The sequence below is a fragment of the Sinohyriopsis cumingii genome, chromosome 2 (genome assembly GCF_028554795.1).
Source record: "Sinohyriopsis cumingii isolate HCF-2022 chromosome 2, ASM2855479v2, whole genome shotgun sequence".
Taxonomy (NCBI): Eukaryota; Metazoa; Mollusca; class Bivalvia; order Unionida; family Unionidae; genus Sinohyriopsis; species Sinohyriopsis cumingii.
Genome location: NC_142962.1, coordinates 96,309,234 through 96,368,065, shown reverse-complemented (window position 1 = coordinate 96,368,065; position 58,832 = coordinate 96,309,234). Strand labels below are relative to the sequence as shown.

The 58,832-nt window shown below is 36.1% G+C and overlaps 2 protein-coding genes across 2 annotated transcripts; both read right to left on the bottom strand.

Moving 5' to 3' along the window:
* Positions 1-3,974: 3,974 nt before the first annotated feature.
* On the bottom strand, positions 3,975-16,493 carry LOC149805425 (heat shock protein HSP 90-alpha-like). Its single transcript, XM_089950000.1, has 9 exons — positions 16,336-16,493; positions 12,773-13,292; positions 11,274-11,491; positions 10,521-10,745; positions 8,501-8,857; positions 7,120-7,267; positions 6,285-6,553; positions 5,397-5,730; positions 3,975-4,450 (listed from the first exon to the last, which is right to left on the bottom strand). Exons 2-9 carry the CDS (start codon positions 13,290-13,292, stop codon positions 4,335-4,337), a joined length of 2,187 nt encoding a protein of 728 aa, XP_089806126.1. The 5' UTR covers positions 16,336-16,493; the 3' UTR covers positions 3,975-4,334.
* Positions 16,494-28,646: 12,153 nt separating this feature from the next.
* Positions 28,647-47,933, bottom strand: LOC149805424 (heat shock protein HSP 90-beta-like). Its single transcript, XM_089950001.1, has 9 exons — positions 47,811-47,933; positions 40,944-41,457; positions 39,950-40,167; positions 39,104-39,328; positions 36,528-36,884; positions 33,104-33,251; positions 30,725-30,993; positions 29,882-30,215; positions 28,647-29,152 (listed from the first exon to the last, which is right to left on the bottom strand). Exons 1-9 carry the CDS (start codon positions 47,811-47,813, stop codon positions 29,037-29,039), a joined length of 2,184 nt encoding a protein of 727 aa, XP_089806127.1. The 5' UTR covers positions 47,814-47,933; the 3' UTR covers positions 28,647-29,036.
* Between the last annotated feature and the right edge of the window lie 10,899 nt (positions 47,934-58,832).

The window sequence follows — 58,832 nt, the reverse complement described above, 5'->3', positions numbered from 1 at the left end:
GGTCATTCCCCATTTCACCCGCCCCCACCAAGTTCCATTTGACCTCCAACTGCCACATATCATCAAGAGCTTGCATTGAAAGCTGATGCAAAACCTTTTTTAATGACCCCTGAACAGAAGGGAAACCAAAAAGGGGTCGCAGCATATGGTGTGGTTTGAGAGATGAGGCTCCGAGTGCTTCTAATCAGATCCAGGTTTCAAGACAGCAAGGGCAGTAACCAATGCATGATGAGCAGCCATATCAAGTACCTAAGTGATAAGGATCACTGAATCCTAGGTATGGTCACTACCAACTAAAAATCGTCAAAGAAATGAAACGGGTAAGAAATCTATGTTCCCAACCTAAGCTCACAGCATGAAACAAGCATGTCCTTTTCACGGCATAGTGGATCTATCGGTGTGTGCGATTTGTACCAGTGGGGTACGAATTCGTGGGCAACTGACCAAAAAGGGCTTGTGCATATCCTAAAGACCCCCTCGCAATTTCCACATTATTTTAAGACCGTGACGAGATGATGGACTGTAGTCGTGATTGTCTATGTTCATACAGACTTTTACAGTAGAAGGTATAATTGCTTGCTGGTCAAATTCTTCTAAAGCTACCGTGACACCAAATTTCGTCCAGTCCTTGGTTGGACTGAAATGTTCAGGCTAAATCTCCTCCCAATCATCTACAAGGGGGAGGGCCACATTTCTACTCCTACACACTCAAGAGTACAACATTCTAAAGAGTAGTAATGACTATGTATCAGCATGTGATCCATTTCACAGTTGGTTGCATCATGTCCAGCAGTGAATGTTGTAGGCTGTAGTATACCAGTCTGGCACGGCCGGTTTTGTCTCAATCCAGTGGCTACAAATGTAATATCAATTTGCTATGTAAAGGGGGGTGAAGTCAGTCCTGGTGGGCGGTCAGCTAAACAGTTTGCTGTGCAGAAGACGCAGTCAGTACTGTCAAAAGATGTGTTGAGCAGTTGGCTGGCCTGTTGAAACAGAAACAGTACTAAAATCATGCACATACTGTCTGGACAGTTGGCAGCTGAGATAATGTACAGGGAAAAGACTTGTGGCAAAGCAAAGTGCTATTAATATCATGCACACCCAACTTCCAAAACCATGCATGGATGGGTTAACAGATTTACACTCAGTGGGATATAAATTTTCATCAAATTCATTCACTGCCATCTTCAAGACAACACCCATTGCAAAATCTTAAGAAACCAAGATACACAATTGGAATAACTGGTCCAAAACAGAGCAATCTGCAGCTGTTCTGTTTTGCTTTTTTCTCTCTCAGAGGTGAAGGCATCTTGACATCCCCATACAACTCAATCAAGACGTGGGATGGTGGTTTTAAGTGACATATGGCTCATTTAATTACCCAGGTTAGTAGTAACAGCAAGTACAGGCATGCCTTGGCACCTTTACTCATTTGCAGTCTTCAAATTGTAAATCAAGTGTAAATGTTTCAAGTTTGTGGGGACTTCATAAGATGTACAAAGCATGCACAGGGGCCCCGAGTGGCCGAGTGGTCTAAAGCGCTCTTCGTTACGGATCACTGCCATCTCACCTCTGTCTGCGGCGGTTCGAGTCTAAGATTCAGCCAATGTGGGCATGTGAGAAAGCTTGCCAGTAGCTTCTCGTGGGTCGGTGGTTCTTTCCGGGTTCTTCCTCCACCATTAATACTGGCCGCCATGTATAGCCTATCGTGCTGAAAAATGGCGTTAAACCCCACAACAACAACAAAGCATGCACAAACACAATCATGCACACATTTTTTTATGTATCATGCAAGACAAGCGGTCCATTTTAAAAATGTGACTAAAGGGAAAAATGAGTGATAATGAATTTAAAAATACATGCAGTCTAGTTAAGATCTGTAATTATTAGTTTAAAACCAGTTAATAAACTGCCACCATTCAAGGTCTTCCTTGGATATACTGACATAAATACAAAACCTTTTATATTTTATGATGCACAAACCACTGCAGATATACTTACCACCCCATTCAAGATCAATTGCCTTCAATTCAAAGTTGAGCAGCAACACGTTTATTGTAATTGATGCAACTAAATATGAATTTAAGTGAAAAATAATTTAAACATGTAAAAGGCATTTTCAAAAGAGGAACGAAGTAAAGAAATGTAAGCATGTGACCAAGTTTAGCTAAACCTATATTCAACAGAACTTTAAAGTATGGTTAATGAACTGCCAGAATTTAAGAATTAGGGCCCAGGATGGCAGAGTGGTCTAAGGCACAGCAAAGATGACTAGCTTCCATTCATCTGGATTGAAGCCTCTGGCTCAGCCAATGTATGGCGAGAACCAAGCTAGTAGCTTCCTGTGGTCCTCCGGAGTTTTTGCACAACAGAAATGCTGGATGCCATGTGCCAGATGATGGCAATAAATCCACAATTTTAGGGTTTCCTCAGATATATCCAGATAAAGGGTTTGATTAAAATTCTTTCATAGTGTCAGAGATGTATCCAGGATGTTATTTAAAGAGGGAAGGTCCCTCCTCGTCACCAAAACAAGAGGGAGGGCCAGTGGCCATAACATACTTACCCAACACTAGACAATTCAGCCCTTTATTTCCTACTCCACAATGGCTGAGCTCCATTGAAATCAAAATCCTGAACAGGTCTCCTACTTGTTTTAGATCAATGAATCTCGTTTGGTGCCAGGGCACACGCCCACCACCCAGTCACTCTGCCTGGGCATATGCATAGCTAGCTTATTGAGCTTCAAGCTGGGAGAATGGGTTTTTATAATTGTAGCATTTTGAGCAAGCTTTTTCAACCTCAGCTCTGACACGACTTCACTTTATGCCAGATTTGTTAGGTTCTACATTCTTATTTATTCACAACACTGCAGTGCTATCTAGTTTGCAGCACAAGATCCTTCACTCAGTGCTCAATTGTTTCAGACAGGAAATGAAAATTACACAACATTTTAATCAGGAGTGGTATTCTTCTTTATTTTAAAAACATGAATGGGGCGTTATTGTGCGTAACGTGCAAATAGCACGCCAGATTTTTTGTGCATGTCCTGCATGTACATTCAACTAATGTTCAACGTTTTCTGAAATTTACTCAAGACATTACCAGTAAAACTTTGATCTAAAAAAGATGTTACCTGATATCAGTAGCCAACGATATTCTGCCCATTTTACGTGGATGATGGGCAATCTGGCAGTTTCTCCTATAGGCAATCACCAAAATTTTACAATTTTTAACAAGGCGCACACAAAGTCAACTTTAAAATTACAAATATAGATACTAACAAAGCTTGATTTGCATTCTGTTTATGTAATTGCCATCAAAGTATCTAGAGATTTCGTTAATTTCAATTTCCAAACACCATATAAAGTCTGGTAAATCTGCCAGCTAACCATAAATATGGTGGCTGATGTCATTCAGGAACTATCTTATAAAGTGCAAATGTCTAATCCATGCCATTTTCATCCATCTTTCAGAAGTAGCTGTGACAAAATTTTTAAGATGGTGGCGATGCCAGCATGTTGTTCAGATAAGCACCAATTTAATTCAGAACCAGGAAAACAAGCAGTTTGCTGAAAATCCCAGATTACCTCGTCAATATGTATGTGTACGTCATTGTAAATATTTTAGCGACTCAAATCCATTTACCAAGACTGATCACAAAAAATTAATACAACCTTGAGAGTGGTAACCATCTTATCCAATCAGATACAAGCTGACCCAAACAACAAGTGTGGATCTCAAACTCCGAATCTGAAATGAAGACTCAAAAGGTTTAGAGTGCAACCTTTCTGATGCAAGATCACACAAAAACTGGCTTGCTATATTGAACTGGAGATCTTGACAATTGAAGCACATATTCCAAGTCAGATAAAAATTGTGGTCTCCAGAAATTACAGGGCTTGCAGACAGAAGGAACACAATGCAAAGTCAATTTGTGCCATGGGCAAACGAGACAAGAATGAGACACTGAGCATTCTTAAACATTTTTATTTTTATGGTTTTAACTAGTGAACAAACAAGAGATATTACAGTTTGCAGTGAAAAAAATAATTCAAATACATTTCCCCACATGACCACAAGAGATAAATGGTGACATACTACTGACAAAGCAGCTTAATCTCAAAGATGCAACAGATTATCACAATGTTGTGAAATTGTCAAGTTCGTTAATACAGTAATGATCTACACAAGGAATCTGTTCAAGCCACTTCCTCCATGTGTGAAGCATCCTCCATAGCTGCTTCAAGTGGCGGCATATCCTATGTGCATACAGTGCCAGTCTCTCCAGTTCCAGACATCTCATCAATAACTGTATTACACGAAGAATTTGTTCAATCCACTTCCTCCATGCGTGAAGCATCATCCTCATCTCCTTCAAGTGGTGGCATATCCTCTGTACTTGCAGTGCCTGTCTCTGTAATTCCTACAGGCTCCTCCTCATCAATACCTACAAGAAACAAGTTGCCATTAATCATGAAGATATTAAGCAGCATCTGTTTAAAGCAATGTAATCGATCTTCAACAGTTAAACTTTCTAATGTTCAGGGAAGAAATGCTATATAGTTTCCACAACATAACCCAATTAATGTTATTCACTGGGTTTTAGCAGCACCATCATTGGTAATATTGCAAAGGAAATTGTTGCCAAGAGTCATATTCATGGTAGGTGGCTTTTACATGGCCAGACTTGGCATCAAACTGGCATTCTGTGTATTTCAGATATAAAGTTGTACAGATTAACCATGGTTCCTAAACTACACGAATTTGATTTTTTTTGAACTGCATCAACACTACATGCTTCTGAGCAGAAAGTCTGCCTTTAGATGTCTGTGCATTACATTTGGCAAATTGTGGAAACGTTTTCACTTTTATCTATCATATAATGTTCAAGTAACTAAACCCAGTTTTCTAAAAAAAAATGTATTATTGAAATCGTGTGTGTGTGATTTGTATTTTTAATGTAGCTTTAACAATTTCTCAGTCATATTGCTACGATGTCTGCAGTGTGGCAGTTTATAGTGATGTTTAGCATTGGGGCATCATGCGGCAGACATGAAAGCATGATGTCACACCTAGTCACATTATCCTGATAACAGGCTGACCAGTCCCAACACTAACCTCTTGATGCGGAGTGCCAAGCGAGGCAGCTGTTAGTACCATCCGAGGCGGACACTCTAACCACTAGGCCACCGGAGCGGTCTATTAAAATTGAAGTGAATTACATACCCAGTCCTAGTTTGATCATTCTGTGGATTCTGTTGGCATGGGTGCCTGTATCTTCCAATGAGAAGCCTGATGTCAACAGGGAGGTTTCAAAAAGGAGGAGGACAAGATCTTTGGCAGCCTGGTTTTCTACAAAAAATGTATTACTGAAATTGAAGTGAATTACATACCCAGTCCTAGTTTGATCATTCTGTGGATTCTGTTGGCATGGGTGCCTGGATCTTCCAATGAGAAGCCTGAAGTCAACAGTGAGGTTTCAAAGAGGAGGAGGACAAGATCTTTGGCAGCCTTATCATTTTTGTCTGCATCAATCTTTTCTTTCAGGGTCTTGATTATAGAATGGTCAGGGTTGATCTCCAGGTGTTTCTTGGCTGCCATGTAGCCCATGGTGCTTGTATCTCTAAGTGCTTGGGCTTTCATGATTCTCTCCATGTTGGCAGACCAGCCATACTGGCTCGTCACAATGCAGCAAGGGGATGTAACTAGCCTGTTGGAAACTACTACCTACAAAGAAAACACAATGGGCCAAGAGTTTAAAAAATGATGTCCAATTTTCATTTACATTGTATATAAAAACGAAAAGATTATTCAACACAGATGCTCCCTCCCCACCATCTAAATGAAATGATCTAACAACTTTGCCAAGGAGATAATATATACAAAAGTATCAAAGTGGCTTAACAAGTATTTAGCTCCCACAGCCTCTAGACTCCACAGCTGATGTGCTGAATCCTTTCAACCACACAGCACAGCGGACAAATCAATATGCCACCACCAATTGTTGGTACCAAAATACAATTTTATCTTAAGTGTCCAGCTTCATATACATTTCAACTTGTACAAGCTGTTCTATCACTGCGCATTATATATATATATATATATATATATATATATATATATATATATATATACACACACACACACACACATACATATACACTCTTTACAAAGAGTCTTTTCTTTGAAATAGTTATTTTTGTTGTGAATTGCAATACAACCAAATTTATAAATGTTGTCAAGGCTTATGATACAATTAAAAATAATACCACAAGTTGTACCTTTTCAACTTTCTTGTCCAAGACTTCCTTCATAGTTTTGCATAGGCCCTCAAACTGAGCTTTCTTTTCCTCAAAGATCTTCTTGTCTTCCTCATCTTCTGGCAGCACAAGTCCCTCTTTGGTCACACAGACCAAATTTTTGCCATCAAATTCCTTCAGCTGTTGAACTGCATACTCATCTATTGGGTCCACCATATAAACAACCTCTAATCCCCTCTTTTTCACCCGCTCCACAAATGAAGAATTTTGCACAGCATCCCTGCTTTCACCTGCGAAGACATGTTTACCATTGGTGAAAATGTATTAAAAATGCCTTCTAACAAACAGCACCTACTTTAAGTGATTAAAGTTGTACAACTTAATGCTTAAAAAGGGACAATGTATGAAACAACATTCTAAACACTGTTAGACTCCCAAGATTTGGAACAGGGATTCCTGAAAAGAAACTTTGGTACACTGGGTTTAAGTTCTGGCATCGCAATGTAACAAATGTACAGGAAAAAGCATACATGATCTGACCATTCCAGCTTGCAGTTACATTTATGTTTAGAAAATTTGAAAAGTCTACAACTTGTCCATTCAATACTTTTGAAAGAACACCGATACCAAACGTACGTTAAAGATGCTTCAAGTTTCTAAATAGGATTGTTCTTGCAAAAGTCAAATTCACCATTTCTTGTTAATTTCAATCTGAATACCTCTATCCCTCTACTGGTCAGACACTTATAGATCTGACAATACATTATATGATGGCAGATCTGGGTCTATGCTGTTTAAAGTTTGACATTTTATACCATCGTGTTCAGTAAAACAGCATTCATGTTGCAGGACCCACCTGTGATGTAATAGATGTCTTTCTGGTTCTCCTTCATTCTGGATACATATTCCTTCAATGAAGCCATTTCATCTCCCGACTGAGAAGTGTAGAATCGAAGATACTCTGCAAGTTTCTTCCTGTTTGTGGAATCTTCATGAATACCCAGCTGCAACAGAAAACTTTTGATGTGAATTTAGTCAGATGCACCACTATTTTCATCAATTAATGATTAGTGGTGTATGTGCATGCATAGAAAAATATGAGCTCTAGCAAAATATGATACATGCCAATCATTCAATATCTGAAAAATACCCGCACTTTGAAAATGCTGTCATTATTTGATGTTTTATTAAAAACTAGTTGCTACAAGTATGCACGTGCCATCTTGTTAAAAAAAATCAGCTAGGCACTGGATTTCTTCAGAGTATTTTTTTTAAAAACTTCTGTTCTAAATATAGATTACGTACTTTACAATGCTTGCTGCAGGGCAAACTATCAATTTAATTAGTTTTACTAACATCAAGGCTAGCAATACAGGACTGTTATGGTTACAAGTGACCAATGCTATTTTGACTTGCACTTAATGGAATAAAAATTATTAATGATTTTAAGCAGATTGCAAATTCAGGAATGGGTAATTTTTTGCGTGCAGTGTGAATCCGTAAATCTAGAGTCTTGAAATACACAGCAAATTTGAGGGTTGGCAGGTCTGTGTTTAGTTTGCAAAGTCATCTGTGTGCAAATTTACAGATTCAGCTCATAGTAATTTTAGCAGTAGTATCATTATAAAGTGTTTCAAGACGGTTGCCATGGTGGATATTCAACAGACACCATGGTCATTTAGTACCAACTTGACATGCACAAGAATTTTGGTGAAAAACCTAGGCCGATGCAACACTCAGTGGCAAAAAAAGATTGTCGCCTTTTTTGGTGAAATCCCATCCTTTCCATTTTGAAGGAGTACAACAGGATTTTCATCTAGCAGTCATATTGTACATCAGATCAGCACTATTTTCTTTTTGCACAAACTATACAATATAAGAAGCCTTTGTGAACAACACATGACAATACAACTTTCAATTTAGGAGTAGCAACAAGGTTTTCAAAATGGCTGCCCTGGTGACATGGATGGTGAAACAGCACTACTTTCTCAGATTTCCAACTAGATCTCTGGATGTACATATACATAAGGTTCCATGATAATAATCAAGGAGCTTAGTACAAGTGAAAACAAACTTGAACAGATGGGATGGGTGTCAATAAAATAAAAAATTAACGAGCCAATTTTCTAAATTTACCACCCTTCATCCACACACAAGTTGATGCCAAATATAAGACAGCCAGATCAAGACGTAATAATTGATAAGTTTAATAATACTATCAGTACAGAGATACCAACCTTAAGATTTTTGTTGAACTGTTCATAGAATTTCTTGTAATCATCTTTGTCTTCTGCAATATCGTCAAACAGTTCTAAACACTTTTTGACCAAATTCTTTCTAATCACTTTCAGGATTTTGCTCTGTTGCAACATTTCTCTGGAGATGTTTAAAGGAAGGTCCTCAGAGTCAACAACACCTTTGATAAAGGTTAGATATTCAGGAATTAGTTCCTCGCAATTGTCCATGATAAACACACGTCTGACATACAGTTTTATGTTGTTCTTTTTCTTTTTGTTCTCAAACAAGTCAAATGGAGCCCTTTTCGGCACAAAAAGCAGAGCGCGGAATTCCAGCTGTCCTTCAACTGAGAAGTGCTGTGAAGAGAAAATGATAAAATCATTAATATTTTCATCTTGTATATGCATTTGATGTACAATGTGCATTTCTGAATATAAAAAATTGGTTAGTACATAAAGCCAAGTTAAATTCTTCACCTGCAGTCTTAATGTACTTGTCCATGTTTGAACTGCAAGGAGAACAAAGCATATTTTTTTTTCAAGTTTCTAAAAAAAGCTCACAAACATTGAGGATATTTTGAAACGACCCTTTTACAGCACATGCTCTAATGCCTTAAGACCAAAGTGGCCATGTATTTAGACATTAGAGATTTTAGTTGTCTAAAAGGGTCATATTCAACTGCAACATTATTGACAAGCATCTGAAGAAGAAAAAAGACTTTAACATGGCACTCACTCTAGTTCAGCACAGCATCAAACTTGCCTTTAAATAAATATGAACTGTATATGTAGCACATTTTTCTAGAAATACTTCTGCGCAAAAAAACCCAAATGATTAGAAAAGGGGGGGGGGATGCAAATTTAGTAAAGGAATTCAGATCTTTGAAAAAATACAACCCGGCACATGTTAATGTAATACATTTTTTTAAATTTAATTTATACATCTCTAGACTGAGTCCTTCTCAGTAGTGGAGATCAAGGATTACCTCCTTTCCTTTGCCTTAAAATGCTACCAGAGATGATCAATTCATACTTAATGAGAAAAACAGCCTGGTTTCTCAGTTCAAGGGAGAAATTGAATGGCTCATTATGTGATAAAAATTTGACATTATCTGGTTTTAACAAGACCAACATCCATAAAGATTCACTGTTCAGATGATTTGGAATAAACAACTTTTTGCACACAACTGTGGCATTTGGGGCTTTAAAAACCACACTATCAAAACTGCAAACAATCCTATTTCCAACTGCACACAAATACATAAATATGCACAGCTCTTGTGCACTCTATACAACTTATTAGATATCTTGATTTAGGTGCATTTTCATAGTTACTAAAGATTGAGGAAATGAGTCTCAATTGCAATGCCAACAAACTCTGCCCATAAAAATGCAAGGTCACCTTATTAAAATGCACAAATGTTGGTCATGATTGAATCAGCACGAGATCTTGATTATACAGGCCTTATTGCCAAGTGTCGTCAAAATCTGACGAAGGAAATTATCATCCGAGTGGCAAGCAGCTCTGGCAATCATACGCATGATCACTTCATTTATAAGCACTGATACTGATCATCGTGGTTTGCACAGACACCCCACACCCTTGATTTTCATTAACTAGCAGATTTTCTGAGGGCATTTCATACTGTTGGAAATAAACTTATTTTGTGGATTTTGCTGGTCAAACTTGTCAAGTATCTTCCTATTCAGAGTTTAATACATCGTTGCCAGATGCACTGCCACCTCATTAAAAAGCCCATGGTTAAAATGATGTTAACCTGTATTCCAAACTTGTCAGAACTCAAAAAATGTGAAAAGTGGAAACATTCAAATTCTAACGATGAAATAAACAATATGGCCAGTTGAGGGAAAACACATCTATACTGTATTTGTTTACAAAAGGAAGATGATCTATAGGCAATGAGAACTGCAATCCTGGAAAAAATTAAGATTTAAAAAAACCAAACAATCCTTGTCTTGAATGAGCCATTTCACACCATGGCATAAACTGTACAATTACCTTAACAGCAAGATGGTCCTCCCAGTCATTTGTGAGTGACTTGTAGAATTCTCCATATGCTTCTTTTGTGATTTCATCAGGGTTTCTAGTCCACAGAGGTTTGGTCTTGTTCAGCTCCTCATCCTCAAGGTACTTTTCCTTGATTTTCTTCTTCTTTTTCTTGTCCTTGTTCTTGTCCTCATCATCACTCCCCTCATCCAGGTCTTCAACCTTTGGTTTTTCTTCCTGCAACGGAAGAAGTTCATAAAGAGCCATATCCATTGCAAATTACAGTTTAGATTTAGCATATACTTCCTGAGTATGCACTATCCACATCATTACAACATGGAGTAGTTTTATTCAACTGCCACGCAGCAAAGGCTATACAGGTAACCATGAAAAAGGAAGTTCAAATCAAAGAAATTGAAAATATAAATCTTGCGTAAACAGTTCATCTCAATCTGCTCAACCATGCTAAGGATGTTACAGAAAAGATCTTTAATGCATTGACAAGTGCAGAAAAATACTAGCCATTATTCCTAATTGAGGATTTACATACAAAATACCAATTTGTGTCAAAAGTTTGAAGAAACTGCATCATTAAAAATTAGGCCTACTGCTCCACATTCTTGTACAAATTTTACCACTTGATATACAGACTTGTGGATTTTAAAACCAAAAACCAGTGTTGCATCCTCTTGAGAGTTATGGGGACATGTGGGTAGTTTTACATCTCGTCATATGTACTTGTGCCAATATTCAAACCAACCATACCTTGTCCTCTTCCTTATCCTCCTTTTTTTCCTCCTTCTCTTCTTCCTCATCATCAGAAACTTCCTTGTCCCTCTCCTTCTCTACCAGCAGTTTGATGGGATATCCTATAAACTGGCTATGTTTCTTGACCACTTCTTTGATGCGCCTCTCCTCCAAATACTCGTTCTGATCTTCCTTCATGAATATAACGATCCTTGTGCCACGAGTGATGGGTTCGCCTAAATCGAACAAAGATAAGAGTTCTCATTCTAACAAAAATTAAAGCAACAATGACATTATCAGACATTAAAAGTTGCATTATGTTGTAGTGGGGTTTAAGGCCATTTTTCAGCACATGATAGGCTATACATGGCGGCCAGTATTAATGGTGGAGGAAGAACCCAGGAAAACCCTGGAAAGAGCCACCAACCCATGAGAAGCTACTGGCAAGCTTTCTCACATACCCACATTGGCTGAATCCTCCTCTTCACATGTCATGGCAACTAGATGTGCATGTCAAGAAGCCATTCTTTACATAAGGAACCAAGACACTGCCAAATGTCAAAAATATATCTGTGATGCATGTATCAAATAAACGGACACCAATGCTTGATGTAGATCGTTATAGTATTTGACAAATATGGACTGACCTGTACTAATGCTGAAAATATGTCATCATGGTAATTGTGCTACTCTTATTAGTGTTATGAAATTTTGTAATGTTAATTCAACCTACTAATTCTGAATTCTGATGCAGTAACTAATCGAAAGAAATGTGCACCACACGCATCAAAGAAACGAACAATTTCAAACAACTCGAACTGGCTCAGACCAAATGGCAAAAACGTGAAAAGATGTGTAATGCCACGTAAATTCAAAACTTCTCAAATACTGGATTTGATATGGAAATTAAAAGTTCAAATTACAAAGATCTCTTCAACCGACTACAACTGCGAGAAACAAAACACACTGGCAAACATCCATATACAAATTCAACACTGATGCCACGTCACATAAATTGGCATGATCATGGCCCATACCACCAACACCGTTTATGCCAACTGATCAGCTTGCATCACAAAAATGGACAGTGTTGAAATCATCACAAGTGTTTAATCAAGGGCTTGAAATATCAAAGCTCCAACCTTAATCGTTTCAAGGCATTTGCTTGCAATGACCAATGAGTAGGTTTCGACTGCAACTTCAGTTCACAACCATGCCAAATTGGGTGAATCATTCAACAACAAAAATGGAACTAAATATGCAATGTGTAACCACATTTTAGAACATGGTTTATTCATATTCACTAGATATTCATATTGGGAACATGTAAATGTTCAAGTCATAGAATCAAAAAAGATCATTTTACATGGCATAAAACGAGAAGCTTGTGTGTCACCATTTCATACTGTTGATAAAAAAAAATTAAACCAGATACACATGGCATTTTACACTGGATACCATTGTGAAAAAAATAAAGTCTACAGACAAAAACATGTTCTATTATACTAAATCCTTACCTCTTCCTGGTTTAATAGTGAAGGAACCACCTGCTGAAGATTCCCAGAGGTATTGCTCATCATCATTGTGCTTTGACTCAACTGTGACTCTGTCTGCAACTAAGTAGGCTGAATAGAAACCTACACCAAACTGTCCAATCATGGAGATGTCTGCGCCTGCCTGCAGGGCTTCCATGAAAGCTTTTGTGCCGGACTTTGCAATGGTACCCAAGTTGTTAACAAGGTCTGCTTTGGTCATACCAATGCCAGTGTCAATTATAGTTAGTGTTTTGTTCTGTTTGTCTGGGATGATCTTGATGTAAAGTTCCTTCCCAGTGTCAAGCTTGGAAGGATCCGTTAAACTCTCGTAGCGGATTTTGTCCAAGGCATCAGAGGCATTTGAAATCAACTCTCTTAGGAAAACCTCCTTGTTGGAGTAAAACGTGTTGATGATCAAGCTCATCAACTGTGCGATCTCTGCCTGGAAGGCAAAGGTTTCTACTTCCCCTTCATCCATTGGAGTTGTAGTTGGCTCCGGCATCTGTATAAATAAAAATGGACTCCCAATCATCACAATAAAATAAAAACTGCATCTCGTTTTAAACGAAACTGAATTAGGTAACCACAATTAAAAGGTGCAAAAATTTGCATTCATTTCATAACCTGACAAAGAGTCAACCTGTATCTTCCAGTTACTGAATCTTTTAGCTGTGAAACTAGATGAAAAAAATCAACCCTGACTGCATGAAGTACATTGTCAGGTAGAAGGCCACATGATACTTAAGGAGTTCTAATTTATCAACAGCCTTTCCTGCAGCATGGTGCATCATACGAGAGAGACAACCTGATATGAACAATGACAGACATTTTTCAAAATACAGAATGCAACTCCTATATGAATTCCAGTCATCGCTGATGCAGTTATCAGCTGAAAACACCATACAGTTCTGCCAACTTATGTTTATTCAAAGCATTATCAAGAAAATAAAAGGTGTTTTCTCCAGTGGAATATACTGTTAACTCTGGTAATGAAAAGAAGAAAAAAAAAATGACTTTGCCCTTTTCGTTATCCAAGTCTCTTACACAGACTGGGTACAACTTTTTGTCAAATTTTAAGTGAATCATCTTTTGCTACGCACCTAAAAATATTAGACTATCGTTCTTGCACATGCATATTTTCTCCAATTTTGGAATTGGGAAACGTCTGTTTGAACAAAGGACCAATGAAGCCTTCTACCGCTAGGGGTAGTCCTACAGGTAGACCTTGACGCTAATATTCATGTTTTGGGCGTCAGGGTCTTACTGCCTAACAAACAGCGATGTGTAGTGTTTTGATGTAGACTAACATCACTACGAAAGTAAAATTTTCAGGAATATTTCACAATTGACAACTAAATTAACGACGCCTTTCTACAAAGTAAAGTCACGTTTTAGTCAGACTTTACTTATTCTGATGTCTTTTCTCTAACAAATGCAATATCTCGCAAAAGAAATGGATCAGTTTTCAAGTTTTGTTGGCCTACATTCCTGTTGGCTGGAAAGCGAAGAAAGCCAGGAATGTCGAAATCAGGTCAAGTTGAAATATTATTCTTTAACGAATGCAAAATATATATCTACTGGAACTGTAAGCAATGGATCATTTCGTTCCAGAAACATATCCCCAACATTTATCTAACTAAACTTCAGCATACCTTGACTACAGTTGCATTATAACAAATTCTAATGTATGTCAACGGAATGTGAAAATGGGTCCATTTGCTAGTATCATTTTCATTCCGCCAAGATAAAGACAGCACAGTAAGTATATTAATTACACATAAATTAGTGGACGAGTGTTGATATATGCTGCCAAATGTGCGAGATGTTCCTGAAACTATGATTACTCATTCCAATGTCAACGACATCGAAACACACTATACAAGACCATTATTTGGATAGTAAGACACAGCACTTAAAACCAACACGTGCCATTTCATATACTGTAGGAGTACCACTAGGGGTGGTCCATGTTCTGTTAGACCCTCAGTACGTAACATCTCTGCATTTATAAAATTCGTGGTCCCAATTAATGCTGTTGTAAATAATATTTCAACTTGACCCAAATTCATCATTCCCGGCTTTCATCACTTTCCAGCCAACTGAAAGACCAACAACTTGAAAATGGATCCGTTTCTTTTTGTGACAATTTGAATTCATTAGAGAAAAGACCTCAAAGTCTGACTAAAATACAGACTTTACTTTGTAGAAAAGTGTCGTTTTAGTTGGCATTTGTGTGAAATATTCCTGAAAATGCATCTTTCGTAACGATGTTAGTCGACATCGAAACACGCTACACAGCGCCACAATTAGGCTGTAAAACCTTGATGCCCACAACAAATATCAGCGCCGAGGTCTTGCGTGTAGGACTAGGTACTAGTCCTGCACGCAAGACCTGATGCTGATATTTGTTTTGGGCGCAAAGGTCTTACTGCCTAACTAACTGCGCTGTGTATAGTGTTTTGACGTTGACTAACAAAAGTAAAATTTTCAGGAATCTCACAACTGGCAACTAAAATAATGGCGCTTTTCTGCAAAATAAGGTAATAATGTTTTAATCAGACTTTACTTTTATGTCTTTTCTCTAATAAATTCAAATTCTCGCAAAAGAAATTGATGTGTTTTAAGTTTCGTTGGCCTACACTTCAGTTGACTGGAAAACGAAAGCCGGGAATGCCGAAATCTGTTTAAGTGGAAATATTGTTCTTTAACGAAACGAATAAAAATATAATATGTCTATTGGAACTGTAAAGCAACGTTTCGTTTCGTTCGAGAAACATATCCGTCACATGAACCTACTTAAACATCCTTCGGCATACCTCGACTACCGTCGCACTGCAACATATTCAAATGCATGTCAACGAACATGAAAAAGTGCCCATTTGCTAGTGTCATTTTCATTTCGCCAGGATAAAGACACTATACAAAGCCGTTATTTGGATAGTAAGTCATAGCACCTAAATAAACTCAACATGTGCCATGTCTTACATGTTGGACTAGACTAGGTGCTTGTATGACTAGCTACGATGTCGTAGCCTCAACTTGATTTGTTGTCCACGAGGTACGAGTAAGGGTACTAATATTTGTACTAATGTATGACGAGTCAATGCAACGATACGAGCCCCTGTGAACACATTTTCGACGGCGAATATTTCTCGTTTAATTATAATTTCATCAACAATTTTAGTTTGCATTCATTAAATTATTATTAATCTTAAGTAAATATTGTCATCATTCGGAAAATGCTTTATTTACTGCATAGATGATTACGTCAGATGCGAGAAAAACTCGTATGCTAAACACGTGCACAGGTGTTCGTTACGAAGAAAATTTGGAGTATCCGTCCATGAATCAAGGGATAGGGTTTCTTTGTTACAGGTTAGAACTACCCATCCCTTGATTCATGGACGGATTTAACAACCCTGTGAACACGTGCGAACTATAGCATGAACATTTAAGCTTAAAACATAGATTAAAATAAGCAAACGCTCTTGATAAGAATTGCACATCTTCCTTCTTGATTTTCTTTAAACAAAATAAATCCTTACCGTATATCAATTGTGGTCAGCGTGTTCTTTTGCAGATTTTTTTTTTCCTCAAGCAAACCTTCACCCGAACCCGGCTAAGATGTTTCAAAGATAGTTTTCAAACCACGCCGAGTCGCCGTTTATATAGTTGCGCATTAATATGAATGAAGTGCATTGCTTTAAAAACATATTTGTTTATCACGTATCACAAGTTTCCATAACAAAAATCTAAATGTTATTTAACAAAGTATTTATTAATTTAAATATCCAGAAAAATATAAATATATGTAGTTTTCAAATGTAGTAAATATCGGAAGTTGTAGGGATACAGTTTTCAATATGAGTTAGTGGGTTTCTTCCAGAAGATTCTCCGGATGTTTAGCCAGAGATAGTAAATTCTAGAACTTTCAGTCGGGTCCACTAGCTGTGTTCCGAGAAAAAGGGACGGTGAGAAAAGTAGTCTAGATCCCAGCTTTGTGTGACTCCAGCGCACTCCGCTATGCAAAGATTTCATAAAGCGGAATGAAACACAGGGAGCATACGAAACAGAGAACCAGAATATTTAGAAAAGTACCGAAAAAGGACGGAAGAGTAAATGGCATTTAATAAAGCTGTGTCTGAGGTTAATATGCATAAAAAGTGTGAAAAGGGAGGAGTTTAATTTGTTTGTTGGATAGAATTTTCATTTGCGTTGTATTTTTTTAACACATTATTTTCTCCATGACGCGATGACATTATTTGACATAAGACGGACTAAAACGGGGAAAAAAATGTTTCTCCAACATATGTTACTAATTTATTAATCTATTTATTTTATTTAGTCATTTTTTTTTATCTCGTCCAAAAATGTCCACGTCCTTTTACATGAATCTTGCCGTATGTAATATTCTGGGCGTGTAAATAATGACCTTTCAAAGGAATATGGATATATGGCGATCCAAATAAAGTGAATAATTGCTGTTTAAAGGATAGCACGAGTTTCCTCTGACCCTTGTCAGCCCATTTTTAGTTGGAATTCGCTGACGCCTTTGGTGTCGGCAAGGGGTAGTCGCTTACTAGCCGGCCTAGCCAACTTAAACGACCTTTCATGGAGATATACCTGCATGGAATCGATAGGAATATGATTTATTTTTTCAAAAATCGTGAACATAGCATTCTTCATGTCTTTAATCCGCTGACAGACGAGAGGAAAGCATGTCGTTGCTGAAATTTGACCTGGATCTGGTCATTTTCATCCAGAGTCACATGACTATACAAATCTCGCAACCTACAACATGTCAATGATATCAGTCATATAGTCACGTGATATCAACAACAAATTTCCAAAGTTGTTGTACATAGAATTTTGACATATTATATAGAAGCCACTTAATGTTTGTAAATAAATACAATGCACACTTAAGTCTCAACATATCTATTCTGAGAACAACGGTCAGAGACCTGTAGGTATCGTAGCAGGGTGGAGAAAACCATTTTCGAGAATTACTGAGCACGTGTCAGCTATGTTTTTTGTTGGAGTCACGTGACTAACACACTGACACGCGCTCTCTGCGTAGTTAATCTGGTTTTGTGCAAATTCCTGCAACATTTACAGATTTTTGGTTGTTGATTTCAAAATAAATATTTTGAACAGTTTGTTTTTTTTTCATTTTTTCTGTAAATATTACGTGCATTTCATTGATATGTTCGATTTGTTTTCCTATAGCAACACTAGAAATGGTTCAGTGTTGATATCACGTGACTGTATGACCTCTGATGTCATTGACATGTAGGTTAAGAGAGTTGTGTAGTCGCGTTAATAGGAATGCAAATAGCTAGATCCAGGTCAAAGTTCAACAACGATGTATTTTCGTCTCGTCTGTCAGCGGATTAACGATATAACGAATGCTATGATCACAATTTCTGAGAAAATAAATCATATTCCTATCGATTTCATGCAAGTATATCACAATGAAAGATCGTTAAAGTTTGCTGGGCCGGCTAGTAAGCGGCTATCCCATGCCGACACCAAATTGTGTCGGCGAATTCCAACTTTTCGATAGAGAATAGACTCTGACCCTACGCCCAAACATAAATGTCCAAATATAAAAAATGGGGTGGCAAGGGTCAGAAGAAACTCGGACTATTCAAAGAAATGTGGAATCAATTTTTTAAAAATCACACATATTAGGGGGCAGGGTCCAGTTTTTATGTACAAATTTAATGCCGCAATCAGCGACCTAGTATAAAAAATCATAAAAAATCAAATACACAAGTGAGGTCAAAAAGGTCCATATTTTTAGATACCTATATTAAAACAAAGCATAAGAATAGTATTCACTTGACCAGAGAAGTCAATGGCTGTTCATAGCAGAAGAGGTTTATGCACCCCAACCCCTATTTTATACCTGCATTTTTCACATCCAAATGCCATTTTTGACAGCATGTAGTGCTCACAGTGCAAACGCAAGCCCTTTCCCTGGATGAAAATTTTGAAAAACATTGTCTACTAAATAGTTTGATGCAATTCAGAATAGTTGTCATTCAAGCCGTTTTTGAGATACTCGGCTTGCCTTTAACCCACATGTCTACTGCTATGGGAGGCTAGCTCTTCTTCCTAGCCAACTATTGGTATTTCACTATCAACATACTGCAGAGCAACTATGGAAGGTGTACATGACTGACATCAATTTCAAGAACAACACAAGCCCAAAACACCTAGTTCACAAATATATCCATATCTATAAATAGTAAACAATAATAGCTGAAAAAGTCACACCATAGCCTTAAGTTAAGAAATTTGCCAGGGACCAATTTACGAAACTGGACCCTGCCACCTTACTGAATTAGTCGGTACTGAACGCATACGTGCTGGCCAAATACGCGTAGGGACGGGGAGGGGTCATTTGACGGGGGTCTGAACTCCTACGTGTCATCAACAAAATAGTTATTTATAAACGGTTATCAAAATAATAAATATACCTCGTTGTGTTATTAGGTGTATTTGAAATATGTATACGGTAAATTATGTGGGATTGTTTTGGCATTCCAAATTTCAATATAACGTGGGCCAAGGGACCCCCAACTCTCGGAATGGCCCGGGCCGCTCTCAACCTTAGACCAACAAGTAGGTCTCTGCTTTTTTGTGACATTACTGGTATTAATTCAGAGCAGAAGATATCATAAGGATCACAGACATTTACAAATCCCACATAAAATTTAAAAAATCCCAAAAATTTGACAAAAGGAAGAAAATTAAACGCAAATTCATATGTAAATTTATGATATGTAATGTAGTAAGAGGTGTATGTATGTATGTATGCATGTATGTATGTATGTATGTATGTATGTATGCATGTATGTATGTATGTATGTATGTAGTGCCGGATTTAGGCGTAAACTAAACAAGCTACAGCTTAGGGCCTAACAGTCTGAACTCACAGTCCGAAGGGATCTCTCAAATATATTTTATACCGAATAGGACATATATAGCTTCCTATAGCTTAGGGCCTCGCTGTGTCTAAATCTGGCACTGTATGTTTGACCTGCCTGCAAGTATTTACCTTCATGTATTTATGTCAATATGTATGTATTGATGTATATCATTGCAAACAATATTTGTTTATGTTCAGACTAAAATGATCTCGTTAGAAGCTGTGTTAAGTACTAATATGTATGGATTATGCATGTATGCATGTATGTATGTATGTTTTCTATGTCTTCTATTCAATAATACCATTGTAGTTATTAAAAATCGCTGAAAATACTTCAATTATTATTAATAATAATAATAATAATATTACAGTTCTACTTTTTAGCTTAAACCTATACAATGCAGCTGTGTTTTCTTTTTTCCTGAGGAAATTGTTTTGTCATATTTACGTGAAAAAAAAAGGTAGTGTTGTGTATATGTAATTTAATTATTTGTTTGTTAGTTTAAAAAATTTTTCCCCATTATATGCTATCATAAAGTAACTTTGTCTACTGGATTTGACATTTTTTTCAGAAATTCAGTTAGGTTCTGTTTGACCTGACTGCTGTAATATAGAAACACAGTATCTAGTTGCTGACATTGATTCAGAACCAGTAAGTGTTCTGGTAAACAACTTGTTATAATTTCTTTTTGTAAGAACCATTAATTTCGGTTAAGGCCATACTGGGAGTGCGTGACGTTAGGCATGTAAAAAGATTATATTTTGTTCTGGAAGGGTGGCTATGTGACCCTCATACGGGAATCTGTTTTGCGTCTTAAATTAGTGCATAACTGTTTTCTGAATAGAATCTGGTTTTCCGGCTCTAAACCATTGACACTTGAAGGTGTTTTGTTGTGACCAGTTGGAGCTGAAATTTTAGTTAATGGAATACAAGTGATTCTTTTCTCTGGAAATATATAAAAGCTCATAGAGAATTCTTGGACAAAGATATTCATTGAAATTTATTCGGAATTCAAAACTGGATTCATTTTTATTTTTGTGATTCAACAAGGAGCTATTAACACAACAATGCTTTGAATGTTGCACAAGACGTCATCGCCTTCTATGTTGGATTTCATCGGGACTCGAATTCTTGGATTAATGTTGAGTTTGATTCGTAAAACCGTAAGTTGTTTTTCTCATTTTTACTTTGTTTTTCAAGGGAAATACATTATTTGTTAAATATTACAAAGCTTGTTGTCTTCCCTCTTTTCTGTTACGTTTTGTAACAGCCTAAACACGTAACAAGAAAACTGGGTGCTGGTCCTTCGGATATATGAATTTTGACAAAAATATTTCAAAACACTTTGGTTTTTGAAATTTAAATTCACTTGTTTTAGAATTTTTTAAATCCCAAGCATTATTTTTCATTTTTGAAATCTTTAGTGAAATCAGCAGTCTTTTTTTTATTACAATATCATAAAAAAAAATAGAGAATGATTTAAAATTCTACCCAGAAGTAGTTATAAATTTTGAAATGGAAGTACAGTTAAAAAAGTTGGAATTGGAGATAAGACAAGTTCAGTTTCTGGTAAAAAAAAGTTAAAAATGGAAAGAGAGAGAGCGAATATCATTTAGAATAAAAGAAATAGAGCTGGCAAGTGAAAAGCACAGTCCCACTTCACATACAAATTCAAGTTTTGATATTAATAAGAATTTTAGGTTAGTGCCCCTTTTAGGGAAAAAGACGTAGACAAATATTTTCCTTATTTCGAAAAAAGTTGCTGAAAATTTGAAATGGCCAAGGGAGCATTTGACTCGATTATTACTGTGTGGCAAAGCCCGAGATATCTATGCACCCCTGTCGTACAGCAAAGTGCTGACTATAATCTGGTTAAGGAATACATCTTAATGGTTTATGATTTAGTCCCTGAGGCTTTTTTGCCAAAAATTCAGGAACTATAAAAAACAGAAGCTGGGTGAACTCAAGTCGAATCTGCAGGAGAAAAGAGCAGTTATTTGATACATGTTGTTTTGCCAAGAAGGTTGATCAAGATTATGAAAGTCTTAGACAAATTGTATTACTTGAAGAGTTCAAGAACTGTGTCCATAGTGACATTAAGACTTATCTTGATGACATAAGATCAAAACCTTGGAAAATGCTGCTCGTGCCGCTGACGAGTAATCAATAGCTCATAAAGTTCTTTTGTAGGCAAGTCTTCCACTCAGCAGTCTTCTGGTTAAAAGGTATTTCAGCCAAATACAACCCTTCTAAATCTCAATCTGGCACAACCTTTAGAAATCAAGTTTCTGATAAGCTTGATCAAAAATCATTATCTTTTCCTACTTGTACCTTTTGCAAGAAGAAAGGACACGTTATTTCTGATTGCTACACATTGAACAATAAGCATCAGAATCAGACAGACCTATTCCAAATGCTCTTGTTTCTAAGAGGTCATGGTCACGGTCACGTATTGAGAGCAATACATTTCTCGGGTCTAACAAGCCACAGTCTGATTGTATTATGGGAATTATGAATCAATCATGTCGAAGGGTTCTATATCACTCGGGCGATTCGACCAATCCCATCCCTTAGAAAAATTTAAGAGACACAGGAGCTTCTTATATTCTTTTATTATCAAGTACTTTGCCTTTTTCTGAGAAGTCTTCTTCTAAATGGAGTAGAGTACGGCATTATTAATATTCCTCTCCATTGTGTATATTTCTCATCAGACTTAGTTCCAGGACCTGTGACAGTACGAATAGTGTTCTTTACCCGTTGAGGGCATTCATTTAGCACTAGGCAATGACCAGGATGGAGATAAGGTTTGGTTAATCCATTTGTAACTGACAAGCCTTGTTTGGAGCAGAAAGTCGATCCTATTGAAAAATAATTTCCTGATTTATACCCAGCTTGTGCAGTTACTAGAGTTAAAGAAAATTTTGAGAATGATGTCGTTCAGGAAAGTTTTCCTTCAGCTGACACATGTATTGGTCAGGCTTCTGATGATACCACTTTCACTCCTTGTTTGGATCAGTCAAAAGGTACTGATCACAGTGATCCACTTTTGACTCTCATTCTCTTGATTCTAATCAGGATGATCTGCCAAGCAGAAGGTTAATTCGGAAATATGGAGGCAGAGAGAATTCGATCTTAACCATAACCATGTACCTAGATTTAGCATGTGATCCTTATGATTAGTGTCTTGTGACCGTTGAACGTTATATAGCACCTAATGAGCATTATTGCACCCTGCCACGTAAAGTCAGTGGGTGTTGTTGTTGTAGGGTTTAACGCCATTTTTCAGCACACGATAGGCTATACATGGCGGCCAGTATTAATGGTGGAGGAAGAACCCGGGAAAACCCCGGAAAGAACCACCGACCCACGAGAAGCTACTGGCAAGCTTTCTCACATACCCATATTAGCCGAATCCGAGACTGGAACCCACGCAGACAGAGGTGAGATGGAGTGATCCGTAACGGAGAGCGCGTTAGATCACTATAACCCTCACAAATGACGTGCCAGGTTCTATCCATACCAGGGGTTGTTGTTGTTGTTGTTGTTGTTGTAGGGTTTAATGCCATTTTTCATCACAAGATAGGCTATACATGGCGGCCAGTATAACTGGTGGAGGAAGAACCCTGGAAAACCCAGGGAAGAACCACCAACCCACGAGAAGCTACTGGCAAGCTTTCTCACATACCCACATTAGCCGAATCCGAGACTGGAACCCACGCAGACAGAGGTGAGATGGCAGTGATCCGTAACGGAGAGCGCGTTAGATCACTCTAACCCCCACAAATGACGTGCCAGGTTCTATCCATACCAGAGGTAAGACTGCACTTATGCTATAGATGACAGGATCACAATATATACATGTTGTTGTCGGGTTTAACGCCATTTTTCAGCACACAATATGCTATACGTGCCGGTCTGTATAACTGGTGGAGGAATAACCCTGGGAAGAACCACCGGCCCACGAGAAGCATCTGGCAGGCATTCTCATGTACCCACGTTAGCCGAGTCTGAGACTCGAACCCATGCAGCAGTGAGATGGCAGTGATCCGGAACAGTGAGCGCTTTAGACCACTTGGCCATTTGGGGCCCCCGTCAATACATGTACTTTTACTATAGTACAGTTAACCACTGAATTAAAGGATTAAAAATACAACTTCAAAATCTCATATGATTCAAAATAAAAAATGATATTACATATTCCAAAAATACAAAATTCCGTAACAACAAATTTCACTAGGCCATTAACTTCTTTAAATAGCATTATAGAGACTAACTGACAAACACCCATACAAAATGTAAACATTCAAAGTCAAAACTTTCCTTGACAATGTTGAACCTGTTAGCATTGTTACATATTCATTCACGTAATTTTCTAACCCATGAGTAAGAAGGGTAGATGGTTTGTCTTGCATAAAACATTTTAAAAAATATTACTGGACAATCAAAACGAAATTTTGATAATTAAATACGGAGGGATAGATATGTTTTTCCTAATTAAGAAATGTGAATAGCAGGTTAAGCAACAGCATAACCACCATTGTGGGTACTTTTGCTTTAAGCAACCATTGTTTCACACCTGCATTGCGATATTCTATGAAATTTAATCAAGATTCGCTACTTCACATGGACCAATGATGCATGTATTCTAAGAATTTCTAAAACAATAGGAGGCTGAATCTAGCACGGACGGTGTTTTTTTCCATTTTGAAAAGGATAAGCTTAACAATAGTGACCGGTGCTGTATTACTGATATTAAAATTATTATCTTTTCCTGATTCACTGTGGCATTGTTTTTTTTAGCAAGCGTGATCTCCATGTCTCAACTTAAAGAATAAGGATGCTCAGTTGCACATGGGTCCATTATGTATACTCATACTGGGTCGATGCACATGCTATACACATTCTAGAACAGGATGATACCTCTGGCACGTTTTTGTCTTCTTCCAAAAAGGTAATGCAAACAAAATGTGACAAGTTACATATTACTTATAGTAAACTTGCTTCCTCTCTCCTTTGCCTGCCTCTAAGTCACGGACATAAGACTGCCTACAATTTGCTTGACTAAGAATGCTCTGCCATTGTTGTGAGAAGTCCATGCAGTTTCTCTGGAAAGGATCGTCTCTTATCTGATACATTCTCTGAAGGGGTTGTGCAGAGATGGGAGATTGCATTGAAAGATGATGCAGCAATTCTTGCCCCGTATGGTTTCTCACCTGCTTAATTTTACCCGCAAACAGAAGGCGAACCGAAAAGGAAGGGCACAGGGGTGCTGAAGTGTGGTTAAGAAACAATAGCCAAGATGACATCTCTTTCAAATCGTATCCACATTACAAGAGAATGTAAGGGCATTCACCAGCATGTGATGTGCAATTAATTACCTCAGCTATACAGCTCACTGAATCCCAGGCATGGTCACTACCAGCAAGATGAAAACTCATCAGAAGTGAGATCAAGTAGGGAAGTCAACACAATGTTCCCAATCAACCTTGACAGCATTAACAACTCGACTGTCCCCGTTACATGATAGATTAGACACACTGAAGGCAGAAATATTTGCACTAACGTGGTATATTTAGATCAAATACATCATTATGTGATTTTTACCAGTTGGGTGAGAGAGTTGCAATCAACACCTATATAAAAAAAAGCTCTTACCTTACTGGGGTCATATTATCCTAAAGATGCCCAGTAATTTCCACAATATCTGAAGACCATGGCAAGATGCAGAGTGTAGTCTTCCTCTTCCACTTTCAAATAGGCCTGTACATAGTAAGTAGGATTTATTACCTGTCAATTTCTTTTATTATTTCCTGAACACTAAACCGGTCTATTCTATGGTCAGACTCTAATGTTCAGGCATGTCTGGACTCCTCCCAAATATTAAATGGTAGGGGGTTGTCTTTCACCTGTTCTCTCCTCCCCGAGTCCATGGGTACAACATTATATATAGTTGTGATGACATCAAGGGCGAGGGGTGGAGGCTTCAAGCGTCTTGCCCTTTTAAAATGCTAGACCTTGTATCTGTGCTTTATGTTTACTTTGTGAGATGACAAGCACTTTGTGCATGCTAGTACTGTGTCACACAATCTAGAATTTATTAATGGTGGAGGAAGAACCCGGGAAAACCCTGGAAAGAACCACCGACCCACGAGAAGCTTTCTCACATACCCACACTGGCTGAATCCGAGACTCGAACCGGCACAGACAGAGTGAGATGGCAGTGATCCGTAATGGAGAGCGCTTTAGACACTCATTGCCCCTAACAAATGTATAAATTGTTGAAATAAAAGCAAACTTGCATAAGAGATAAATGTTCAATAATCAAACTAAGATTTAAACCAAAATATAACAGTACAGGACAATTTCACCGATGGAAAAAAAGCACATTACTGACATGGACAATAATTAACTGAATGATAAATGTAAATATACGAATAAATTCACTAGAAATCACATAAATGAATGCACAACATTTGATTCCATGTCACTCTCAACAAGATAAAACTGGCTACACCCAAGATATCGGTGATCACCTAGCAGGTATTTAATAGACAACACAAAGGAGTTAATTCCCTTGCTCAGCATTAAACGGTTAGTTAGGACTGGTCCACCTGTTGCCAGGATAATATGAATGGGTGGGACATGATCCCACATGTTTGACATGATGCCCTAGTGTTAGACATCACTATAAACTATTACACTGCAGGCGTCGTAGCGATCTGATTTTTTAAAATAAAAAGCCACCCATCCCTTGCTGTACATGTTATAACAATGGAGAATTTAATCTGGAGCCAGCAGGTATTATGTTAATGCATTTGACAGAAATACACACACACTAAAATTTGGTTAAAACTACAATTATTATCATTATATAAAGAACCCAAGTTATTAAATTGCCATAATTCAAGGTCCTCCATAGATATATCCACAAACATGTTTTAATAAAATCCCTTTCATAATATCTTATGATGCACACAAACCATTGCAGATATACAACCACCCATTCAAAAGCCTTAACCTTCTATTCAATGTCGGAGTGTCATCGCCTTGTTTTATTTTCGTCTATTAAAAGAAAAAAAAATCACAAATATGTTAAGTGGTGACCTTAACATGCCAGGTATGGTAAAATCTATATTTAACGGTTGTGAAAGAATAGTTATTAAATTGCTGCAAATCAAGGGTTTAGGGACCTGGGTGGCAGTGGTCTGTGGTGATCACCTTTACTGAAATTTCACCTCCTTTTGCCTAGGTTCAAGTGTTGGACATGGCCATTGTTTGGGTATGTGAGAAAGCATGCTTGTAGCATCCTTGGGGTTCATTCGCTTCCCGTGGGTTGGCAGTTCTTCCTCCACAAAACATGTTATCGTTCAATGAAAAATGGCATTCAATCCACCGATATATCCACAAACTGGGTTTTTAAAAGTCCTTTTATACTGGGTCAATGTGTAGAGCCAGGATTATATCTAAAGGAAGCTCACCACTTGTCACCAAAGTGGAAGGGAGGAGGTAATGGCCATAGTTTATTTATGTAGCACTAAATATTCCCATCTCTTGTTTTCCCTGTTCCACAATGTTAGAGCTCTATCAAAATCTAAATCCTCAAAACAGGTCTTCTAGTTATATACAGTATTAATCTGAAGCCCGTTTTGGAGCTTAATCTGCTCCGAATTATTACGAATCTTGTCTGGTGCTTAAAACCCCATTATCAGTCAGCGAAACAAATGCATAGTAGCTTAGCCAGCTTAAACTAGTTGGAAGAACTGTTCATTATAGTTGTCGCTTAAAATTCTCTAGAGCTCATATAAAGCTCTTCCATGAATCTTTGCTCTACCATGATTCCACTGTCTTGAAATGGTCCTCTGCATGTTACTGTGACAAAATTCCCCAAGGTTATGTTAGGTTTTAGGACCATCAATGCCAGCCTGCTTGTTCAGTGTGCAAGTGTGTGATTTGGATTTTTAACATGCTTTAACAATTTTTCAGTCATATCGCTATGATGTCTGCAGTGTGGCAGTTTATAGCGATGTCTAGCATGGGGGCATCATGTCGCGACATGTAGCATAATGTCCCACTCAGTCACATTATCCTGACACCAGGCTGACCAGTCCTAACACTAACCTTGTTCAGTAGTAGAGAAATTTTTCAAAGATTACTGCAACACCACCATGTTGGTCAGATCGGCACCAATTTTCATTCAGAACTAGGCACACACTGCAACAGCATTTTGGTGAAAACCTTACATCACTTTGGTAATATGCAAGCATCTCTTAATAATTAATTTTAACGAGTAAAATCCATTTACCAAGTCTGATTTTAAAATCAAGAGTGATAATCAGCTTTGCCAACCACATATAAGATGACCAACATGGGTGTGAATCTCAAACTTGTGCAAAATGCAATGCTTAATTTAAAATATTATCAAGATCAACTCGAAATTGACCTAAATTGGTCCAGCCAATCAGATGCAAGATCATACAGAAACATGTGGATCTTGTTTGCTCTTGAACTTGTGAGAACTCTACTATTTAAGCTCATATTCAAAACCAGATACAAACTAGTCTCCAAGAAGCAATTTCAGATGATTGGAAAAGGGGCATGATGCAAGCTTGATTGGTATAGAAGGCAGGTGAGACAATAGTGAAATACTGAGCTCTTAAATAATTTTATTAGTTTTAAATAACAAAAAAACTCAGAGATGGGATACAAAGTCTGCATTGACCAAAAAAAAAGAACAAGGGGAAAAAATACAGCAGTCACAAGTGACAAATCAACAAATGATAAATGGTAACATACTACAGACAGTAGCTTTAAAAAATAATTGCTCAATGTTTTTAATAGCAAATAAACAAAAGAAATAGGAAGCAAAGTCTGGACTGGAAAAAAGTAATCAAAAGTGAAAAATTTACAAATGATAAATGGTGGCTTGGTACAGACAAAGCATCTTTAATAATAATAATAATAAAAAAAGAATTGATCTGAACGATGAATCAGAGTTCCAACAGTCATCACAAGTTGTGAAATGAAAAAGTTTGTCAACACAGAAATGATTTGTACAGGTCTTTATTACATAAAGAATCTGATCAACTTCCTTCACGAATGAAGCATCATCCTCAGTTCCTTCAACTGGCAGAATGTGCTCTGTGTGTACAGCGTCAGTCCCTCTAGTTCACGTGTCTCCTCACCAATACCTATGTATTACCAAAATATTGCTCAATCTCGCAGAGGAATCAAGAAATACAAAAGGTATCACTAAAGTTGTGAAATGAGAAAGTTTGTCAGCACGGTGACAATTTGCATGAAGAATTTGTTCAATCCACTTCCTCCATGCGTGAAGCATCATCCTCATCTCCTTCAAGTGGTGGCATATCCTCTGTACTTGCAGTGCCTGTCTCTGTAGTTCCTACAGGCTCCTCCTCATCAATACCTGAGACAAGAAACAAGTTGCCATTAATCATCAAGATATTAAGCAGCATCTCTGTTTAAAACAATGTAATCAATCTTCAACAGTTAAACTTTCTAATATTCAGGAAGAAATGCTAAATAGTTTCCACAATACTACCTGATCACTGTTATTCACTGGGTTTTATCAGCACCATCATTGGTGATATTGCAAAGGAAATTGTTGCCAAGAGTCATATTCATGGTAGTGGCTTTTACATGGCCAGACTTGGCATCAAACTGGCATTCTGTGTATTTCAGATATAAAGTTGTACAGATTAACCATGGTTCCTAAACTACACAAATTTTATTTTTTTTTGAACTGCATCAACACTACATGCTTCTGAGCAGAAAGTCTGCCTTTAGATGTCTGTGCATTACATTTGGCAAATTGTGGAAACATTAATCTAAATAACTGCCCAAAAATGCACTCCACATGACCACAAGTAAAAATCACCATTGGATTTACTACTTATAACTATTACCAAAGTCACAACCAATTTCTCAATCTCTGTTAAAGGTACTTCTTTGATTCTAAAAAAAACCTTTTAGTTTACTAGGAAATAAATACAAACAAGGAAAGTCTTTCACCAGTATCTAAGAACAAAAAATGTAGTAGCTTGAAAGTTTTCACTTTTATCTATCATAATATTCAAGTAACTAAACCTGGTTTTCTACAAAAAATGTATTACTGAAATTGAAGTGAATTACATACCCAGTCCTAGTTTGATCATTCTGTGGATTCTGTTGGCATGGGTGCCTGGATCTTCCAATGAGAAGCCTGAAGTCAACAGTGAGGTTTCAAAGAGGAGGAGGACAAGATCTTTGGCAGCCTTATCATTTTTGTCTGCATCAATCTTTTCTTTCAGGGTCTTGATTATAGAATGGTCAGGGTTGATCTCCAGGTGTTTCTTGGCCGCCATGTAGCCCATGGTGCTTGTATCTCTAAGTGCTTGGGCTTTCATGATTCTCTCCATGTTGGCAGACCAGCCATACTGGCTCGTCACAATGCAGCAAGGGGATGTAACTAGTCTGTTGGAAACTACAACCTACAAAAAAAGGGTACAAAAATGGAGAAAAACCAAACCGAAACAAAATAAATAAAACAAATGCCTAAATCTTCAAATGTGCGTGTGTGTATATATATATATATATACACACACACACACACACACAATGATTATGGAATGCAGATGCTCATCCAGTACCTTAAATGATCTGAGCACAACTTCACCAATGTGATTAACAGGCATTATGGTGGCACACTGGAGCATCTTAGAGCAAGGCATTTATTTAGCTCCCACCACCTTTCATCAGTTGTATATGTCCTAAAGTGTGTCAAGCTACAAAAACATTTCACCTAGTCCATGCTTATTTATGATCTACCTTTTACATGTCATTATTCTTCTCTTCTGAAATAACATGTTTCAAGAACATTTTTTTTTAAAAATTGCAATACAGCTAAATGTTACAGTAAAGAGAGCAAATTTAAAAGTTATGTCAAGTGTCAAGGTTTATTAATATTAGGCAAATAAATAAATACGACCGCAAGTTGTACCTTTTCAACTTTCTTGTCCAAGATTTCCTTCATAGTTTTGCATAGGCTCTCAAACTTGGCTTTCTTTTCCTCAAAGGCCTTCTTGTCTTCCTCGTCTTCTGGCAGCACAAGTCCCTCTTTGGTCACAGACACCAAGTTTTTGCCATCAAATTCCTTCAGCTGCTGAACTGCATACTCATCTATTGGGTCCACCATATAAACGACCTCTAATCCCCTCTTTTTCACCCGCTCCACAAATGAAGAATTCTGTACAGCATCTTTGCTTTCACCTGCAAAAATGTGTTCATCACCTGTGATAATCTCTTCCAAATACTGTACATCTTCTAATGTAAACATTACCTACTTTATGTGATTAAATGAAAGTCATGCAACTGCAACTATTAGAAAGGGAAAAAGTAGGCAACATTTTTTTCTGAGCTCCATGGGACTCTCAAATTTTGGAAAACAAAAGAAAAAGACTTGTGTGACTGGATGACAGCTTTCTCTTTTCATTTACTTTAAATGAATTAAGAACTATCAGGCATACATTGCATGTCCCAACCGACATACTGGAAAAACAATCTGTTGAGCATCATTCTTATGTTTATAATGTTGGAAGAACATGGAAAAGTTGATGGCTGGCTGTTTTGAAAGGAAATTCAAGATTATAAAACTTTTCAAGTTTCTGAATAGGATTATGGTACGAAGGTCAAATTTGCAATTTCTTGTTAATTTCGTTCAGAATACCATATCTATCTCTCAATAACATCAACACCAATTGCAAATTATAATCAAATAGTGCAGACCTGCCAACCCTGATGAGACCGTCTCAGTAAGGCAGTTGATTTTGTTAGGTGTAACAAAATATTATGAACTGCTATTGCAAAACTGGAAAACGGTTTTAAAAGTTCAATACTTGAAACATGCCTCAATGGTAAACATTATAGCCAACTGATAAGTTTGTAAACAACATGTAGACCTTATTTACCACTAGTATAGTTGCACAAACTTCAGTGCCAAGCTCTATGCAGCTCAATGGCTTGTTGCCATTTCTCAACTTAATGCCCGTTCTGGAATTTGTTTCTCTATTTCACATGAAAATAACATCTTCTGCCAAAAGACGTAATCAAACTGACACGCAATGTCCAATAAACGTAATCGTGTCCCTTCCAGCTGTTATTCACAAGAATCTTAATATTCCTTTTTATTCTTTTGTGCTGATTATGAAGACATTTTAAAAGGCTCAATTTCTGTCATGTCTTCAACATGCACTGCATGCTGGACACCATCTTTAAAAGTTCTATAATCGACAGCTTGATCATGATTCTGGTCTTCCGTAATAAATAGCTGAACAAATTTTATTGGGGAGTGGGGGTGGGGTGGGGGTTTCCTCCCTCAATGGGGTCTCGTCTCAAGAGGCAGTGTTCCTGATCTGGGGGTCCAGGGACATTTGGCCCCAGGCCAAAAACATATTCACAATCAAAAACCAGCTCTGGTACAACTTATGCTCATAATATAAAACAAAATAATCACTTGAAAAACTAAAAAACTTAACAAAAATATTCAACTTCAATAATTTCACAATATTTATCGTCACATGAATTTGTTCTCCACTCCAATACTATTGATGCTGAAGTTATTTTGAGTGCATGTCAGTGTTTACTTCATAAGTCACAATAATGTCAACTTTTGCAAACATATACTTATTTCTCTTCATAACAAATCCGTAAAATAAACACCCAAGTACAACAACTATATACAAATAATCCCATACATTCACTAGTTTTTTCTTCATGGGACACAACCTGTTGATATGCCAGTCGAGCTCTTTTTGCTGCTTTGGCAAATATTCCTTTAGCCGCCTTTTTGTTTAGCTCAATGTGCAATTGTTACTTTTCTTTCTCAGGGAGAGCCTTTTTCCTTCCAAGCTGGTTCTTGTATTGGGGACATCCATAAAAATACTTGTGTCCCTTTCTGAATCTGAATATTCCTTTTATTCTTCTGAACAGACTATTAAACTTTTAAAGATTTACTTTTTCTCTTCAACATGTATCAGTAGCTGGAAGCCATTTAAAAAAAAATGCTACAAGTTTGATGCTCTGTATGAAAATAGTATGTGCAGTTTAAAGCCTACCAGGTACTAGTCAAGTTAGTCAGATTCCCTAACTAATTCCACTAAAGCAAATAAGAAGCCCAGATCCAAATCGAACACAGATCCTATTGTCCAGATTTTACTGCAACAATCATATTTCCATAATTTTTCCTTTCAAGTCTGTATTTTAAAGGACATTTTTGTAACACTTAAGGCAGTTAGCATGTCTGCTATGCTGTCTGAAGTGGACAATTTGTTCTACATCATCTCATTCAGTAAAATGGTAGCATTCATGATGCTGGACCCACCTGTGATGTAGTATATGTCTTTCTGGTTCTCCTTCATTCTGGACACATATTCCTTCAATGAAGCCATTTCATCTCCTGATTGGGAAGTGTAGAATCTAAGAAATTCGGCAAGCTTCTTTCTGTTTGTGGAATCTTCATGAATACCCAGCTGCAAAGAAAAATTACAATGTGAAATAATTTAGTCAATTGCATCACTACTTTCAATACTTTGTGATATAGCAAAAAACTCAAATACCAAAGGACTATTAGAACTTCCTAATAAAACTATCCCTCAATGTAATGCCATTTTATAGGTGAGGTAATTTGAATGGGTACATCATATAAAGCATTGTACATAATGCAATGTATACATGCCAACCACTGGCAAGAAAAAGAGTAATCCACATATAACATAATAAAATTCAATGAGCATTATGTACAAAATGATTTATTTACCCCGTCTGGTATTTTAACATCAATTACTGCTTCCAATTTTCATACACAGCACTTCGAGCTTTAAAAAGCAAGTCTCATGTTGCACTGCAAAACATGTACCAGCAGAGATTATGGATGTTTTGCACACCAGCAGAGAACGAAGTGCCGAGTTACAGAACCTGGATCTGAATTCAGTTGTGTTTTTGTTAACAATACTGAACATTCTCACGGTCAGCATTTGAATAGTATGGTAAAGAACCAAAATTCCTTTCATAACCTGACAAAGAGTAGGAAATTTATATCTTCCAGTTCTTGGATCTTTTAGCTGGAAAATAAAGCGCCATTGCACATCAACTCTGTCTGCATTAAGTACATTGTCAGGTAGAGAGGGCCTACATGATACTTCAGGGGTTCTCCTAATTTATCAGCAGCCTTTCCTGCAGCAAGGTGCATCATATCACTGGGACAGCCTGATATGTACACTGATGGAGACATTTTTCAAAATATAGAATGCAACTCCTTCATTAATTCCAGTCATCACTGATGCATTATCAGTTGAAAACTCCATACGGTTCAGCCAACTTATGTTTATTCAAAGCACTATCAAGCAAATAAATAGATGTTTTCTCCAGTGGAATGTACTGTTAATTCTGGTAATGAAAGAAGATCACTCTGACTTTGCCCTTTTCATTCTCTAAGTCTCTTACACAGACTGGGCACAACTTTTTGAAATGATAATCACTGCTCCTGTCTAATGCAATATGAAACAGCCCAATTTTCATGGCTTCTGCAATTTCAAGCGAATTATCTTCTGCTAAACATCTAACAATATTAGATGATTTTGTTCTTGCAGCAACATTTTTGCAATTTTGTAATCGGGAAACATACATTTGAACAAAGAACAAAAATGGTCTTCTACTGCTGGGGATAGTTCATGACCTATTAAGAACTCATTACACAACACCTCTGCCTTTACTAGTTCTGCCTTAAAAAAGGTTACAAGTTACCTAAATACTGGAGTTTGTAAAATGAGCTAATTCAAGGTTTCTTTGTTTTACCATCATGACCAATATTAAAATCCATTCCACACAGCTTGCAGTGGGTGTGAAGCTACCCTAGAATGGAATGCTGTATTGTGTAATTCATGCATTTGTTTTTTAATCTGTTTTCTTTTATATCTTTTTCTAATTCTTCTGTGAAATTATTTTAAAAACATTTTATGCTCTAACACACGCATCTACTAGAATAAATCTGACTTGGCTTGTAGCACCAAATACCTACAGACTGGTTCTGTATCAGATATGAATTGGAACAAAGAATCTGCGAGCAAAGATTAAAGTTTGAAAACTGGTCTGTCTCTCCTAACTAAGCCATACAGCTGCTATAAATAGAATCCAAGGTCAACAGTTAAAATGGAAACCAGCATGTTTCTTGGAAATAGGGCAGCTGCTATAAATAGAACATAATACTGTTAACAAAGGGCATGCAACTCTATGAACAAGTGTACTCTTATGTTGTAGTTACACAGAAGCCATCTTTTCTAGAATATTGTCTGTTGGATTACTGAGATGTTAATCAAAATTAGAAAAATTACTTTCTGACTTGTGATATAATTTTTAGAACTATTAAGGATTTCATTCACCATACTGCAAGTTATCTTAAATTTTTCACTTTTTATTTTAAGAAAAGAAAGCATTTTTTGAATTTTACAAAACTTGTTGGTTTTCACCCTTTTCTGTTACTTAGTTAAAGACCATATAGTCATAACAGTACCAGTACAATATCCATAAGAATTCTGGTGATAAACTCAATTTCAATGCAGCATCGAGGGGGAAGAGCAATAAGATTGCAGGTCTTCTAGTGAAAACCCAATTCAAACATGGCATTCTCTAGTGAAAACCCAATGCAAATGTGGCATTCAATTCAAACAAGATTTTTCTGCAGGCCATCATACTTCACATCAATCAGTACCATTTTCTTCTAGGACAAACTAAATACCACAAGAAATCTCCTGGTTCAAAATCCATGCCACTATGACCTTCTATTTCAAACAACAAGAATTCTAAGATTGCTGCCTTAATGCCATACTGGATGGCAGAGCAACAATTTTCATTTACTACTACATAGACCTTGGGATGAACATGGCATTAAATTTCATGATAACAGTAACAAAATTGACAAAGAGATGGATGGATATCAGACAATCCCAACAGTTCACTGGCTTTATGACCAGCAGTTAAAAATGAACTTTCAAGTAAAGATGAAAATAGATTACTACTGAGATGAAATGAATCAAGAAGTATTCTCAACTAAAACAAAACTGCTGCATTAGTCCTTGTGATGTATGCTCAAAAGTCAATAAACACAAAGTGCAAACTCAAGCCAAACTTTAATCCTCTAAAACTTTGAATAAAATCAAGTTGGACTTGTACACCTTCTGGACTTTTGTAACTTTAGTTCCCAAATGGATACACTCAATTTTAATTTCATAGGTTTTATTTCGAATCTAGTTTCAGGGTCTTGGTACAAAAAAGCCTTGTTAATTAAGTGGCTATTATCAGATGCACAATTCTTAGATTTGATCAGGGTTCACTCCGATTTCTGAATGATAAATTGAAAGACTCTCCCCAAACTTTGAAAAACCACAGATTTCCAAGACCTATTTTTGCTAACATTTTGTATAAACGTTCCATTATATGAGAAAACAACAAATGCAAAAATACAATATTGTTTAATGATGAAATGAAACTGAATGGGTCATCAAAAGAAAGAATCCAGGAAAACTAGACTACATCCAATCTAACAACCTTTGACAATTTTATTTGTGATTATGGAAAGAAATTGAAATGTTTGGGTTTATTTCAAAATTCAAAGACTTCAAGATATCAGGGTAATCGGCTCGATTTTCCCAAACTGTCAAAGACAGTACGAACCCTGTTGATGCATCCAATATCAACTACCTTAAATAACTGGTGAGTTTTAAGAAAATTGTCAGTATAGAGATACCAACCTTAATATTCTTGCTGAACTGCTCATAGAATTTCTTGTAATCATCTTTGTCTTCTGCAATATCGTCAAACAGTTCTAAGCACTTTTTGACCAAATTCTTTCTAATCACTTTCAGGATTTTGCTCTGTTGCAGCATTTCTCTGGAGATGTTTAAAGGAAGGTCCTCAGAGTCAACAACACCTTTGATAAAGGTTAGATATTCAGGAATTAGTTCCTCGCAGTTGTCCATGATAAACACACGTCTGACGTACAGTTTTATGTTGTTCTTTTTCTTTTTGTTCTCAAACAAGTCAAATGGAGCCCTTTTTGGCACAAATAGCAAAGCACGGAATTCTAGCTGTCCTTCAACAGAGAAGTGCTGTGAAGAGAAAATGGTAGAATCCATATTTTTGACTTGTATATTCATTTGATGCATATAGTGTGCGTTTCTAAAAGAAATAACTGGATTGTGCATAAAGCCAAGTTAAATTCTCTATTCCCCTAACAAATTCTTGTGCAAATTCCAATTCTTATCTATAACCACGTTCTATCACATTTTGGGGAGCACTGTCCGAGTGGGTTGTGACACTAGTGCATGAAAGACAAATGCTGTTGCTCCAAGCAAGAGTTATATTCTTGTTTGGAACAAATTTTTACTCAACTGATCATACTGATGCTGTTATCTCTATGCAAGCATGTAAACTGATGCAACATTTACCAAAATATTTTAGACATGTGTATATGGTACAAAAAAAAAGAGAAATTTGGACATTGCATACAACAATTTAAATCAACCTTTCCCCCACTCTGCATGCAGGGTTTACAAGTCAAGACAATGACAATGCACATGTACCCTAACCAACCTGCAATTGTTTTAACTGTTGCATGCCTCATCTCTTAAATGAATTATGTTGGTAAAATGCATCTTTGTCGAATACATGACCCTTTTAGATAAATCATAGAAGATTGTCATGACATCGTTTGGTACTGTTATATGCATGCACATGATGAAAAATGAACATTATCAGATGTACAGCTTAGATATGTGCACCAGTCAACACCAGTGGTGCTATGTGTTCATTTACATGGTTAAAGATTTTGTAAACAGTGAAGCCTTAATGTACTTGTAAATGTTTAACGAACTGCAATTAAAATAAAAAATCTATTTTGTTTCAAAAATTTTAAGAAAGAAAAAAAAAATAAAATAAAATTGGTTCCAAACATTTCAAGGTTAGTTTAAAACAACCCTTTTACAGCACATGCTCTTCTGTAATGACATCAAATTGGTCATGTATTCAGGCCATGTAACAGATTTTATGAGCGATTAGCGTCTACTTTATGATGAGGTGTCAGGGTCATTCTACTGTAACAACATCAATAAGAATCATCTGAAGCACTTTAGCATGGCAATACTGGATACTGTCACTAGTTCATCAATGCATAAAACAGGCTTCCAAAAAACCAGAAAAAGCAAATGTGGCAATTTTTTTTCTTGAACAAGCTCTCTGCAAAAATCAATACTAGAAAGAACAAAAAAAACCACTTACTTGTAAAATAACGATATGTGTAAAGAAATTCTGGTCCCTAAAAACTTTAATAATGCACATATTTCAACCCCATCACCTCCATTATAAATGATGCTATTTAAGTTGATCAAACCATGTCAGTCTTGTTCCTCCCTTGCTTTACTTGAATTGAGATACAGAACTGATATTTAAAAGCAAAACCATTTAAATTACCTACAATTAACAAACTTTCTAACTGCATGCATATAATTACATCAACATAAAAAGATTTTGTGCACAATAAAACATGTTGGATATAGCAGTTTAGGTACATTTTCAGTAATTCAAAATGGAGGGAATGGTGGTTTAAGTGGCAATGAGCCTTCCATGAAATGCAAGTTCATCTTATTGTGTGCAGATCTTGACCATTACTGAGCTTGCCCAAGATCCTGATTGTACATGCCTTAATTCCAAGCTTCATTGAAAGGAAATGGCCCTGAAAGTGGCAAAAAATGTCTGCCATCAGATGCACTGATCCTGTTCCACATCATGGTATGTACAGTATCCCCCCTCCACCTCAGATTTGCATGTTTTTAGCAAGTATTTCATCTAAAGGAAATGAAAACTTTCTCCATGCTGCTTTGTCCATTTTACTCAATATAAAAATCTGCCAGTTATCTTGATATTTAGTTTTATCAAAATATGGTCTCGAGAGTGGTTAAAGCCCTAGTATTACCAGATGCAAGATCAAAAAGGTTCAAATACCCATAGTTGAACTTGTCCAAAAAATCAATATTAATCTCTATGTTCCAAATTCAATCAACTTCACCAAAAATGTGGCATCCATACTGGCAACAATCCAATGTTGACAGACGATGCTCATAATCTTGTGGCCAAGTGATGTAAAAAAAAAAACAAACAAAAAAAACCAAAAAAAAAAACCACATCTTTACTGAATTTGTTCACAACAGAAGATGACCTTTAGATAACACAAATTGCAAGACTTCAGAATGGAAAAAACTTGAAAAAAATATAAATTTCCTGCGCCTTTCATGCACACAACTTCACACCATGGCATAAAGTGTACAATTACCTTAACAGCAAGATGGTCCTCCCAGTCATTTGTGAGTGACTTGTAGAATTCTCCATATGCTTCTTTTGTGATTTCATCAGGGTTTCTAGTCCACAGAGGTTTGGTCTTGTTTAGCTCCTCATCCTCAAGGTACTTTTCCTTGATTTTCTTCTTCTTTTTCTTGTCCTTGTTCTTGTCCTCATCATCACTGTCCTCCTCCAGGTCTTCAACTTTTGGTTTTTCTTCCTGAAATGGAAAAGTTTCATAAATTACAGTTTAGTTTTGGCATCCAATTCCTAAGAACATATCCACACCATTATAATGTGAAAGAGTTGTATTCATTTGCAACGAAGCACCAAACAGACCAGATCTACACGTAATCTTGAAAAAGTTCAAACTGAAGTGAAAATTACCAAAATAAAAGTGTAAACATTGCATGATAATCTCCTTAAGCTTATGAAGAATCTTCAGTGTACTGAAAAGTGAAGAAAATGCCTCATTTTTCTTACTCGACTAGTTCAGTACAAAAAGGTGACACAATTTACAAGTTTTTATAGATATTGCATCATTAACACGAGACTCTAGTAGGCCTATTATCATTGGACTGGCTTGTACTCATTTTACAATTTCACTATGCAGGCTAATGTAGCATTTACAAACACAACTGTTATTGCACCTTGGCCAGAGTTTTATGGGGAGAACATTAAAATTTACCCTAACAACAACAGGCATACGTAAGCCAAGTGATGTTCATATGGGAGGCTGACATGTGACCTTGTGAATGCAGAATTTAGACACATCGAACCTGGATACAGGCAAGAAAGCTTAGTACAGTTTTCATGTGTACTCATGTCATATCAAACTTACCTTATCCTTCTCTTCCTTATCTTCCTTTTTTTTCTCCTCTTCTTCCTCGTCATCAGAAACTTCCTTGTCCCTCTCCTTCTCTACCTGCAGTTTGATGGGATATCCTATAAACTGGCTATGTTTCTTGACCACTTCCTTGATGCGCCTCTCCTCCAAATACTCGCTTTGATCTTCCTTCATGTACAAAACGACCCTTGTGCCACGACCAAGAGGTTCACCTGAAATAAAAGACCGAGTTTTCATCCTCACAATAACTAATAAAGCAAACATTGACATTAGTGAGCCAAAGCTGCATTATAATATCCCCTCTTTACATGATACTATCATGGCAACATGATTTATGTGCCAACATGCCATTCTCTACAAAAGGAACCAAGATAATGCCAAAGCTAAGGTTGCAGCTCATACCAAGTTCCATTATTTTTTTTTATAAGACCACAGCATATTGATCTTTACTGTATCTTATGTGCATATATAAAAGAACTTGTACTAATACTGCCTGCAGATTGTTACAGTATTTGACAAACATTAATTCGAACAAACACTGAAAACACCAATCCAGTAAAAATGTGACTCATTAGTGCTTTGAACTTTCTATCGTAAAATTAATCCATCAATTTTGAAATAGCCCGATTAATTGAAAATGGCAAAAGCAGAAAAGTTATGCAATTCCATATGAAATTAAAATAAAAATGAACAGTACAAATTCTTAAAACTCCTTTAACAGACCACAACTCGAGAGCCAAAAATAAATACTGTTAAGTAAAAAACAAAAACAAATCGTGCACACATTTTATGTAAGGATTGTGGCCCAAATCACCAAGAGTTTCTCTCATATCACACAACTTTACCAGCATCAATGTAGCAATCATCGGCAAGTTTTAATTTGCTGGTTAGTTGGCTGCAGTTGCTGGCACTCCAATGACGAGTCCATTGTATTAATAAAAATTCCCTCAACAGACTAAAACATGTTCTTATTGCACTAAATTCTTACCTCTTCCTGGTTTAATCGTGAAGGAACCACCTGCTGAAGATTCCCAGATGTATTGTTCATCATCATTGTGCTTCGACTCGACTGTGACCCTGTCTGCAACTAAGTAGGCAGAGTAGAAACCTACACCAAACTGCCCAATCATGGAGATGTCTGCTCCTGCCTGCAGGGCTTCCATGAAAGCTTTTGTGCCGGACTTGGCAATGGTACCCAAGTTGTTTACAAGGTCTGCTTTGGTCATACCAATGCCAGTGTCGATTAGAGTTAGTGTTTTATTCTGTTTGTCTGGGATGATCTTGATGTAAAGGTCCTTCCCAGTGTCAAGCTTGGAAGGATCCGTTAAACTTTCATAGCGGATTTTGTCCAAGGCATCAGAGGCATTTGAAATTAGCTCTCTTAGGAATACCTCTTTGTTGGAGTAGAATGTGTTGATGATCAAGCTCATCAACTGTGCGATCTCTGCCTGGAAGGCAAAGGTTTCAACTTCACCCTCATCCATTGGAGTTGGTTCCGGCATCTGAATAAAAGAAATAGACATCCATTGAACACTATAAAAATAAAAACCATGCACATCTTGATCCAGCTGAAATCTCAATAAAACGTGGAAATTCATAATAGTGCTGTAAAGAATAACTCAAAATGTATTCAACAATTACACAGACTGCCTCTACAAAGCTTTTGTATCAAACTCGTACATGTCATGGATGTACGTTTATGTATCCAACTCATAATTATATCGTTACTTTAAACATAATGCTAATTCACCAGGACAATGTAGTGCATGACATTCAATCCAGATTGTACTAGATCACACTTAAGGCTGACCTCGTCTAAAATTGTCCGTAAATATTGACAGTATTCTGCCATGTGTACTTCGCAGGGAGAGTTAACGAGTTCCAAAGGAATATGGATGCATGAGGATCAAATAAAGTGAACAATTGCCATTTAAAGGTATGTAGAACCAAATTCTAATAAAATAACACCCATTACTGAAACATCAGCTGAGATTCCTGCAATTATAGTAAACTTTAGGAATTGATCGACCAGCAAAATAATAAACTAAAGCTAGTGCTTTGGCACATTGGTTAAAAGAAAATGATGACCATTGTAACTTATTTTTCAGTTGGCCAATGATAAGGTAGTATTCCATTCAGTGCATTGTTCTTGCATATTAAGTGGGCACAAATAGGGCCTTGTTGAGCGGTAGCGTGGGAAAATGATCTGGCATTCCTTAAAGGCATAATATCAAGTCAAACTTTTGATAGGGATACAGTCGAATGCCAGAGCTAAAGATCAGTACCAAATTTATTAAGCTATGCAAAGCGTAGATTGAAATATCAGCATTTATTTTTAAATAGGTCGTGTGAGCAAGGAGAAGTGTCCTCCCTTGTAGTTATTATATAGCACATGTATGTATGACAGGTCAATTGTAAGCAACAATACGAGCCATTGTGAGCCAACCAGGAGTGCTGTTTAATTGCCTACAGTCACAGGAGTCTGACGTTTTATCAATAAAGTACAATGAAATCTCTGACAACAATACATGAAATCACCTAATAGGTATTTTAAATGAACACATGGAGTGCAAGCATGACCACACTGATTGGACTTTTTTTTAAATCGCTTCAGAATTGTAAGAATGAAAAACTGCATATATCCAAAAGACAGTGACATTCTAATGCAAATTAACTCTCAGACAATCGTCTGGCAAATTAACCTTTTTCACCATTACAGTCATAAATCCTTGATAGCAAAATCCATCATACAGATGTAGCCAATTCTACCACTGGCATACAGATGTAGCCCATTCTACCACTGGGTGAATAACTTCATGAAGTTAATTTCACAGGATAAAATGTTTAACTTGCTTTTTATTTCAGATTGCATCATTTGACAATTTTACACAAGTTTCCAGAACAGAATTATGTAGTTCAAGTTTGTATAGCAGACATCATCACACTTCAAATATTAATGCCTAGATGTATTCTGGACCTGGACGATTTAAAAATGTGTTTGATCTACTTTCCAGAGGCCGCCACATATTAAGATCATGTTTTCGTAACAGAAAATAATAGCAAAGAAAATATATATGAGAGACTTACTATTTATTATGATGATGATGATAATGATAAAGAAAAAACATTAGGAAAGGAAAAAAGCTGATACTTCATACCACTGATGGTGTGTGTGTTTGTATACGAGAGATGACACACAGATGAGGCAGGTAACACAAAACTAAAATTATCAGGATTAATGCGTATGCAATGTGAAGACAGTCTGAACACTATCAGCAACTGTGTGTATATATATATGTGCAGTGAGCATTTATTTTACAGCTTTTGAAAATCGTACTATAATACTGTAAATAACATTTTCACGATGCATTTTCAGCCAATTGATTTCACATTATTAAATTTCCCTTGTATTAAAAGATAACTGATTCTGCGAAGTGTTCATTTTTTTTTTTTTCGTTGTACTTAAAAGTCAGTTTCGTTGGCCTACATTTCAGTTGGAATTACATCACAATTAATACTTCCAGTTCAGTACCCACGAATGTAGTTCTAGTCTATTTTTAGAACATTTTTTCCTCTCTCATTTTGGTGGTGATAGAAGAGTTTTATTTATGCATTTTTGGTAGGGATTTGAAAGTAACTGTTTATTCTTGATAATATGAGCTCAGGGTGTTGTTGTCTGTATGTATTTTGGCGACAGTGCACAGTGAGTAATAAGGCCTTGGTGATGATCCGGAAGTGAAATTCGTGTTCTGGTTACATGCTGTCAATAATCTAAAAAAAGAGCAGGTCAACCTTTGACAAGAACTTCACCGTGAAGTCATCTTTGAAGGTATTTTAGATTAACATATGATTTGCATTGATTGTCACACAGTGGGAAGGTCAGTACTGAGAAACAAATGTAGAGAACATATAGTAAAATTAATTGTGTACTATGTCCTGTCAGGGCAGTATTGGAGCAAAGTTTAAATTGGTATAAAATCTTTATTATTAAAGATAGACACATGAAATTTTAATATGTACTGTATATTGATTTTTAAAATATAAGAATGAAATTAAAAGTAAAAAATTAATTTTTATTTTAAAAATTTTAATAAAATTTTAAAAAAATTAAAAAAAGTAATTAAAAAACCCCTAAAATGCACATATATAATATTTTTGGGAATCATATTAAATGTTATCAGCATGTATGTATTCCTACACCATATAAAAGCTCCAATGTTGGATTTTTGTCACATTTTGTCAGAGAAAATATCTTTGTAGTCAAAATGAGACCTTCATTAAAAATACATGAAGACAAAATTATAATTTGTATTGGCCATTCAGACTATTTATTAGGGGTCCAATCAGTTAATTTATGTGTTTATGATGGGGTCACTTCCTGAGTAACAAACATCTGCTTGTATAGCCTTCAGTAATTGTTTATAAACATAGTTATAAGGTATTTAGTGAGAGGACAGCGATGAAAACTTTATACTAGAACCTACTCAAGTTCTCTACTAAATCATTTTAAACTGTCTGAGAATGAAATACAGGTCAAAGGGATAAAATATGCTTCCCCCAGGTATATTTACTCTTGGATGTAAGAAAAAAGCAAAATGATGTAAGTTGAATACAAAATGCATTCCATTTTATTGTTCAGTTAGGTTAAGATATTGATTGGTGTAGTGCGGCATTGTGGCCTATATGATGTTATGGGAATTCTAATGATCCTTCTTGCTTTATGCATTATTAATTACTAATACTATTTGTTAACTGACACTCTAAAGATTACATAAGAAGCATTCAAACAAATTATTTGAATTTAACTTTGTACATGGTTACATATCCCACATGTACAAATATCCATCCATTTTAGAATGTTTGGGATCAAAAGCTCACATTCAGTACATCATATAGGCTGACATTGTACCTATAGTGAACCTGTAAAGCACATTTATGGCTATGTGCACTGAAGATATCCCAAAATGTTATTTTCATCATGAATATGCCTATGTATGGTAACATATTTCAATTTAGTACTTTGACAGAGTGCGGTATTGAAACATCAGCTGATATCTGATTCCATTCAATCAATGAGCTTAATAATTGGTAACCAACACTCTTCAAAATACCATATAAATGTTCAAATAGATAATTTGAATTGTGTTTGCACATTTGATCTTAACAAGTACATTGTATATGTCCCACATATGCAAATTTCCATCCTTGTTTACATGTTTTGGGGATGAGAATTTCACATTTAGCTGATGATATAGGATTTATTGGTACTTATAGTTGATTTGTATGACCACATTTGGCTGTATTCACTTGCAATATCCAAAATTGTTATTTCCCTCATGAATAAGAATGCTTATAGTAACACATTCTAATTTAGTACATTGTCACTTGACTTTCCTGTATACTGGTATGTAATAATGTTTACACCAATGATCAAACCTCACCGCCCCAACATTGCCTTAAACTTTATGATACATAGTCTACCTGATTAGTTATTTAACTTGTAAATGGCTAAATGTGCTTCTAGAAACCTCATATACTTTTAGGATGAATTTAACACTTTAATACATGGCCATTGCTTCACATTTCTGAGTGTCACTCTGTCAAGTTTAATATTTTCCCCCATGCTTGCAACCTTAATGTTAATTTGAAATCACCATATCTAACACAGTTTAACTTCATTTACATAGATCTTACTGTTTTCTAGAATTAAGTGAAACATATTGTATCTTTTCAGGTCTAGCCTGGTATCTGGAACAAAGTGTTCGAGTTGGATTAGCTTGGAAGCTCTCCTGAGTAGTCTGGTGGTAATAGCATGGTTTCATAAGGGCATGTGCAGTGTACTGCCATAAGTGACCAAGATTAGTTCATATCACCACACTGATATATAGCACCTCAAAGACATGGCTTAGGTTTTCATGAGAGAGATCAGCACCATTTTTCAGTAAGGTAGAACCTCCCTAGAAACTATTTTCCTATCCCACTGCCACCTTTTGTTGTTATCGACATTGAAATGGAATGCATTTTTGCTATAAAACATAGTAGTGGTCCCATTAGAACTTTAAATCTGAATGTGCTATTAGTTATGGAAACAACTGCCTAAGTACCTGACACAATAAATGTGGAACATAGCACCTGTCAGTGTTTCTTTAGTGTGTACACCTATATGCATCTGGACAGGCATATTGCGGTTTGCTGCCAAAATCACTATGAGCTATGATGCTTCATTACCCCTGGGGAAAATGTTATCAGTTATACAGACCCAAACTACCATTTGTTTTAAATATCATTCATTAGTCAACTTTTCTGTCTAAAATTTGTCAAACTGTGTTTTAAAACTTGTATGAAAATTTAAGTTTTCAATAAAATTTAGTTTTTAAAATTTAAATGTTTATTTAATTTGCCATTAAAACTGAATTTATCAACATTTGTAATTTTCAAACATATTTTCAGACAGGGCTTATCTTGTATCACAATTAGGTTTTTACTGCATTGAAAAATTCCTATAATTAAGGAAGATATAGCAAATTTAGTTTTGGTTTCTCAAGAGCACTTGGACCAGAACTTGCACCCTGTGGAACACCAGCACTACATACTTTCTGACAGGTGTCACATGTTTTCCTTGCAAGGAAATTCAAAAAGACTTCATGTATAAAGTTGAAATAGGTATAGCATGCAAATATAAAAGTTTGACTAAAATTGGCGTAAAACATGGAGCCTGTCAGGAATTACATCACAATTAATACTTCCAGTTCAGTACCCACGAATGTAGTTCTAGTCTATTTTTAGAACATTTTTTCCTCTCTCTCATTTTGGTGGTGATAGAAGAGTTTTATTTATGCATTTTTGGTAGGGATTTGAAGGTAACTGTTTATTCTTGATAATATGAGCTCAGGGTGTTGTTGTCTGTATGTATTTTGGCGACAGTGCACAGTGAGTAATAAGGCCTTGGTGATGATCCGGAAGTGAAATTCGTGTTCTGGTTACATGCTGTTATGTTGACAGTCAATAATCTAAAAAAAGAGCAGGTCAACCTTTGACAAGAACTTCACCGTGAAGTCATCTTTGAAGGTATTTTAGATTAACATATGATTTGCATTGATTGTCACACAGTGGGAAGGTCAGTACTGAGAAACAAATGTAGAGAACATATAGTAAAATTAATTGTGTACTATGTCCTGTCGGCTGGAATAAGTTGAAATATTTCTTTAACGAAACGAATAAAATATATTATGCCTATTGGAACTACATGAACCTACTTGAACTTACTTCGGCATACCTCGACTACCGTCACATTCCAAGAAATTCAACGGAACGGGAAAATGCGTCCATTTGCAAGTATATTTTCATTTCGCCAGGATAAAGACAGTAAATAGATTAATTACACATAAATTAGTGGAAGAGTGTTGATACAGGCTGCCAAGTGTGTGGAATGTTCCCGAAACTTTGATTACTCATTCCGCTGTCGTTGACATCGGAATAAGCTACACAAGGCCGTTAATTAGATAGTAAGACTTGGCACTAAAACAAAAACGTGCTACGTCTTACATTGTAGGTCTAAATACACTTGCAAACGCAACATTTTCCACGTTGAACTTTTTGTTGTTTAAAACAAAAATTATAACTGCACCTAAATTTTCATTTTTTTTTTTTTTACAAATTTGAACCACTGTTCGGAAAATCCTAAACTCACCGCATAGTTTAATAATGTCAAATGCGATATAACGTATGCAAAACACGTTCAAATTCTCCCACTTTTAGCGAATCGAGTTTATAAAATCAGATTAAAACAAGCAAATGTTATTGTACAAAATTAACATTTTCCATTTTAATCTTCTTAAATAAAACAAATCCTTACCATGTATTAATTACAGTCGGTGGTTTTTGTGCAGTTTTGTCGCTCAATAGGTTCCACGTTCGCACGGCTAGTAGCTTCTCTCCTATCAAACGCCCGCAGAAGCGAGTTTTATATAGAGGCGCATTAATATGACTGAAGAGCATTGCATTATTTCCAGAATTTTTTTGTCATTTATCACTTGTGTCCATTAATGAAATCTGAATGTTAACCAACAAAGTATTTAATCTTTAAAAAATAACCCGAAATAATAAATATATATACATGGTTTTCTAGAGCATTAAATCCCGGAAGTTGCAGACATACACTTTACAATTTGAGTAATGGGGTTTCTTCTAGAACACTCACAGGATGTGCATCTGGAGATCGCATATTCTAGAACTTTCAGTCTGGTTCGCGCTGTTTTGCAACCTTGATCCTCCGTTCAAGCAATAACAAAGAGCAGTACAGTTACGTTAGGAGAAAAGGACGCGCGTTCCTAATACAGTAGGCAACTTCATGATCCGTCTCACCTGTACTAAAAGCATAGAACGCCTTTGACTTAAGATGAAAATTGTAATTATATGATATGCAAGGATCTTAATAAGATGTGTAATTGTCGTTTTATTACGTACAATCATTTTATATGCGGCACTTATGTTTTTATATTATGAAATTATATTTGTTAACACATGTGAGAAGGTATTATACTCGCAAAGAAGAGCGTGTATGATGGAAGCAAATACAAAACATAAGCACGGAAAAATTACATTACAGAAGGGGTTAGTACTAATATATCAGCCCCATTCCCGTGATGATATTTACTTTAGTTTTGTCGTCCATTAGATATTTACACAAATTGGGGGGAGGGGGTATCGAACAAGGACTACCTCAACTACGGTGAATCTAAAAAAAAAGATGGGCGGCCGCTTTAACATATATTCAATTATTTCTATTTTTTAGAAAGGTCTCTAATTCAATTTAGAGAACTCTATCCTGGACTATCCGGTTTGGCGCATTACTTTGGAAACGATTGATATTTTAGCAAGGTATGGGTATGAAACGACAATTACGAATTCCTTCATACTCTTCTTAACGTGCTTTCATCCAGACAACCACTTTTCGTTTAGCACGTCACCTATTTCGACGCACCTCGCAGAAGTCTATTTGTAATAGCTAAACTTGGCAAATTGGGGAAAATCACAATCATATTATGATTTTTTTTAAAAAAAATAGATTTAGTATACGATTGTTTTCCGGTACTTAAATTGGCACTGTCAATGTACAGAACCTCAATTTTTGACCATATTTTTTGTTGTTGGTCTTGACTTTAAAAACGATTTTCACCCTTCACAACCTATATCTCTTAAAGTGCAAATCTGAGACAGAAGACATGATCATACAAGAGACTGTTTTATTGTCAGTTATTGTAAATCTTACCCAAATCAAACCAATTTATATATAATAAATTGGTTTAAATAAGTTAAATATTGAGATTATCAAAAAGACTGATTGAAAATTAACTGTTAAAGTAAAATTTCTTATTTATCAGAAAATGATACGGTATATTTTTAAATAAGAAAGATTATACAGGATGCTGATTTAATTACAAAATATATCATAAAGCTTGTTTCATGTAAATTTCCAGATTATAATAACAAAGGAAGCACCTCAGAACATCACTAATGACAAAGCCATATACATGTACTGCTTTATAAAATATTGTACAGTATTGTAAACAGTGATACTGGTCCATTATCAGCTGCAAGAAACATGGATAAATGTAGCATAGCAGACTGGATTCATATTAAGGCAGGATCTGCCCCCTCAGAATAGCTGATAAAGATTTTTTATGAGGACTGTTATAAATATGATTGCCTGTAGCAGATTCTAAGGTCTCACTGGACAGTTAGTTTATCTGGTGAGTTTTCATCCAACAAGGACCTAATGCAGAAAAATGAGAATAATGTTAAACTTTTAGAATGAAGATACAAATAAAAACAAACAAATATTTTTTGTAGAAAGCATACATGTGAGATTTTGACTGCAGCAATCAGGTGAATTTGTGATGCAACTGTGGTTTTTATACTGTAACAACACTGTCACCAACCCCTAAATTTTACATTCATTTTTGACAGGAAATAGCTATTTTGAATATTTTCCTGTGACAAGGCAGCTAAAAGAATCAGTATGTGCCTTATGCATGAATAAAGTTCACTAGTACTATAACAAATTAGCATACTTTTCATCACACCTCAACCATCTAGATTTTAAGATATTTACCTCTGTAGAAGACACACGTAAATAGGTAAGCCAAGTCGGCTGCTCATTTGCAGCCCCCTAGTTACGCATTTGATCTCCAATGCTCATCAAACTGTGACAGGCAGTCACCAAACAGCCAACCCATTTCCAAGCCTAACTCGTAGTAAATCTAAACCACATTACAGATTTAGCTTATGCGTGAACTTATAAATGCTAGGCTTGTGATAATTAGGTTCATGCCTTCTACCTTAAAAAGGGGGTAGAGGGGTCTAAAGCACTTTCGGTTACGGATCACTGCCATCTAACCTCTGTCTGCGTGGGTTTGAATCTAGGATTCGGCCAATGTGGGTATGTGAGAACGCTTGGCAGTAGCTTCTTGTGGGTTGGTGGTTCTTCCATGTGTTTTCCCAAGTTTTTCCTCCACCATAAAAACTGGCCGCCATGCATAGCCCATCATATGCTGAACAATGGCGTTAAACCCAACAACAACAACAACAAATCTACCTTAAAAATTAGGGGGGTGTCAAAATACACAACTATCCAGTGAGACCTAATTGTTATTAGTACATTAATCCCAGCATTCTGGATATTTGATACCAAAGACTATCAACAGGTCTGGTTCTGTTGTTTATCTTCCCACTGCTATTACTGAGCCTGGACTTCTTCCTGCCCTTGGATAAGGCACAAATGTTAAATTAATTAAGATCCATTATCTCTAACCCTCACTAAAACAAGAGCAGAGTGGTAGAACAGGCAGTCATGGGCTTGGTACTGTAAGCAACATGTATTTAGTTTTTGTATAGATTTTAGCTTTATTTTACATAAAGTTTTAGCATCCTTTCTTGGTGTTTGTGTGTCCTTTGAACCCGAATGTAACAAGGACATACTAATTAGAAAAAAAGAGATTTAGTGAAGGGAGGTGTTATAAGAATGATTGCCTGTATCAGATTCTAGCAGATTCTAATTATTAGTAGTGACAGTTGGCCAGAACATTAATCCCATTATTCTGGATATTTAATACCAGAGACTATCAACAGCGAATCTTTGTGTGATATTAGCAGTGACTGGATGTGTAACGTACATTTGTTGATTGCTAAGTGCAAAGTGTGTATCACTGTAATGAGTGTCCACGTATAAGCCCAGAAATTCATAGAAAAGAAAAACTAGTCCAGTTGCTGTGAATATAGTGATAGAACTTAGAGTACGTACATATAGTTTGTCAGTATATCAGTTGCTGGTGACATCGAAGTTGAGGGAATAACGGTTGCTTCAGATAGACCACGAAGAAAAGCAGTAGTACAGAATTTGATGGAATTTACAGATGCTGAGATTCCAGAGTATGAAGATGAACTTAACCATGAGCACATGCAACCACCCAAAGAAACGAAGCAAAAACTTATTGCAAGAAATAATAAACAAGAATTGGAGTTAAGACAGAAGGAGTTTGAATGGGAAATGGAAAGAGAAAAATTAAGATTAAAAATGAAGTGTTTGGAAATTGAGTTAGAAAGAGTAAAATGTCATGAAAATGCAATGGACAAAATATCTTCAATGCCATTTAAAGTAAATCTTCAGGCATATGACCATGAACGAGGAGAAGACATTGTGACTTTCCTAGCAGAATTTGAATCAACTGCAAAACATGCTAAGTGGTCTGATGAGTTGAAAGTATTACAGCTAAGAACTCTTTTGACAGGTGAGGCTAGATATGTTGCAACTCAAACTTGTGGGAATTATCTGGAACTGATTGATTGCTTTGGAAAGAGACCGCATGAACATTTCACTGTGTTGGTGAGCATGAAGAAGGAAAGCACCGAGGCCTATCATGGTCTGATGGACAGGATTGATCAACACATTAATCGTTTCTTGGAGGATCATGACCCAATTACTTGTCTTCATGAGAAATAGTTTTTGAAAGCCTTGCCACAAGATCAAGCACAGTGGATTAGGAGGAACAAGGGTTCTAGTGCGGTTATAGAGGCTGCAGAAGGTTATATTCCATCCAATGTACAACAGCAATGGCAGAAGAATAAGTTGCATCAAAATATAAATAATAACAAGACAAATATTCAGAACTTAGAGCAGCAAGCGAAACTAACATCGATGAATGACCAGTCCAAACATAAGAATAGGCAGTGTTATAGATGCAAGCAATGGGAACATATTGGAAGGTATTGTCCAACTGATGACATGAAACATCATGGCAACCCAGCAACTTGTTTTGTTAAGCCAACAACTGCTGAAAGGTTTATTTCGGAAACAGGATGTCTAAATGGGTGCGAGATCATGTTTGTGAAGGACGCTGGCTCTGATATGGCCTTGATAAGAGAAGATCTCGGTGACGAGAGTTGCAAGCTGGACGGGCACAAAGTTACATTATATACAGCAGTGGGTTAGCCATTACTGCACAGTTGGTTGTGGTAAATATCGACACTACATATTATAAGGGACCAGTGCAGGTGGGTCTTCTTACATATGTAGCTGCTGAAAACCTTTTGGGGATGGATATACTTAGCAAGAAAGGGTCATTTGTGGTAAAAGGACTCGATGATGAGAGGACTGTGGAAAATACCAACCATTGAGGATGAGGATAAAAATGAAGTTGTCAACAGCATCGAGACAGAAGATACTGATCAGCTTGATGACACTGAAGTTGACAAATTTTCAGCAATGAATGTGGACATGTTGTCGAAACTACAGATTAGGGATATTACACTGCAGAGTATTAGAGTGAAGTCCTTTGCTACTCGTAAAGAGACTGAGGAGGAGCCAATGGTGATGGTTCATGTGGTGGGAGCAAACTGTTGTACCATCAAGATTACAAAAAATAGTCATGAAGTTGGCACACGATCGACCCCTTGCAGTTTTCTTGGGTTTGTAGAAAACAAGAGGATTCTCCAATTGTTCTTTCAGCATGGAATGTTTTCCAATGTAAAAAGATATTGTACATCATGTCATATGACAGCAAAATGTGCTACAGGTGAGAAAGCACCAATGGTTTACCCACCAGTGATAACAGAACCGTTCTCAAAAATTGCAGTGGATATTGTATGATTGTTATCTAGAACGGAGTCTGGATACAAATACATTCTGACAGTGGTAGATGATGCAACGAGGTATACCGAAGCTTTTCCTTTGAAGGATATGGAGACAACAAGTGTAGCTAGAGCTAGGGACTCGTGGTACTAATTCACTTCCCATAAAAAACCTATGCAAACATCATTCAATTTTGCACCAAAGAGTCAGTGCTAATTTCAGTAATGAGTGTTCCAAACTCAAGACTATTAAAGGACTGAAATTCCATAAATAAAACAATGTGTTTTCATTTACAACAAGGGGCCCTGAGTGGTCTAAAGCGCTCTCCATTACGGATCACTGCCATCTCACCTCTGTCTCTGTTGGTTCGAGTCTAGGATTCGGCCAATGTGGGTATGTGAGAAAGCTTGCCAGTAGCTTCTTGTGGGTCGGTGGTTCTTCCTGGGGTTTTCCCACATTCTTCCTCCGCCATTAATACTGGCCGCCATGCATAGCCTACCATGTGCTGAAAAATGGCATTAAACCCCACAACATTTACAGCAAGGATAAGCTTTCAAAACATTTTTTTTTTAACTAAAATGTATCTTTCCTTATCAATGAATCCTAAGGTCTCATTTTGACAATACTGTCAAATAATATTTTCTCCCTCTCTGTCATTAAGTCATACTAAATACTGCAAAGAAACAGCAAGACAGGGCAAAGATGGCACATAGACATTTGAAACAGATCATAGTAGAAAATATTTACTGTTATAAAATTTAAAAAAATAAATATATAAGAATTAGAAATGTTTGCTTTTTCCATATGTTGATCATTTTTTTTCTCTCTTTAAATTTCTATTTACACTCAACATTGTAATAAATTATATTAAATATTCAATAACGCCTTTTGTCAAAAAAAAATGGAATTTTGTCTTAATTATTTGTGAAATATTTTATCATTTAAAACAGATGTTGACACTACCTCATGAGCATATATGTTATATGTACATATAGTAAGTACTGAAAAAAAATGTGCTTAAAGACGGTACAGAGATGTTGTATACTTTCTATACCGGAAAATATTTACTACTGATACAAACTTTACGTAAATAAATATGTAAGAACTAGGCATGTTTGATTTGTCTATATGTTGATGGCTCTTTTCTTTAGATAATTAAATATTTTCAAACAAGAAAGTTACTTCTACTTTCCCTTTTTCTTACTGACCACAAAACGTCCTTGTGTTACTTTCTATAAATATTTAATTACAGTAAATATTCAGAGAAGGATTAAAACACGCAAAGACTGAGCAAAGATGGTACAAAAATGTTACGTAATTTCAGTGCTGGAAAATATTTACAGTTTATACAAAATTTATATAAATAAGTACATTACAAATAGAAATGTTTGCTTTATCTCTGTGTTTATCATACTTTATTTCAAAATATATATTTAACTCAACCTAGTGGCAGTACAAGGATAGAGATGTTTAAAACTTACTGGAAAATATTTATTGTTGATAAAAATTCATAGTACATGTATATGGTACTAAAAGTGCTACTGTAATCCGATTATCACATGTCAGCTCGTGTTAAATACAATCACATTTAGCAAAGTAGAAACGCATTACCATCAACACAGTTGGTGACAGTTTTAAAATGTTGATTACACAATATTTAACTTTTTTAAAATACGTCTTCAGAAACTCATTGACATAATTAGAAAATATCCCTGTCCTGTTGGTCTTGTTCTATGGTAGGAAAGTGCCAGTTTTGTGTAATTTTAACAATTGGTATCCAAGATCAAGAGCATTAAGCAATTCAGTACTTACCTATGTTCTTGTAAAGGTGCCTTTCCTGTCACTCAGGAATATAAGGTGTGGACAAATCTAAATTGAAGTCATTATGACCTCTGGAATAATGTTTGTTACAGCTCCAGTAGTAGTACTATCACTTTGGATATTAGAAATATCCACATCATTGTTTTTGATCTAACAAATGTTTTCCTCTTTTCTACCAATTTTATTGTTTATAAAATTGCTATTCTTTAAGGTACAAAATATTTGGTTGGGTTTTCGCCCTTTGTAATTCACTGGGCTCTGCTCCTAATCGGACACACATGTAGTTTATCGTTTCTTAAGTTTATCCTTTCTTAACTTTTGGATTTTTTTATTTGGTTTTTTTTTTTTGCTTCAGCTTTTCTGCTATGTGTATGAAAGTTCTTTCCTAACTTATCAATTTCATTAACTATATTTATTTCTGCTATTTTCTCACTTTCTTTTTCTTATCAGTAGGAAATGAGATGGTTGTCCGTTTAAAACTTCTAAAAATAAACTAGTGCACATTGTTTGTTTACTCCGTTCATTGCATCGTTCATTTCTGAAACTTTGACTACTCATTCCGATGGTAACCGACATCGGAACACTCTATACAAAGTCGTTAATTGGGAAGTAAGACACAGTACCAAAACAAAAATAAAGTGTTATGTCTTGCATCGTATGACTGAACTATCAGCTGATCACGGTATATACGTCTGACCTACTGACGATTTCATAGGATGCATTTGCTAATTTGGCATGATAAAGAGAAGTTTTATAGATTTGGGGTGTTTGAGAAGATCATTTTCCATAACCGGACATGATATTTAATAGATGTCATCGATCCTTTTATAAAATACAGGGCTTCATTTGATTCATCACATGCAGCTTTCGTAGATCGCTGCCATTGCTGTTTATAATTCACTGAGCATGCGCAAGGTAGGTCCAGTAGAGTACACCTGTACGGAGATCGATGAGTCACCAAATTACGGTTCAGCGATGGATTTTGGATAAATTTTCAATTAAGTATTTATTTACGATAAATTCAACAAATATATCTTTTGGTTGGAAATAATCATTATTTTTGCATAGATTTTTAATCTCAAAACTATTTGGGATTTTCCAACAATTTTTCAACTTCTCCAACATCCAACGCTTTTCCCACAGTATTCCAACTTCTAACGATTTTCCAGCAAATTTCCAAGTATACTGTTTTTAAGGCCCGGGAAATTTTGAGTCAAGAGCCAGAACGCCGGGGTGCAAGCAAGGAGGCAAGAGACCATCCAAAGCCCAAATTCACTGAGTGTGTATAGCAGTATGTAACAATCAGGCTTAAAAGTCAATATAGCAACACATAGGTTTCTACTTTATTTTAGTTACTTATATAATTTATTTAATATTTATTTTGCAATTATATTTAATGCATTAACAATTTCGTTAGTTAAATAACTGTAAGATACACACAGCTAATGCTGTAATTTCAGTATTTAAAGTAAACTTAAATTTCTCTCATTATTCTAAAATAATTAGTCATATAGGATCCATTTTCATGAGTTTGAAATATTTATATATGCGACAGTTAGTTCCTGTTCTTTGAGAAGATTTGTTTGCAAATACCAAGTGTGTAAATGTAAAAGAGTTTGCCTTGACCTTAGGATATATTGCAGTTAGAAAACTTCGTTTGGGTGATAATTGGTGACGTTTTCTCACCACATATCGCCCCATTTTAATTAATCGTGTGTGGTTATTGAATGAGTCCAATTTCTCTTCACATACCACACTTTTGCTAATATTAATTGTGCGTGGATATTGAAGGAATTTGTTTTCTCTTCATATACTATATACGCTTTTACAGGTATACATTAGGTGATTATTGGATGAAAATAATTATCTCCTCATATCACACCTATTCAATTCAATGCGTTTGTCGGGCAAACATAATCTCACCACCACATCCAACTTAAGTAGGCGTCAGTTTGGACGCCATCTAAGGGAGACAACTCTTTTCTGTCGAGACAGTCACAGAACAAGTTGTTTCCTTTAATCTATCACATTCCTGGTAATTCAAATCAACATATCTATTAGAACCCTAAGTGATAAACGTCGTTTTCTGCCCAAGAGTGTGTATTATATGAATAAAAACAATCTTCTCAATAGTAACCCACCCACCCCTTTTCACAGCCAGAAAGCAATAATAAGCTGAGCAGGAGTCGAGTCACACCGATACAAAAAGTTGGCAATAGTTTCCCCTGTATGTCAGTGACTGCAAGCAAGGATAAATTTCAACCGTGTGGCAGGGTACCCGAATGCCAGACCGGATACCAAAGTTTGCATCATAATCATTGTGACGCGTTTACAGGAATATAGGTGATTGCTGAACATTCAGTTTATTGCTGTATAATGTATTTGAATCTTGTATCTTGAATAAATATGTTCAGTAGGCATATAAAAACCTGACTCTGTCATGCTTGTAATCAAGTTTATTGCATAAGGTGTCTTTAGCAAATAAAGTGTCAGCGGTGTCTATGGTTGTCGTATAAATTAAAAGTGATAGAGAAATCAAGTACCTAACGGCCCACAACCGTTGCATTTTATTGGATTTCTCCTGTGCCAATTGTATTTTCGGACATGAGGATTAAAAACTCTATCTTGTAAGTTATTCACACTCCCATATACTTTAAATTCCTAAGTCGGTTGCAATAATAAATTGAAGTCAGCACATACAATTTTGACTAATTTTTAAACTCAATCAATTCTTCCACTCAGTCAAAAAAGTTAGGATCATCTGAATTAGGTCGATAAAGGTTAATGTGTCATCTATTGGTTTCTATATTCAAGCTTTTCCCCGGCGAATTTCCCTCTCTCCCCCAATCTCTTTTCTTCTCTGTGTAAATTAAATTCAAAGCTCTTATTTAACATCATAATTACTCCTCTTGAGTTAAAATACCTATATGTAGACGAACATCCGGTTATGTAATAAGATGTTTCTCTTCCTTAAATTTAAAGCGAGTATCTTGTAAGCACACAATATTGTACCTTTTTCCCTTTAAATAAAATTCAAGACATCTTTTGTCTTATTGGGCATTCCCAATCAATGAATTTTCGCAGATGATATTTAATTTTTTAAATAGCTATTGTTATGATTTTAAAAATTTACTTTGTTCATTAAATGGTAAATGATTATCCTTTAAATGGTTACCACATATCGATATGTTGACGTATTTAGGGCAGATACACTCCACGGAAAAGGAGAACAAAACATAATTTAAATAGAGAATATGAATTCAATTTCTAACAGTAAAATGGTCAGTGAAACAAATATTGAATAATGCAAAAGTTAGATAAAGTGGAAACAAAACCGGTACAGTGACCCTGAAAAAAATAAAATATAACAAGATAATGGTCTTCCGATAGCAATACACAATTTCATAGTAAACTTCATAAAAAACGCTGTAGCAAATCCGAACATTATTGGTTGACAAAACCAGATACGTACATCCTTGGTTGTGTAACATTTTCTTGATTCAAATAAGGTCAACGATTTCATTAACAAAAAAGGTCCGTCCCAGCCTAGCAGTTGGACAAAAGAAAACTAAGTCAGGATAAGTAAAATATAGTAGATTTATTTTATACAAACATTGGAATCACACAGTACAGACAATCATATTATATATGTTTTCATATGGTTTACCCAACAATGGGTACTGACATGTACCCAATACTAGAGAAAGGTATAAGTTTACAATGACTTTACATTACTCCACAATTTATACAATACAAAACATCTCATATTTGTGTCTGGTAAGGTTAATAATTCCCATGCTTCTTTACACATACATATATTATTATATATATTTACTTTGGGACTGTTACCCAGGATTGGAATTTAGATTTTAGAAGTATGTTTCCAAAGATGGGGAAATATGGTAATTTGGAATGCATTTCCAAACA

Excerpts from the sequence above, each read along its gene's own strand:
- LOC149805424 (XM_089950001.1), bottom strand. Across the intron at positions 39,329-39,949 it reads ATAAGGAAGAGAAGGATAAG|GAAGAAAAACCAAAAGTTGA; the intron begins GTAAGTTTGATA and ends TTTCCATTTCAG. Across the intron at positions 30,994-33,103 it reads AGACATATACTACATCACAG|GTGAAAGCAAAGATGCTGTA; the intron begins GTGGGTCCAGCA and ends ACATTTTTGCAG.
- LOC149805425 (XM_089950000.1), bottom strand. The coding sequence starts at position 13,292 with ATGCCGGAGCCAACTACAACTCCAATGGATGAAGGGGAAGTAGAAACC. Across the intron at positions 11,492-12,772 it reads CACTATTAAACCAGGAAGAG|GCGAACCCATCACTCGTGGC; the intron begins GTAAGGATTTAG and ends TGTTCGATTTAG. Across the intron at positions 6,554-7,119 it reads AGACATCTATTACATCACAG|GTGAAAGCAGGGATGCTGTG; the intron begins GTGGGTCCTGCA and ends ATGTCTTCGCAG.